Source organism: Pholcus phalangioides, unplaced genomic scaffold (genome assembly GCF_987345545.1).
Source record: "Pholcus phalangioides strain wild (caught in Gottingen) unplaced genomic scaffold, Ppha-v1.0 ptg000008l_1, whole genome shotgun sequence".
Taxonomy (NCBI): Eukaryota; Metazoa; Arthropoda; class Arachnida; order Araneae; family Pholcidae; genus Pholcus; species Pholcus phalangioides.
The window spans coordinates 5,715,242-5,786,775 of record NW_028301601.1 but is presented as its reverse complement, the minus strand read 5'-3'; the positions used below and the strand labels follow the sequence as shown (position 1 = coordinate 5,786,775).

Here is a 71,534-nt window from a genome sequence, read left to right as displayed (position 1 = left end):
AATGCCCAACGAGGTGGCTGAGAAAAAGATGCCCATAAGAAATATGGATGTCATATATTTCAAAAACACGGCAACCCAATTAAAAACTCAAATTATAAACAATATATACACGTGATAAAAATTATACAATGCCCATAAAGAATACTTATGGGTGTCTTATTCTAAGTATGGATAGAGCTTCTCGATTTACCCCAACATGTTTATCGTATTTCTTTATAAACGTGTCAATTGTGTTACAATTTACTACCTCCGGGAGTAAGCTATTCCCATTTATTAACAACCCTATTAGAGAAAAATTCCCTGCGTCACCATAACCTTGCATTGTCCCTCACCAATTGATACTAGAGAAACTGGAGAAAAATCGAATATAAAAGATATCCAGGCTCTGTCGCAAGAAACAACGTAAGCTCTTCGCCCCGTCCGGAGGGGGGAGGTCCAGGGCCCCTCCGGCAAAACCAATGTTTATTCATACGTCAGAGATTATATATAGTGAAAGGGCAACCAATCGATATATATACAGTCAAACCTCGTTAGTGCGTAGCCCGGTTAACACGTCACTCCGCTTACCGAGTCACTTTTTGGAAGTCCCAATTGTCATCGGGTAGGAATTGGCACAGCTATGGCTTACTCCGTTTAACGAGTCACTCCGCTGACTAAGTCATATTTTTGCTCTCCCAAGAGTGACTCATTAACGAGGTTTGACTGTGTATATATATATATAGTGGTGTCCCCTTGTAAAAGCACCCCTTCAACCAATTGTATGTCCCTCTGTAGGTATGGTCTCCAAAGCCTCACAGCATACTCCAGTCCAGGACGAACTAAGCCTCGGAAAAGCGGAAGAATGACTTTAAGAGAACGCGAAGAGACCTTTTTGAAAATCAAAACCCAGCATTCTATTCGATTTTTTGACCACCGCTTAACAATATTCATAAAACCTAAGCCGCTCGTGAATGAGAATTCCCAAATCGGTCATCCTAGTTGCACCCGGGATAGTGACACCATTCAACACGTAAGAGAAACCGTTGGCTGTTCGAACCAAAATGAGCGACCCATGCACATTAAACCAATAACTGTTCAATGGAAATCCCTTTTTTTTTCCTTCAATCGATTTTTTTTTTAAATTTCTCGCAGTGATCATACACAAAACCGGTATCTAAAACGGAACAGGATCGTGAATGACGGCGCCTAAATGTTGAAAAAGGAATCATTTTTCCTCCATAAAATATCGAGTTTTCTTCACGATCGGAGATTCAAAAACAATAAAAGAATAACTTTTCCTTCTTGTGAATGAGCGACTCTTTTTGAAAGGTATAATAAGGGAGAAAAGAAAGGCGATTTCTCACACAAGGTCATTTACTACCTTGTTCAAACTTTTTCTTTTACCTCTCGATTCCTCCGCGTGGGAAATTACGCTGTTTGTTCCGTGTTCTTGAATAATTAATACTCGTGGGTCTTGAGTACCCGGGGTGATTCCCTAGAGAGCATTTAGCTCTGGTGATCTTCGGCGTGTTGATTCCGTTCTTTCCTCGCGATTCCATCCATACCAACTACTTTTTTGTTATGATGGTTTTGATTAGGGCTGTGGCAATCGATTAAAATTTTTAACTTGCTTTCTTTCCTTTAAGCCGAACACGGTCCATGCTCTATAGCCGTCGGACAATTTTAGCATGTCCCCAATGGGGCTGGACCGTGGCGGACATTGTTATGCGAGAATAATATTAATACATAAAATAGGAAATAGAATAAAGCACCAAGATACAACGATTGTATACGAGTGGCACATACTAATGCATGGTGCGATGGCACCCCATGGAACGTAGCACAGAAAACATGTAAAGTATATAAGCACAGGGAAAAAGAGAATTATACGAAACAATAATACAAATGGGTGAAGTATAATCAGTGCTCACATAATGTGCAAAATTTAATACAGAATTTTCAACTCTTTCATTGCAAATTTCTGGTCGATTGATTGAATTTTAAGCGAATATTTTCAAGTGCTGTTCATTCATAGCAAACGGAGTATTGATAGTAGCAGTTTCATACCAAACGGAGTATTGATAGTAGCAGTTTCATACCAAACGGAGAATTGGTAGCTATGTAATATTAACTGATGCTATAAAAATATATTCCATTCATTTTTACCACTGTTCACTGAATGGATGTGAGTAAATATAGAAATAGATTAAGAAATGAAGGCCACCCTCTTGCAGATAATTAATATCGTCCCCCCCCCCCCCTACTCCAGAAACATGAATGTGCAAATCTCATGAGCTTGGCAAACGACGTTAGAATGTTTACTGTACCCCTGTTACTCTATGGAAGTTGTTCTTCTAAAATGTGTTCCAATAGGGGATGATTTTCGTTTCAGGCAAAACTTGGATGGTAAAGTAAGGGATCTAACCAGCTGATAATAAAGTGAAAATTTGCACATTTATCTCTCTGGCATAAGAAAGACGATATGCTGAATATGTTAGTCATACAAATGTTTTTAAAATCTGACTGATATATTTTGGAAAGAGAAAATTCAACTGCCCCAGCGGGGAATCGATCCCACGCCCTAGACCACTAGACTACAGAGGCAACGAATGTCTCAATCTTTCCTCGTAGTTCGTGTTCACTGAACGGGACCGTATATGGACGGTCGGACCTAACTCGGGCCAAAGCTCACAATTGCTGACAATGCCACCAGATGGCGACTTGTCCGAGAATGACGTCACTCTCCGCTTATCCATACAAAGGTTTTTAACAGCTGTCTAATGCGAAGATATAATTTGGAAACAGAGAAAATTCAACTGACCTCCGGGAAACGAACCCACGTCCTTTCACTTTCCGAGTGAACACCCTAGACCATTAGACTACACCGTGCGTTCAACCGGAAAGTAAAAGGACGTGGGTCTGATTCCTCACAAGGGCAGTTGAATTTTCTCTCTTCAAAATGTACCTTCGCATCAGCCAGCTGTTACCAGCACCTTTGAAAGGATAGCGGAGAGTGACATCATCCGCAGACGCTAGTCATATTCTGGAATTTCTTTACTTGGTTCGTGATTTTTTTAACTCGGAAATTTTTGGAAATTACCACTTGTTTTCGTAGAATCGACTTGTGTTTCTTCATGTCGAAATATTTGATCAAAATATTGATTCAAATATTTTTAAATGCTGTCACTTATCAGAAATGTTACGTATGGGAACATAATTCAAGAAATTTAATCGGTTTAGTCAAATATATCAAGTTAAATTATGAAGTTTTAATAAAATTTTAATCCAAGAAAAGTAGGATGAAATAGGAATATATTGGATCTATATTGGAATATATTGAATATATGGATCTAATAGAAATGACCTTTAAAGAGGGCACAAGAAAACTTCCCAGTGAGGTTTTAAGTTGGTAACCTTCAAAACAGCCATTTGAAATAAACAAATTGATTCGATAACATACAAAGGTATTTTATTTCGATATTTTAATTTTGTGTACAAAAAATATTTTTAATTTTTCAATAATCTTTTGTACCGGGGGGGGGAGGGTACGGGCCTTCTAATCCCTTTATGAAAATTTTGCGACATCTCATTTCAAAAACTGCTTTAACGTGAACTCTTGTGCGGAATATTATTAGTTTCTCTGGATTTCAGATTTCAATATTGTTGTTGTGGCCATAGCATTTACGCCTCTCATCTTGCGCCAGAGAGCAATTTCACGAGATACTTTCATTTCCAATATGATCTTTGATGATTTTTTACCGTATGGTTGATATTGTGAAAAACAATTTACATTAATAAAAAAAATATATAATTTTTGAAAGTTTTTGTGGTGCCCCGTTTCTCCTGATTCACGTGCTTATTTTGCTTAATGGTTAATCCGGCCATGGCAGAACTTTTCCACTGGACTTATCCTGTTGCCGAGATTTCTTCCAGCCCAGCTTCGTTGCAGAGTCCTGGGAGTCCACAACAGCATTTCACCGAAAGAAAATATCGTATTTTCCTGTGTATTTGCCGCGATATGTGCTATGAATGATATGAGGGTGAAGGAGGGGTTGTAATGTGATAGGCTTCCTCGTGGTGCAACTTAGGTAACGCAAAATTTACCACAAGTCATTGTACCTCGTGTCATTGTTTGGCGCAGCATAACCTTGATGGTCCTCACACGAATAAAATCCAAACTCCGAGCCAATCCGGAGGTGGGTATGCACCAGTTAAAAAAACCAAACTTTTTTTTTAACCAAAAGAGTTTGGTTTTTAGTTCTTTGCTGTGACAAGCGGTACAATGACCTGTGATAGATTTTACGTTACCCATGTTGGAGCATGAGGAAGCCTGAAACATTACAGCCCCCTGAAATCTCCATTGATTGATAGGACAAATCGTAGCCGAATACGTCGGAAAAATATTATATTTTCTTTTGGCGAAGTGCTGTTGTGCACTCATTAAAAAAAAACCTTCCACCGCCTTTGCTATTGCGATTCGACCACACATTCCATGACCAAAAATGCTTGTTTAGGTGTCTTGTATCACTTCTTAAAGGTTGTCCCATGAATTTAAAATAACCCTGTAGAGGGGGGGGGGGGGTTACTCCTGTATAAGGTATTGTCGAGATTTCATTCGACTGAAGTTATCAGAGGCGGGACATTAAAGCGATCCATGGTCATATGAATGTTACTTTGAGATCAGTTTTTAAGGTTTCATTCAAGTTGTTCCATTCAAGTAGCATTGACATTATTTTACGTGAATAGTACCTTTCATTAAAATTTTACTTCAGAAATAATGTCCATGTCACCCTCTTTTTCTACATTTGATAACATGGATAAACAATCACCGATTCATAACTATAATAAAAAATAAACACTAGTCGTAGTGAATAAGGTTAGCGACGAAATACATTTTAACCATTAAACTCCGTGCAAGACCTACGCGATCTACTAAATCGGGGGCCCTCCCGCGATGCCCACCGAGCAATCCCAAGCCCTGTCAACTGCCTCCGTGAAAGCTCATGAATCGCCAACGTTGTTCTCCTCCGGGCTATTACCATACGGTACGGTGAACAAGTTGTAGTATGGAAGTACCTCGCAGCGTGGGGGTCCTCCAATAGGTAAAAAAGCCGGACAGTCGAGTCGTGACTCCCCTCTCTCTGTGGGTCCTAATATGGTTTTTCTGGTTAGCTTAAGCTTAATTCGCAGCTCTGGGAAGGAGGGGGAGTCTCAAGATAGCTCGAAACAACAAGCGGGCTCTATTCTGAGGAAGCTTCTGTAAGGGAGAAGAAATAGATGAGTGAATGCGTAACATGCTTCCCGCCGAGGGATCCACGGCTTCAAAAACTGATCCGCATCAGGGATCGAGAAAATTTAAATCAGGATGTTGTTCGATGTCATTAACAACCATTTTAAGAGAGACAGACAAAATGGTTTATTTAAATGTTGTTTTTTCCTGCTGGGTGCGTATCCGGAATGTTAAAATGTTCCCGGATGTGCTTCTGTGTGAAAGTCGAGCTCGGATTTTTATGGAAGAATTTCACGGGATGATTTGAATGCGCATTTAGTGTTTCGATGATGTTTTACAGGTGCTTAAATAAACATACTGTATACTCATCCTTTGTAGTTGTTACACAGGACAAAGTACACTATGTAGAAAGACGATTAAGGTGTGCCATAAAATAACCACAAGCACCGATCTGGTGATGGTTTCAGAGGACCTCAACATGATGCGCGCATTATTATCCTCTGCATTTTTTCGGTATGCCACCGGTCTGAAGATTCATCACAAAATTGCCCATTAATATATTGCAGTAAATGTAATTGATATTTTGCACTTCAACAAAAATGTAGAAGTTGAAAATGTCTTGACAATGCTTCGAAATCTTGTAGCAGATGATATTGAAACCACACATGCAACTGAAAAATCCATTTAAATATCTATTGGAGAGCCGGTTTTTTTATTTCCGATTTTTACGATATCTCCCCGATGCATATTAATACTATTCTCATGTATAGTATATCATATAGTAAGATTTATCATGTTTACCAGGGATCCGACGCTTAGGCAGTATGCATAATCACTGATAAAAGTGATAAATTGATAAAACTTACCAAAATGTAAATGAAAATGTGTAACTGATTGAAAGTCAAAAAATGTGTTCTTTATCAGAAAATCTGTAAAATTTTGACACTAAAATCCAATTTTTTTTTTCTTCACAGTCGACTCAATATTGCATATGTCTAAGGCCGGCGTTACACTACGAAAGTTTTAGAAAAGTTTTTTTATAAAACTTGAAAATTGCGACCAATAATATCATCGATTGTATTTGCTCGAATGTAACCAATATGCTTATTGGTTGGATTTTTTAAGTTTTATAAAAGAACTATTATCAAACTTTTATAGTGTAAACCCGGCCTAACTGTTGGAGCATATTTCGGTGATACTCATTCAGAATTGGATGAATTATTCCACAGTAAATTGACTTTCACCGCTTTTGCAGACAAAATTTCCTGTGAAAAATTACATTTGTGCATGAATTACACCGGTTTTGCATGTAACGGAACGTCACTTTTACCGCTCTCGTTGAAAAAAACGATAAAGGAATAAGGCTTAGGCTGGGATTACACTATAAAAGTTTGATAAAAGATATTTTGCAAAACTTGAAAAAATAAACCAATAAGCCTATTTGTTACATTCGCTCGAATTCAACCAATACGCTTATTGGTTGGATTTTTCAAGTTTTATAAATTAACTTTTGTAATACTTTTATAGTGTAATCCTGGCCTTAGATAAAGTTTTCTCTTTTTATATGTATAGAGTTTCATTTTTTTTGTATTTATTTATTTTAAATCAAAATCTCATAAACAGGAAAAAGTCTTCAAATATTCTTTCTTTCGGGAAGCTCTGTGTGCTCTCTCTGCGACTGGGCTTCCTTCAGTGTTGGGCCATCATCATACAGCGTTCCAATGTCATCCATTTTCCCGAGTTTTTAGGGCAATAAGGAAGGGGTGATGAACAGAAGGTATGATGAAAGAGAGCAAGTCCATCATGTTCTTTCTTGGCTTCGGCAACGGGCCTTGTTGCGGTAAACAATGGTTTTTGCTTGATTTGTGCAGAAAATTGCGCAGATCCCTTCGCAGGTTGCAGCCGGAGTGTGCGAAACTGCTCTAGATCGTTGCGTGTAGGTTTATATTTCATAATAACATGTGGGCTGTTCTGCCTGAATTGCGTCCAACTTATCCTAAGTACTAGCGTATACCTTCACATCTTCACATCATTGATTTTTTTCCCTTATAACAGCCTATTCGAACTGTGCTGTTGATTTAAAGTCTTGCTGGACATGCTCAGACATGGAACTTGTTCTTGTTCCGGGTGGAGCGGTAAGTCTCGTACCAGACAGGCGTACGTAATACACATTTTATTTCTGAAGGTAGTTTCAATGTTTCCCAAGTCTGAATCATTCCTCATAATACTATGGCCTGGTCCATTTTATGGTCAACTACCATAATAGTATTATTTGGGTCCATGATAATTTTCATCCATGTTAAAACTAATTTGAGACTACGATTTTTCCCAGTGCAACTGTTCGTGGCAGAGATACTGGAGGAGGGGGGGGGGGAAGAGGGGGGGGTATGCAGGGCCCCCATCTTCGAAGGTGAAGCCGACTGATCATATGAACTTGCATCATCATCATCAGCCCCCCCCCCCCCAGCGATCATCACCGCGCTTTCCACCGTCTGGGCGCAAGGCTTGAAAGTCTATGTCCGCAAGATGTCTAAGTGAGGAAAGAAGCTATTTCTTGGGGGGGGGGGGGACTCCTTTGAAGCTCCCCACACTTACATCCAAGCCTTATCCGATTCCTACTCGTTCCTCATTCATTCCTCTGTTTGTGATATGACTTACACCAGTTTCGCACAAAACGCTTCCGCCATTTCATTTCCTGCTAACAAACTTTTCCCGCAATATGCCGATAACAATTTAAACTAGAGTCAAACCACTTGTGCACAAAACAGATTGAACGTTCAATCAAGAATTCCCACAGATAGGGTTGCACGAAAAATTTCTCAAACCTCAGTTGCACTCGATGTCTCATACAGGGCGCGGCAAAAAAAGTCCGTGTAGAAACTTTAAAAATTCATAAAAACCGGAAAAAATAACCGAAATAAAGAACGGGTTGCAGGGTCAGCATCGCTAGGTAACGGGAAATTTTTTAAATGACAGGGAGAAAAATAACTCGAAAAACAGCCGATAGGTGGCGCTGACGTACACAAATCAAAGGAAAGTAAGCAAATAACAAACAGAATGCCTCCAAATCGTTTATTACAGCACTATGCGTTCCACATGACCACAGGGGGATAGCATATTGCAGGCGAGTCGCAAATTCAGCAACGGCACAGTGCAACAGGTCCACATACACGGTTTACAACGGTGAACTGATTGTGGATTAGCAACGCAAGTTCTTATAACCATCTCATTAGCATATTTCCACGGAAGTCGCTTGCACCATCTCCACCTATCGGCTGTTTTTTTAGTTTCTGTTTTTCCTGTCAAAAATAAATTACAGTGATTTAGCGATACTAACCATTCAAACCGTTTTATATTTCGGTTATTTTTTTCCGGTTTTTATTCTTTTTTAAAGTTTTTACTGACTTTTGCCCACCCTTTATACGTATGTGTATTACTCAATATACAAGAATGCCGAGAAGCATACGTACAAAGACCTAAGCACAATCAAATGTAGATTAACATGAAAACTAATAAAAATTTCGAATAGATGAAAACTCAGAACTGAATTTTTTTAAAGGGACCGTTCAAGTATTACGCAAGCAAATTTTTAGCCATTTTTGGCCCCCCCCCCCTTGTCAGCAAAATTTCGTCATCAGCTCTGCCCCTCTGAAACCTAATGCATATTGGTGGGATCAGAGACATATACGGGGGGGGGGCATAGGGTGGCTCACTCGTGCCCCCTTCCCATGATCAAAAATTTATTTTTCTAACGCAAAAAAAATAGTTTTTTAATTGAAATTTCAGAAGAGAATACCTTTATATATGTTATTATAATCAATTTCCGTTAATTTCAATGTTATTTGAAGGCTATGAACTCAAAATTTATCTTTAATAAATTCATTGCGACCCACCCTCTGAGCCATATAATGATAAATCGCATGAAGGCCCTTGCCCACGGACCAAATATGGCCTTGCGGGATATCTGATGCTGCCCTCCTCAAACATAATTTTGTAAAAATGAACTAAGCGGCACATTTACACGTCGCTTAAGTGTCCCGCGGTACAATTCCAGAACATTCAAGCGGCCCGTGTCATATTTTCAGATCACTTAAATCACCCGAGACACAGTTCCAGAACACTTAAGCGATCCGTGAGACATTTAGACATCCCTTGAGTGACGTGTGACGTAGTTTTAGAGCACTTAACACTTAACTGGGCCCCCCAGTGTGGTTCTACATCACTCAAATTTCCAGCGGCACATTCTCAGATTATTTAAGTGATGCGTGTCGCAGTTCCAGAGCACTTAAGCGGTCCCGACATATTCCCAGATCACTTGGATCCACGAAATATTGAGATCACTAAAGTGCTCTGTAGGGCACTTATCAATAGGAGGGGGATGTTACTTCAATTGCCCACAAACTATCGAAAGGTTTTTCTCGTTTTTGGCGCACCGAGTATAAGATGCCATTAAAAATATTTCATATTTTCATAAAGGATGGTTGATGACGCAGCAACCATTATCTAAACACCCCCCCCCCCCTGTCATCAAAAGTCAGCAAATCTTAACCCTCCCCCCCCCCCCATCTATGATGACGTAATACTTGAACGGCCGCAAAGGGGAAAAAAAATTCGATATGAAAATTATTTCATAATGAAAGAAATAAAAGAAAGAAAATTTGAATCGAGACGAATTAAGATAAGAAAAGTCATTGGAACAAAAATAATTCCAGCAAAACTACAGCAATAAAATAATTATTTCAAATCTAATGAGATAGTGGGAACCCTAATGAAACAAATTATCTGAGAAATAAGGAAAATATGAATTGATGAATTGAACATGGCGAAAATAATTGAATGATAATTCCAGCAAGAAAATGAAATACAAAATTGGTGAAAGAATTAATTTCGACAAAAATCAAATGCATATAATGAATGAAAGAAATAATTCGAAATTAAAATGAAAATAGGTTTTATCAACATTTATCGTGATCCTTGTGCTGACATCTTTGGAGGAAATTGTAAACGAATGATTAGAAGTTTCGTTATTTGCTTCATAGATGGCAGCAAATTTATTCATAGTAATTTTCGGTTGACGCGTTTAATTCTTTTTTTAGTATGTCCCCGTATATATAAATTCGCGGTTTCCGTATTCTCGCGGGGTTTTTTTTTTCCCCCTTCATTAGAAATTTTTTTTTCACAACACTCAACAATCGCCATTCACGTGCTTTGTTTACCAAAATTTGAGGTGTACGTGTTTAGGATGGCCCATTCTTCTAGTGCTACTGATAATGCTTTGAAAAGACTGAGAAAGTGATAACTTGACAGGAAAAATCCGATACAAGCCCACCATAGGGGGGATAGATAGACAGATATTACCGCTCACAACCCCGGACTGATGCAAAGCACCTTACTTCCGTTACATCAAAAGAGGCAGAGTTGTGTCGGAAAAGTTGGCAAAGATTTATAGTGGTGGCTCCCATGGCCCCCACAAGTAGGGGGGGGGGGCTGACAGGACTCTAGCCCTGGGGTCCAGGATAGTTCTCATCATTTTTATGTTTTTTCATACTATAAATTAACTACAGAAGGGGCCGTGAAAAGTCTGACCGGGGGGCCCGCAAAAGATTCCAGCCTAGGGGCCCCGCTCCAGGATGTGGGGGCCATGGCCCCTAGGCTGGGATCTTCTACGGACCCCCGGCCAGACTTTCACGGGCCCCTTTATGGTGGATTTATAGTGCAAAAAACAAAAAAATAATAATGAAAATCATCCCGGGCCCCAGGGCTGGAGCCTTGCCAGCCCACCCCTTCTGGGGGCTATGGTGGCTCCCCTTGCCCCGTGCTCGCAAGTTTCGAATCACTTGCGTCGTTCTCCCCATGAAGACAGTCATCAACTCAATGCAACATACAAACTATTTGACAAAAATCGGTGACTGAATCCAATGACCAGGGAGAAAAATTGCACGTGTGCCCAGGCACATAAGGGCCAGAGACCGCAGCGTTGGATTTCGAAAGAAGTGTGGAAAAGCCTTGTGGGCAAGAAAGAAGAAGAAGCTGGCATGTTGAAGTGTGAGAGCTTTAAGAATAATCAAAATACGCAATGTATACAAATTACATATATGCAGCGCCTCGACTGTGATGACGGGAAACGAAGAAACAAAGCCTCCGTCCAGAGTGCTGAGCAGTTTTGTTTGCCTTTCCTATTACAGAATATGCAATATACACACACCATGGGGGGGGGGGAGATAGATAGAGGCACGGTCATTATTCCTGGGGGGGGGGGCACGATGATGATGATGTCAATACATATATGCATATATACATTAAATCAGTCAACTTCACCTTTGACGCTGGGGAGGGGGGACGCGTATCTCCACCCATGATATTCACGAAAACTATGCTTGGCGAAAGTCAATACATGCTATGGACCGCCATTGCGGAATCAACGAATCTACGGTGAGATTTTTCAGGAAAAAAGGAATCTGAAGTTAGTTCCGCCGTGACTGTAGCTGCACCCGTGACAGTCAAAACTTTGCAGCGCCTACGCGGTCTATGTGCTTCTCGTACACAAAATGCTGTTTCTTGTGGGTACAAGACTGCTGCAAGAAGGTACACCAATTGATTGTAATATTATAACAAAAAAAGGTGAAAAACTTTACTCTTCCATAAGGTGAAACGTCTATTTCATTACAAATTTATGCAAGTAAAGGTTGCTTCATAGGTTTGAGAAACGATTCGGATCACGCAATATAAAAATCATGGCGATCAAGCCTCTGACGACAAGGAGGCAGCTAGAAAATTCCCAAAGACTTTGTGGAAAATTATTGAAGAGAAGGGTTATGCACATCAGCAGGTGTTTAACACTGACGAAACTACACCATTTTGGAAGAAAATGCTGCAAAGTAGTTCAGCAAGAGAAGAAAAGCGAGCTCCTGGTTTTAAGGCAAATAGAGATATACTAACTATGTTGTTTTGCGCAAATGCATATGATGGGTACATGATAAAGCCCACCATCATTTTCAAATCTGCGAATCCGCGAGCATCGATGAAGGGAAGGATAAGCGAAAGCTTCCCAGTATTTTAGACGAGCAATAAAAAGGTTCGGACTATGAAAGTACTTTTCCTGGATTGGTTTAAACGGTGTTTCGTTCATTAAGTCAGGAGGTACCTTGATAGTAAATACATGCTTTTCAAAGTTCTTTTGATACTGCATTGACCGAGGAGGAATTAATGCAGCTGACTGGTCCTGGAATTGAAGCGGTACCAGATGAAGATCAACATAAAGAAGTAGAAGATAAGTTCACCACATGAGTAACAACATAGCGGAAATTCTTCGCAATTTCAAATCAGTAATTGATTATTTTCATGATTCCTCTATTTTACGTTCTTCACATGTAGAAAAATTGGTAGAGGAAGCCTTGTCAACATACTCCAACATGCTTGATGATATGAAGAAGAAGAAACGGCAAACAGAAATCACAATGTTCTTTTACAAAACATCGCCAACAATCGCTTCACAATCTTTTCTACCTTTGCGTCACCCTGTTCTTTCTCATTATGTTCAATAAACGAGATATATACAAGAAAAACCTATCGTTTCGGTTATTCGCAGTCTTCCCCCCGGAACGTAACCCCGCGAATACAGGGGGCCTACTGTACTCAATGTATTGTTTTGTTTTTTCAGAAAAACAATTTAATTTCAAATCGAATACAGTTAATGTATTTCCTCTCTCTCGTATTTGCATGTTGAATCCTGAATTATCTTGCTCTGTTTATAATTTGGCCCAAAAAAAAACATGAAGTTAGGGGAAGCATATAGGGTTACCAACCGTCCTCCTTTTTTTTTATGTCATTTCAAGCGTCATCCTACGTTTCGGAAAATTTGCCTTTTTGTTCTCCTTTTCAGGTTTCCAGAATAATTAAGGTGCATTTTCAAAAACAGAATAAATATACATTTTACCATGATAAATCCCTTTAATCCGACTTGTCTTGAGATACGTGCGTGTCTTGTGTTCAGCATGAAATGGCGGAATTCATGAGAAGATGCTATTATTCGAACATTATTCCACTGGTTCTTGATACGCTCAATAAGATCAAGACGATATCACGCAAAAAAAAGCGGGTATAAATTTATTTTTCCCCCTCACGAACGTCTTGAAGCGTCTTTCGCTTTATTTCTTGCTCATAATTATTAAGATAAAAGACGGCGGATCATGTCTTTGAAAGATTCCGGTTCAATCGAGTTTCCTCTCGTAATATTCGGCCTCATTTTTCACAGCTGGTGATGATATTGTGGTATCAAAGAATGGTTAGAAAATAGAAAATTTCAAGTTTTTTAATCATATCATAGACTGGATACCGTCTTCGTAATGGGAAACTTGGGGACACCGACATCATATTTTCATTTTCACCGGAATGAAGGTTTCGTGTTGAAGAAATCATATTTTGGTTAGTTTTAATTAATATACTCGTCGTACCTATCCTGAAAAGACTTATCAAAGGACAGGAAAATTAATAAAAAATTAAAAAGCCTTAAGCTTAATTAGCTGCTCAAGATCAAATGTCTGTGAATGCAGCGCAAAAGAATATTTTTCCGGAAATTTATCTCATCTTGCCAGTAGGAACATGAACATCTGCACCTTTTTTAAAGTTTCACTTATAATTGTATATTCTCAAGAGATGAGCGCTACTGAAAACATGTTTATTATATTCAAAGCATAAAATTGAAATAAATTATGTATAATAAAGATAAATATTCATTTTGATGGCTTATATTCGTAGGCAAGACGTCACATTTGTATTTTACTTACTAATCATCTAATATATCTGTGGCGTTTGGCAGAACATGATATCTCCAAAAAATGTCTTTTTGATCTAGTAGTAGGTCTTGTTAATTATAACTGATTAGAAGTGAGATAAATGCAAAAATACAAGCGTACGGCTAAACAACATTTTGACGTATATTTTCATTTGCATTTGTGTGTATGATTTATTTCTGATTTTGAAATGAAAATGAAAATGCTATATCTCAAAAATGTGATTTTTGGAGTTATCATGTTCTGACCAAACACCACAGATATATTCAAATCCATAAGTTCAAATCTGCTATACGCGCAGAATTTAGTTATAAAATGGATTTTTGAACCCTTGGCAGTGTCATAGTCAGAAAAAATTCATCCAAAATGGGATTTTTTCCTGTTTAATTTTGTTCTTTGTATCGATATAAAAGTTTGAAAATTTTTATTTTGCAAAAAAAGATGAATTTTTAAATGCAGTAACCCCTATACTTACTCTTTTAATGACAAGCTGGTATAAGTATTATATTTATCGTCACAGTAACTACTATATTTATTTCTAGTAGAAATGTCGGTACCTAAGCCTGAAACACCTGAAATGTTCTCCTCATGAGAGGAGTCTCAATCAGACATTGCCAAAAATATGTAAATGTTTGGCATAAAATTCATGAAAAATGACAAGGAGAACCGACCATCTGTGCGAAGCACTCATTTCTAATGCTTGCCTTTTTAAAGTCCTTTACTGAAATGGTAAATGTAGGGCAAATATCATCATTTATTATGAAAATAGCGTGAATTATTAGGCACTAAATATCTATCCGAAAAATAAAATGGACTCAGCTCGGTCTTCACGGAATAGAAACACTAATTTTTTACTTTTGACCGAACTCACAAATACTGCACGTTTGAGTTGCCCGAACTGCAGTCGGGCGACACTTTCAAGGGTTTAATAAATGGGCTATTTACTCAGAACTACAACTCCCGTCAAGCTGAGCTAAATGGCTAGAACAAGAAAAATTTCTGAATTTATTTTCCAGTAAATAATTACTAAAATACAAGCATTTCCATTGAAAAACGGGCCATTATCGTAAGAATCAGAACGGACAAAATCATTTAAAGGGGACTAAAAGTAGTTGAGTGCACACACATCTATGGAAGAAACTTTGGTTTCAGGTTACTTTGCAATAAATTATGTACAGTTAAATCAACCCTCTAAATGGTAAAGGAAACGTCAAATCTCTTTTTTCAAAGGCAATATCAGCTGACATTTCTGCTATTTCGTGGCTCTAGCGTGATCGGTGGTCTCTCTCATTAGAAGCGCCACCGCATATTATCTCAAATAGATTCTCATTTCTTTCTTCAACGAGAGGAGAACAAAGTAGTCATTATTATTCAATGAGGAAAAACCTAGTAATTATTCGTGCATATTTTGACATTCGATTGTTAATCGGACGCCACCCATGTCATCCTATTCGAAATATTCCAAAAATGAAGACGAAATTATTATTGGCCGAGTTCTTGGATTTCTCTCTCAGTTTTGGTTTCGAATTCCCCGGAGACAGAGGACAGAGAGAGAGTCTGGTATGTATTCCTCAGCTAATTACCAGAACTATAGCCACTAGAATAAGGGAGGCCGACTCGTGCGCCATCTTTGCCCTTATAGTAGCTCTGCTCACTGTTATTCCATCGTAGGGGGTATCGCGCCAAATCATCGCCAACAAAAACATCGCCCGTCAAAACATCGCCGTCACAAAAACATCGCAAGTCCAAACATCGCCGTTAAAACATCGCAAGTCCAAACATCGCCGTCAAAACATCGCAGTCACAAAAACATCGCACGTCAAAACATCACCGTCAAAACATCGCATGTCAAAACATCGCCGTGACAAAAACATCGCACGCCAAAACATCGCCGTGACAAAAACATCGTTTCAAAAAGACATCGGATATTTTTTAATTGCACTTCATTATTTTATTATTGCTTTATTCCTCAAGATTATACGCTATCGCATATTTTTCTGAGATTTTATTACAGAAATAATAAAGGTACAGGTGAACTTGGCTAGTTCGAACTTGGTTAATTCGAATATCAGGAATTCCCTTTGAGTTTCTTGCAAAAACTTCAATTCAATGTTGAAATTACTTGTTTAATTCGATCCCCCCCCCCCCCAACGTTTTGGATAATTCGATGTTTGATGCGGATAATATATCATTTGCAAAATGCCTCTTATATATGTGTGTGTTACTGCCAAAGCCCGAAGTTGTCTAGTTCTTGAACTGGCCGGGGCACAGTTGAAACGGCCATTGTGCGAATTTCGGACTTTCGTTAAGCTTTGGCCAGTCCCTATATGTCGATCATTATATATCCCTCCATATATGCATCACCATAATATTGATATTCTGATTTATTTGATAGTTAAGGTTGTCATTATTATACGGTTAGCTTTGGATAATCATAAGTGGTCATAATTATCACAAAAAATACGTGAGGATGACCCCGAATCATAGGAATCGATATATAGGGAAAGTTCAAAGCCCGACGAAAGCCCGAACTTTGGACATTGGCCGGGTCAACTGGCCAACTTCGGCAATAACATGTATATGCATATACAGAGTGAATCCTATTCTGCCAAATGAAAGGTGGGAGGGGGGTGATGATAGAAAAATCCAAGTGGAACATGAAACACCCTTACAACCCTGTCCTATGACGCAAAAAAAAAGCAATCCAAGTTAGCAGACGATATTTGGCGCCATAATTTTGTGCTGTGTTTAGGCATAAGAGTACGGTAATATTAAAACATGAAATCATTCCCCTTTTTTTTCATTCCGTTTGATTTGGGAGAAATGATGCATAAGTACATGATTATTGACTAACAGAATTTATGAAGCTTGAATTATTAATTAACTAAATCCTGAAATATTCTGTTGCTCACGTGTTCTGTTCCTAGTTTGGCGAGTTATCGCTGTACTAGTGAAAGAATCGGAAGTTGTTCTGTTATGTATTAAGGAGAAATAACATCTTTAAATAGTAAATAAAGTTTGTTAATTTTGATATTTTTAATGAAAAGAGCAAAGCAACTTGAAGTAATTGGAAAATAGCCCTTGAATCATGTTTGATTTCTCTAGTGAGTTTTACTGCTTTGGCGACTTATCACTTGTAGATTCAAAGTAACTGGCTGGCATTGTATCTCCTTTAAAAAATCAAATTTAGTGTGATTATAATTTAATGTAATAGGCGTGGTATTTCAATTTAAATTAATTCTGCCCCCCCCCCCCTATTATTTTTACAAAGGCAAATAAATTGTCTTTTCTAGAAATTACTTTGCGCCAAATTATTTATTCCGTTGTTTGATTTCAATAATCAAATTTAATACTGTAATAAACAATTTTGGTGTAATAACAATAAGTACTGATATAAATGCTATTTAAATTTGATATTTGAAGGAGAATTAGGTTTAATAATTACTGAGGGCAAAGTGCAGTGTAACCTGCAAATGATATGATTTTTCTATCTATTGTTATTAACTTTCCCAACTTAGCTCGGGAGCATAAACCAAAAGGCCCCTGTCCCCTATGTGAAACAGGGTTTGATTGAAATTACAGATTCAATTCACATGGCCCAACTTATTACATTAAATGTTAATATGCAATATTAAATTAACTAGATAATCACTGAGATACTTATAACTTATTAACGATACCATTATTGTGTGTAACATTAGAATACAGCTAGCAATCAAAATTCTACCTTTTAGTATTAAAATATTCTTTAATTCAGCAGTGCTGACTTGTGTACGATGCTTAAGAAATTCCTGTCACTTTTTCTTAGGGCAAAAGTAGGAATAAATAAGTCTGACTATGATATGGCATCTTTACTAGCATTTATAATGCAATGTTTTTCTAATTGAAGCTGTATCTAAATGTGCAAAAGAATGCTTTGTGTGTATCAAAAAATATTTGATGACATTGGCAGTTAGTTTTTGACTGTTTCAATACTGTGGTATTGAAACAGTCTGAAAATGACCGTGGTTCGACAAAAATGATCAAATGACATTTTGAGCTTCTACAAATCACTGTAGAAAAAAATTATTTCAGGAGAAAAAAATCATTCATCATGGCATGGTAATCATATTTCGTTAGAAAAAAAATGGAAAATTAGAATTTTATAAAGAAAAATACATCACTGAAGATGTTGGCAAAACTACCAACTGTTTTAAAATTTCTGAAAAATTAACGAGGGTTGAGCAATGACGGGATAATAGAAATCGCAGCGAATTGAACTCTAATTAACCGAAAAAATGTTTAGTATGGAAAATACACGAGATGAGAATTTAATAATTATCAAAATATTTTATAAATTATGAAAATTACCTTCATTCACAATTTCAGTAGAAATTTTAAATTCAAATTAGCATTGTTGGAAATATATAGGAAAATTGTATAAAGAAAGTCGGAACGGCCAAATTTACGTGAAATAAAGGACGCGTGGTTACCCTACTGATAATATGCTATAAATTAGTGTAAAGTTGAAAAACGCGATTTATACTTTTAATACTATTTCTATGGTTCTTCTACACTTATTATAATAAAATTATTTTTCAATTATGCTGATATATGTGGGATGACTATACGTCCTGTATTTCTCGGAACATTCCCGCATTTTTACGTAATTTTTACCATCCCGACTTTTTGGAGAAAAAAAATTTCCCGTTTTTTTCTCTGGATTTTCAATCAAGCCAACTTGAATTCTTATTCTTCATTGAAATCAAGTATTAAAACTATCTTCCTAACTCATAAACTATAATACGATAATTACGACTATGAATAAGAATATTCATCTCGCATATGGCCCGTGATACACACGCTACAAAGTAGCACGGAAGTGGCATGCTTTCGTGCTATTTGTAACATGTGTATCACGGGCCTATTTTCCCGTACTTTTTCTTGAAGAATTGATTTCAATCCACTGTCTTTTACTGATAAATACACTGTCTTGAAATCTATGACAATAATAAAATATGATTTTCAAATGCTCCAATCTATCAAAATTGTGGAACTTCTCCAGCAGTGACATTTAGAATTTTAAGTGAAAATTTTTCATTTTATCTCGAATGCAATTTAAATTCAGCAGAGAACTGGTCACGCAGTTTCTCAGTTAATAGTGATGAATTCAAACAATGAGGAATAATATTTGCACATAATCAAGACTTAAAATAGATTCTTTTACATGTAAATTTGCGGATGCGTCCACGAAAGCATACCCGAATCGAATTTTTTGTAATTTTTTACTTTTCCTCACGAAGTTGAGGAATCAAACTACGCTAAATTATTAATGTAGCTCAAGGAATTGAAACATTTCCCCGCCTTCCCCACCCCTCCCCCTCCCGTATCTCCAGCCATGTTGGCATTGCAGTCAGAGTCGACATAATTGAAGTTATTTGTCGTATAAATGAAAAATTTTAACATTAAAATCTACAGGGAGGAAGTGTGATCACTGTTATCAGAAAAAATAATTTTCAAGAGTAATTTCACTCCTATCTCCAAAATTTTACGGGATAATTTTGTGTAAATTTTAAAAAATAAATTAGATGTGACTACCTCTTCCCCCAATTTATTATTAGCATTTTATAACAATTTTACATCAATTAGGTTTTTTTCTTCTTTATTGAGGAATTTCCCTCATCATTGGGGGGAATTATATAATTTATGTCAAAATATATTTCCATATGTTATATTTAATAATTTATCCCGCAAAATTATTTCTTTCAGTATTTTAACGATAAATTAGTCGACATATCAGCTCAAAATAGTACACTGAAAATGTAAAAATAATTTTAGCCAGGTTTTCGGGTAAAATACAAATACCACGCCACAACAGGCAAATTGCCCAACGAGGTGGCTCACTATGCATAGTGGCTCACGACGCATAGTGACCTCGCTATGCGTCGTATAAATGTGAGAATCCCATAAAGGAGATGAAGAAGGTCGTATAAACGGTATCTACTGTATTCCTATAGTTCCACCTATATTGGTGATATGAGGGAAGTTTCAATACAAAGGAAGAAAGGAAATCTAATTGAAAGATTACTCTATTCACCAAGATATCACAAAAGAAAGGATTTGTCCAAGTAAAGAATGGAGAAGGATATGGTCGCTCAGGGCACGACGATATCCATCTTGGCCGCTCAGGGCACGGGCACGGGTCACACAGGGCACGGTCGCACAAGGCACGACACCGAATGGAAGACCCTATGCCGATTAGAAAATCCGGTAATGTTCCTTCAACAGTTTGGTTATGGAGAACAGGTATTGGAAAAAAAAAAAGCAGAATGTACAAAATGAGAAACATATACAAAGATAGGATTTTTAAAGAAAATAGTTTTTTGGCGAGAGGAGGGGGTGTGAAGGAAAAGAAAACCTCTTATCAGTGATGACAACAAGTGCTTTTGTACATATGTACAGACGAGCACGCTCGCACTGTTCATTCCAAGGGATTATCATCCAGAAGATGGTTAAATACAGTCATTTTCAACAATGCTAAGGATTTATTTCGAACACTCAATGGCAGAGAATTCCAAATGTGAATACCCCGGAAGAAAACCGTATTTTTCGTGAAATTTGTTCTCGCTGTAGGGGTCGCGATAGTTTCTGGAGGAAAATCTTGTTGGATATCCGTGTGCAGGGATAGGAAAAGAGGGAATATGTGTTGGTTTATGTAGTGATTCATACATTATTATACGGTAGGTAGTCGATATTTTACCAAGCTATCAAACGGAAGAATTCGCCAGAGTTTAAAAAAAGAGGAGCCGCGTGCACATTAAATGAGGCAAAGCTTATCACCCTCAATATTTTCTTTTGAGCAATTATCAAAGGTTGTAGAGATGTATGAGTGGCAGATGACCATACTTCCAAGCAATAAGTTAATTTAGAGACAAAGAGTGAAAAATATAACATGGACATTACATAAAAGGGGTACGAAATGCCTTGCTTTCGAAAATATGTATATAAAAGAGCTTAATTATTTGCTGACATCTAGTATATGAGTAGTATGCGCAGCACTATATCGCCGGAAGTGACGTCACACTTTCGGTGGGGAGATATAGTACGAGGTGTTTTATCTCTTTTCCGGTGTTAAGTGACAGCTGTTGTTTATTAAATGACTTCCGGTGATGAGATATAGTACGAGGTGTCTACTATAGTACGAGATGTATAATTACATATTATCTCTTTTCCGGTGTTTAAGTGACATCTGTTGTTTATTAAATGACCTCTGTTGTCTATTAAATGACCACCGTTGTTTATCTCTACAGAATGCCGACATCCGGTCATTAAGTGATATCTGTTTTCTATTAAGGGACTTCCGGTGTCTTATCTCTACAGAATGACAACATCCGGTCATTAAGTGATATCTGTTTTCTAAATGCTGATATTTAGCAACTTTCATGAAAATTACTAAAATTGCGAATTCACTAATTTTCATAAATTTGAAAGCTTTTCATTTATCAATCACAACGAACCTGGTGCTAATTAAAATCAAATTAGTTTACTAAATATTCAGCCAAATTCGCGAAAATTAGTCAAATTGCGTATTTACTAATGTTCATAAATTTGAAAGCTTGTCATTTAACCAGACTTCTCACGAATCAGAACTCAATGTCGAATCAGTCATTTATGGGCCATTAGTCTAAAAATAAAGTATTTGCAGTATTTATATATCCACGAGGCCTTTCGGACTCAAATTCGAAATACCTGAGAGATAACTGTTCTTACGAGTTTGTGATTGTGCCGGGATTATAAAAGTTTGATAAAAGACACTTTACAAAACTTTAAAAAAAATTAGGCTGAAGGAAAGTTATTTTCTGGATATTATGTTGAGATGAACTCGGAAAGAAAAGTCATCATGTCTTGGCCGCGACTCTCTCGAATCCAGGCCCTCTTGCATACTGGGCAAGCATGCTACCATCTACACCACTGGAGACACGACCCTGCCCTCCTTGATTAACTTCTCTTTTCGAGTTCACCTCTGCATAATATCCAGAAAATAAGTTTCCTTGATATCTTGGGCTGAGAAAAAAAAAGCCATCCAATTAGGCTATTGGTTACATTCGCTCGAATGTAACTAATACGCTTAATGGTCGAATTTTTCAATTTTATTAATGAACTTTTATACAAAACTTTTAAAGTGTTATCCGGCCTAACTGTTCACAAGCTGGACATATCACTGCAGACAAAATTTACTCTGTGTTGAAGGACAAGCTGACTGTGTTGGAATTGTAGAAACTATATCATTTTAACGCTTTGTGTGTGTCAAGAATGGCTTCCGGGATAATGTTAATGTCTATCCTACGTTTGCAATAGGTAAATTTCTCTGTCGATGAACATTTTGCAGATGCAGTTTTTTGTTTTTGGTGAATTTTACTGCAATTGAATAGTTTGTAGGGATGTTTTACTGCTATCAATTGTTTGCCGGGAAATGTTACCAAAGAAGAATTAAAGTGGAAACCCCTCTTAACGGTCACCCCTGTTTTACAGACAAATAACAATTTCCCGACAAAAACCCTATTTAACGACTGCCCTCAAATCAGTCACGGACATCATTTGCCATCATTCGTTACATTGGGCTAAACCCCAGTACTGAAACCAAAAATTTAAATTTTGATTCGAATTATGCTCACAAGATGGCAGAAATAATTCTAATATATTTAATCAACTTTTTTATAATTGGCTACTTTTGAATGAAATTTATACTTAAAGTTTTTTAATGTTTGGCAAACCTGATGCCCGTGTACTTGTGTATTTTACATTATTCCACGATGTTTAATAAGGTCGGGTCTAGTAAAATCTCGTCGTTCTCCATTACTACAAGAGAAAATTGATGTCTCAAATCCAGTGAAAAACTTAAAATTGGAGACCGTGCTCTTGCAAATGAACTGAATGCATTGATTAAATACTTTTTCCTGTAAACACAATAAGGGGAAATCACTGGATTTAGTCTCGAAGTTTAAAATACATTTTGAAGTAGTTGAAATACTCACCAATATGTAAGCTTTGTAAAATATTTCATTTGTAATCATAATTGCGTATCTATACATTAATTATGTATTTTCATCACTTGAAACGCATCTCTTATTGTCAGAATTTCACTCACATTCAAATAAAGAGCCATTTTAGTTACTGTTTTAATACAGGGTGATTATAATTAAAGTTCGTTTTTAGAAAGGCTGTAAAAAAGAACCATTGGTTAGATTGACCTTATAATTCACCTGAATATATATGAGGCAATGGGATTTTCTGAGAAAAGAAAAAAACAGTTCAAAAATTGATCGAGCTGTGCTCGTCATAAGATGCAAATTAAAAGACTTGACCGTAAGAAAAATCGTAGAAAACCAAACAGTGATGAAACCAAAATTTGAGAGAAGCTTTTCGTTGTGTGTGTGTATTGAAACCATTACTCTGAAAGCTAACGATATGAGTCGGATAAAGTCCAATTTAATAGATGTTATACCGAGGTCCAAAAATTGCCTGAATTATCATGTCACGTAACTGCGTTCGTTTACGGAATGAATTACGTAAGACAAAACCGATCTGTATGAAACTTATCGAATATCACTGATTTCATAATCCAATAATGATGTAGCGTTGAACTACGATAATTCTCATTTCCTAACTTATCTTAGGACTTAATGTATCTACATCGTGACCAATTAGATCAAACAAACCTTCCAAATACGTAGGAGCAATATTAAACCGTTCCTCCTAGTTTCGTTTCTTCAATACATTTCTATCTACCGTGACTGCCATATTGAAATATTTATGTTCACTTTAGATTTCTAAATTTTGAGGCAAACGTATAGCACTTGAATGCAACTAACCAAGTACAGTAAAACCTCGATAAGTCGTCACCTCATGTTATCGAAAAATTATGACGGCTTAACCGAAGTACCGTCAATTTCAATGTGCAATATTGTAAAAATCGTATAAATTTAAAATATGACATTTATTAAAATACGAATAAAAAATACAATATTGCCTTGGGCAGGGGAAGTAAACATTAGAAGACCTCACACAACTTCGGAAATAATCTTTTTTTTCAACAAAGATATTTGGTTTAAATTTGAAGCCCTAAATTAGTAGGGCCCATGGACAAATCAGGTCTTGCTTCAATAGTCCCTAACGTTTCAAAAACCTCAGTCGGCAAATGGATTTTCAGCTTAACGTTCTCTCTCAAACTTTTTCATAGTGACGAGTTAACCGAAATTAGAGACGAGGGTTTAATAACGTTGTTGTCTATGAAAGCCAAAAACCGGAGGGACGACTTAACGAGGTTTTATTGTATGTACTCTATATGTTCTCTTATACAAATTTCATTTATACTTTATAGTACCCTCTACTGATGTATTCTTGCAGAGTAACACTTCTGCAGATATATATAGTAACGTCCACACGTAACTATGTGTGGACGTTACTATATACACTCATTGTCATAAAAATTTGCGCACCAAGAAATAATTGTGGGATCGAAACGAAAGTTGGCCTGAAGGTACATGTCGGGCAGATATGCAAATGATTAGAAATGCAGCGTGATTGCGCATTGCCACTAGAGGGCGTTGAACTTCGTTCTCCTTGGAGTATAAAACAGGTAAGCAGAGCTTGCTGGAGTGTATTTAATCGTTTGCAAAGGAAATGCTGAGGTAGACATGCCGTTGCGAAGACCATATGAGCAGTTGTCAGAGTTCGATAGGGGAAGAATCATCGGGATGATGGAAGCTGGGTGGTCAGCTCGGCGAGTAGCTCGTCAACTAGGCCGTTCTGATTTTACTGTGAGGAGGTGTTGGGACCAGTGGACAGAAGAGACGTCATTTACACGGCGACCAGGTTCAGGAAGTCCTCGACAGACCAGTCGTCGAGAAGACCGTCACATCATCCGAAACGCACGCGTAGAGCCAACTGCCTCATTGGCCGCTATCCAGACACAGGCAGCAGCTTCACTACGGGCCTCTGTGTCTTCCCGAACCATCGCAAGGCGCCTGGCTGAAGGACATCTGGTATCGCGGCGCCCATTACGTGTGCTGCCAACGACACCCACCCACCAACGCCTCCGTTTGGAGTGGTGTCGAGCACGACGGGATTGGACTGCAACGGAATGGAACCAGGTCGTCTTCAGCGACGAATCGAGATTCAACTTGAGCAGTGATGACAATCGTGTTCGTGTGTGGAGGCCCCGTGGTGAACGCTTCAATCCTGCCTTCGCTTTACAGCGACACACCGCTCCCACAGCTGGTGTCATGTATGGGGTGCCATTGCTTACGATACACGGTCACCCCTAATATTGATCCATGGCACAATGACAGCCCAGCGGTACGTCCATAACATCCTTCAGCCACATGTGTTGCCACTCATGGCAGGGCTCCCAGGAGCCATTTTTCAACAAGACAATGCTAGGCCACACACAGCAAGGATGTCACAAGACTGCCTCCGCCACATTACCACAGTAGTGTACGCAGCGGTTTGGCGTAATTTTTCGGCACGCTCCATCTCCGGGGACCTTCCGTCTCTAGGTATTTACTGAGATATAGTATGATATGGTCTCCCCATTCCGAGGACCCTCCGTCCTTTCACTTTCCCTACTCTTCGTGGGGGGGGGGGGATTTTCTTTGTGATGCTGCTTTTCTTTTACTTACGTTGATGATACTTTCCACTAGTGTACAAATTATGCTGCTTCGCTCTGGGGCTTTCTATGAAAGCTCAGATAAGAACATTTTATAAACAAATATTTACAAGTTATTTATGAAATGATCCAAAAAAACGCTCGATTCCACCGTCTCAGTGCGATGGCGTTTTCTTTTCCCACTTCCGATGCCGAATATAGGAGATTAACTACCAAAAAAAAGAAAAATACACACAAAAAAAAAAAACACGTACACAAGTTTTCAATGTCAACGTTTTTATTTTGTTTCAGATAACAATATACATATTAGTAGCCGTAGGGTAGCGTCGAGAAATCAGGCAGAAGAACCCTCTTGTCGTATACAAGGCCGTACTTTTTCTCCTCCACCCTGCTTATGACCCGCCTTCTCTTCACGTCTCTCGTAATTTTATAATCGTCTCGAATGATGACCTTCGTGGTGAAATCCATGGACTGTACTAGAGCTTTCATCGAGTCATAGTTGAGGACTTCCGAATTCTTGAAGTTGAGTGTGAAGCCTCGAATCTTGCAGAACGTCTTTCCGTCAGACCTCCCATAGGCATAATTCTTGGCTCCACCTGAAAATAAGCATTTTATCAAAAATAAATATAAATATTGAAGAGAAACATCTCAACCTGTGAAATTAAAGGATGAATTAAAGTTTGATAACGAGATTGAGAAAAATACCTGACACGAACTCCGTGATGTGATGACCGTCGAGCTCATCTGTGAATTGGCCCAAGAAGTCGCCCAGTGGTGGATCGTTGGTCCCATCGCTAGCATAGATGATTCTGAAATAAAAGAAAAATCAATAAGTCAAGTGATAAAACATTAAAAAATTAAATGAAAAATCAAATGCAAGAAATGCTCACATAAAATTAGTTTCATAAAAAAATTTTATAGATACTTACGAGTCGGTGTCAAAATAGAGCAAGGCATCGCCTAGCTTCTCCATCTCGGAGTACAATTTTAAGCGGGCCCATGTTGTCGTGAAGGCAGCCAAAAAGACATTTGTCCGGTCGGTCTGTGGTATGAAATCCGACTTGTGTCGCCATTCAATAGCTGCAACGTTATCACTGGGGAGATACAAATCCTTGACCTGAAAAATAAAATAGTTTGGTCACATTTCATTTTTTAAATATTAGTTTGATGAAATCAAATATCTTAAAAAAATAATAATTATTTAAAAAAAAGTACCTCAATAGAAGGATCGTTCATCATCTTGTAGAAATCGGATGTTTTTGTCACGTATGACAGTTGCGTCTTGTTCTCCTGCATGCCCCAGCGACCCCAGAAGCTGGAAAAAAAGAAATGATTATATGATGTTAAAAAATGCAGTTTCATTTTTTTTCAATCATTAAAAATCATTACAGATGGTTTGACATTTTTTACCTATTCAAACACAATTTCGCCACTTGACGTCGACCTGGATTGATTCGGATATTTCCAGGCTCCAATTTTATGCCCTCAACTTGCTGATACTGCCTCAGGTACGAGTTTTTCTCCTCATTCGAGACACAGTTTGAAGGCCAACCAGAGGACTCTTGTTTGATCTTGAGGAAGGCGTTGATGTACGGAGCAAAAAGACCCTCTCTAGATTCGTCGAAGTGATAAACCTAGAAAAAACAATCCTAATTAGAAACAAAAATAATCGTAGAAAACATGAAAAATAATTATGGATTAGAAAAAAATACCTCGTATATCTTTTTCACAACATAACCCTTTTCAACGGCCTTCTTGAGTTCCTCAGTCACCCAGGTGCCTGTGATGCATCTTTCCTCGTCGTTGTGTTGACATTCTTTTAAGCGTGCTTCAACACACGAACGACACAGGGGAAAGGTTAATTTTCCACCGGATCTATAAAAAAATGAAATATTTGATGATAAAAAACACTAATAAAAAAATTTATGAAAAAATATGTTAGATTGGGAATACGTGAAGATCACGTTATAAAAAAATTAGAATAATACCTGTATGGGAGAATGGGCAGATATAATGCTCTTGGTGGTAGTACTTTGCATTTAATGATGCCAAAATACGACCCCAGGGCTCCAAAGTTCTCGGTGATGACTTTGGGATGTCCGACCGGATATCTGAAATGAAATAAAAAAACTTGTAAAAAAAGTAAAGGTAGAGCCATATTTGTTAAGTTACAAATTTTAAATTACTCACTTGCAGTATTTATTGACCCACGGGTATAATGACGTGAAGTCAATATATTTTGCAGTGCCTTTAAAGAAAAGTTTAGTGGCGTTGGTTCGTCCTCCATAGAACGCATCCCTGGGTGCCAGCCTATCGACAAAGTGAAAGTCCACCAGGAAACATTTGAGAACTTGATCCGTTTTCTTCAGAGCATTGAAATCATGCTCCCACATGACTTCGAGATTGTATCCACCTTGACGGATTTTCTGCTCTTGCTCTAGTGTCTTCTTGTGAAGTTCCCACATATACGTATGAGTACTGGGGTTCACCATATCTTTTTCGAAGCACTGCGGGCAGCCGTGCCAATAACATCCTGAAAAAAAAGAAACAAAGCACGTATAAATAAAATGAAACATATGTAGTAAAGCAAACAAAGTAATAAAATTAATTAATATTACTTACCGTGAAACAGATACACCGTGTTTGTTTCTGTACAGAAGCCGTCCACACTGAGACCAAACACTCTATTTTCTCCCGTCCCATTTCTGGAATGATGAATGTTCAGGCTATGCTTGTGGCTGAGATACGCTAACCATTCAACGCCTAGACGGCTGCTGTTCGTTTGATTGACGTATCCGTTAACAGGCACCATTCCAATCGTGCCTTCGTCGATGTATTTCGACCGGTATGTTGCCATACAGGCCGAGGCAATGGTGAGGTACTGGAATGGGTCGACGCCGGTTAATTCCAAAAACTCCTTACGAAACTGCAAGCAGCATCGTCGAAGAATATCAACGTCTGACCTAAAAAATGTTAATCATAGTGTAGAAATGTTAAAAGAATGGAAAAAATAATCGAAACGAAAAAAAACAACAATGAATAAAATATACTCAATATGGAGGAGAAAACAACTTACTTGCAGTATTCGTACATTTCGTGTTTAAACACGAATTTTCCGCTCTTTCTTCCCTCGTACCAGTTGTCGAATTTCGCTTTCACTTCGACGGCGAAAGCTTCCGGATTGAAGAAGTCCTTGGAAGGAAGGGGTCCATTGTAGTCCTGATTTTCCGGTCGGTTGAAAAGGTGGGGAAAGTACCCTTTCTTCAGTTCTTCCAAACCGAAAGTTTTCGGCAGTTTGGACAAAGCCATAGGGAGAAAATTGAGGCTGTCGATAACTCGGATGTTGAGAGTATCCAGCCGCAAAGCCATGATCTTGGATCCACACGGGACAACAGAAGGTTTGACTCCTTGCTCTAGGAGATATCTGAAAAGAAAAAATAACGCATGTGTTATAAAATTTACCACAAAATGCATGCATTATAAAAATAAAACAAGCATGCGAAAATTTTCGAAAAAAAACTTACTTGAGCAGGAATTGACCGTCGAAGCCCTTCATGTTGTGGGCTATTGCGGTGTACCCCTTATGTTCTTTTCGGAAGAGCCAGGCACAGAATTCGTTAATGCTGTCATATCCGCTGAAGACAACCCCTTGGCCATCCGCATATTGTGCCACGGCAAAGTTGATCACGTGTTCGCCTGAAGATTGATCCGTCTCGAAATCGAAGAAGACGAGCTTGTCGGAGGGGGCTTTCACCTTCTTCTTCTTGAGGAAACAGAGGTGTCGTTCGTCATGATGGAAATTCTTGCAGTTGCTGCAATACTTCTCGCCACAAACGTGTTTACCTCGGGACCGCTCTTTTTCTACGAGAAATTTCTTGCATGTCGGACATTCGTAGAATTGCTGGCAGTATGTGGTGTTTTTGCCTCCAAGACTCTTGTGTCTTGCAAGGCAGTCAGCGGATCTGCATGTCCTGTGGCAATCCTCGCAGGTTTGAGATGTCCCAACCGTACATGAATCGTCAAAGCAGGTGTTACATCGGACTGCGCATTTATGATACTGGACATGGTCGTAGGCCTTGTCGCAGTCCACACAGTAGAAATTAGTGCCGTGGAATCCTTTAGGAGATGTGATGAGGTCGTAGTGTCCATTGTGAAGTAACAAAAATATTTTCTTGTCTTTCTTAGCCGTCTTGAACACAACCTTCATTAAAAAAAAACATAAGTACAAAATTATAAAAAGAATATTCAAAATTAAATATATAACATTCATATATATAACGCTCATTAAATAATATTTTTAGTAATAAAAATTACTCGATAAAATTCTTCTGACGACTTGACGAATATCTGGACATCTAGAATTTCGGCAAACTTGGCGACGGCATCAAATCCACAAGGACCTATGGGAACTTCGGCTTTTTGATATAACTCAATGGACATTTCCTTCTGTATGTTTATTCTTGAGTCTCTTATACTCGAAAGTTTAGGATGATTCTTAAGGTAGGCGTTACCCACGACTATGGCCCTGGCACAACACAGTCCATCTTGTGGTACGCTTATAACTGACTTCTTTGTCAGCCGGTCGGTCGATATGTTGACAATCTTACGTCTTGGACCACCCCCACCTCGTGGTAATCTGACAGTGATGACGTCAAATCTGAGAGACGGGTCATTTAAAGGGATGGCGTTCTTGCTCTGCAGCACTTTCATTATCACTGCCAACAGTGATTCTATTGTGAGCGAGGCCACAGGAATAAGCGATGTGGAGATAGGTCGATCCAAGCTGTCGGATGTCATAACGATTCTGGAAACAGGAAGAAAATAATCAATTATTCAAACCAAAAATAGTTGCTCATATGTCTAGTTAGCTATACGTGTAATTTTTATATATAGTGAATATTTACCGAATTCTGTCATCAGGATGCAAGCCGTTAGTTGTTTCATCTATCAGTTGCCGCAACAATGCTCGCAAAAATGCCATAGCCGCTATTAATCTGGTTGACGGATCTATCAGAACCTCCGTTCGTATCCGAGCTGTATATGTGATTTGTTCCGCATTAACCTTTTACCGGCCGAATTCAGATTCCAAGTGATTTTCATTATTTTTTTTGTTAATTTCTCCTTCTGATTTTTTAGTTAAGAGATATCAATCGAGAAATTGAAGAAAAAAAATTTCCCTATGCGTTTTCTTGAATGTTCCCAATTGGGAACATTGGCCGGATCTGACTAAACATAATTTTCGCAGTGAAGCCATCTTACAGGATGATGCAAAATTCGTCATCATTTAATAAATTTTTTCTTTAAAATTCTTAAAAATTCTTTAAAAATTAAAGAATATACATACAGAATTTTAAAAATGATGGAAATAAATCTCTCTCGAATATACTCAAAAGCATGTATATCTGTATTATAATAAAGAGCTCATGATGAGCTGAAATGCTGGTCTAAAATTCACAAAAGAATACATATATACGGATTTAGGTTTTTGTATGGATCCCTTGGTAAGTTAAAAGATATTATTTAAAAATATAAAGAGAGAGAAAATATTATTTACAACTCTGGTACCTAAAGGCACAGGCTCCGATGACTGCTTACTAGCATATACTTCCATTTTATATGGGGAAACCACATTGTTTGAGCAAATCATCCAAATTTTAAATCCAAAGCGAATCGGTTTTCCCCATATAAACATCTTACTTGAATGATGAGCGTAATACGGTACTATTGATTCATCGATGCTTAGTTTATCATGGAACAACCCAAACCGAATGTGTGTGAATTTTTTATTTAATTCATCATAGATAGCCAACTTATCACCGGGTTGTAAGAAAGAGTTATCCATCAAATGGAAGTTATTTTTTATGTCTCTAAAGTTATTTCTCGGCATAACAGTGGGGATGATCGGTACTGCTGTGTCTACTGAAAGTACCCCAGTAATCATTTTCACTTGGTATTCTGTGATACCCACTTAGCAAAACCAATCCAAAAAACTTTGCGATTTTTTTCCACTCAATTTTCAAATTCGATCCATGTTGTGCGACATAAATATTTGTCATCTCAGCCAAGTAACTGAGGTACTCTTGCGGTAAAAATTTGAAAAAAATATCAATCGAGTCGGCTTGCACTTAGCTCAGGAAACTTATGACTGATTGCTTCAGTTGGTTCACTTATATTTTTGTCGAATGCAGTACTTTTTTTCCACTTCGGTTGCATGAATTTTAGTCTTTTGGCACTTGACACATGATGTTTTCTTATTTTTTGACTGGGTAATTATCTGATCTTTGAAAGGCAATTTTGATGTAGAAGGCATGTTGATAGGATCTACAAATTCACCCACAAATGAACTACGTGGTGATCTTAAAACACAGATATCCACAAACATCTGCAGGAACGACCGGGCCAAGCATGTTGTCATCGATATCTTCCTCATCTGTAGCCCGCTCATTTTCATCAGGCAGTAGCTGGCACATTTCGAATTCTTCATCAGAGAGGTGTGATATATCAGAATCTCTCATACTTAGTCTAATAAGCTAATAGTATAACAAAAAAGGTGGTAAAAAGAAGTGTAGAAAGTTACAAGACCAGACCAGATATCAACTGAGAACTGAAAGACCAACATACCAACAAAATTACTCAAAACGTAGGGGGGGGGGGGCAAGGTCAGTCACAGAAAAAAGGGGGTGCTGCATGTAAACATCGGAATGTGAAATTTGATACTTTTCTATTCCTTTTGAGACACACCAGAGAGAAGGAAAAAGCAATAAATTGTTTTTTCGGAATGCCACTCCTCTGCATTTCACTTTAGAATAGTCAGTAGTGGCCAATGTTCCCAATTGGGAACAATCGTAGGAAAAGTTCCATGGAATTCAAACAAATTTTTTTTTTCTCTCATTGAGCATTTCTTATCATTCTTAGCAATATTCTACAATTAAAAAAAAATTGAGATGCATGTATGTTTACAAAAACTATTTTAATAATTAAAACATAAACTTACAGATAATTTCCCTTGAAAATGGGTGATTTTAGAATAATAAATTGATATGATAAGAGCTGAATCGAATAACTTTTGTCTTTTCTAAATTAAGTTCAGAACCTTATATGTTCAGGGGAAAAAAATCAGCTATTTTCGTTAAAGAGAAATATTTTTTTTGAATTAATCAAAAGTATGTTCCCAATTGGGAACATTGGCCGTTAAAAGGTTAAAACGGATATTTTTCTTGAGGGATTTTTCTTGCAACACGTATGATTTCGTGTCCTGCAAAAGAAAGGAGATGTGGTATCATAGCAGTATATATATGTCTACTTACATTATGATTTTCCATCTTTCTCTTCAGAGTTGAAAGGATGATGAGGTCGATAAGAAAAAAAAGCGAACGGTAGACGCGATGACGACAGGAGAGAGAGAAAACTAGCTACCGATAGGTCTGAGAGCTAGTGAGTGAGTGAAGAAATTTCTTCCACCGAGAGTGATATAAAGCATTTTCGCCAAGCTCACTCAGGGGGGCCTAGATTTGGCGACGGCCAATAAGGCGTTAACGACCTCTTCGCCAAATCTAGGCCCCCCTGAGTGAGCTTGGCGAAAATGCTTTATATCACTCTCGGTGGAAGAAATTTCTTCACTCACTCACTAGCTCTCAGACCTATCGGTAGCTAGTTTTCTCTCTCTCCTGTCGTCTTCGCGTCTACCGTTCGCTTTTTTTTCTTATCGACCTCATCATCCTTTCAACTCTGAAGAGAAAGATGGAAAATCATAATGTAAGTAGACATATATATTCATGAATTTTAAATATATTGACGGAACTACCTTTATTTCTGTGTTGATTTTATAGCAGTATAAGGTCTCAAATAATTTTAAAATACATTGCCACACACTTAAGACATAACTTTTTGTACAGAATTATCGAACTTTCTCAAATAAATGAAAAATATCTAACGAAAAATCAAAATAGTACTATACAAATAGATATAATAGGATTTATCACGCGTCAGAACCCTAATATCAACATTATATAAAAAGAGGTTTTTCCTACATTTTTCACATTGACAAACAACTTAATAAAACATAAATCATAATTTTTCACTTCGTGCGAGACTGTTTGGATGAAGATATTGTAAGCAGATACAAAAACAATGATTACACTATTAGTAATAAAATTAATAATATATTGTATATTGACCTTCATTCTATATAAGTATACTAAACTTTTATTCAAAAATGTATAAACACAAAAATACAATGACATATCTAATAAATATGATAGCTCTCTGTTGCAAAAAAAATATTCAATATATAATTCATTTAGGTCTGGTGGGAAGCCTTTACAGCCAACACCAGAATGCTTGTTTTTAATGCACGTGTGTGTATTTGTGTAATAATAATAATAAATAGCGTATTAAATCTATGTTTTTTTAGAATGTTTTCGATGGTGAATCTAACAATCAAATGCCTGATAATATCGAATGGGAACAAAAAGTAAAGGTACTAACAATTTTATTTTACTTATTTATCACCATTCAAAAGATTCACTTATAGTATTGACTAAAGATATACTGCATTTTCTCTAGAATACCGTTCTATTTGGACCGGACGAAGCAGAGTGGATTATGGCTGAAAACCCTTTCTTAGAAGAAATCGTATGGGGTCAAGTTGAGAAGGTTAGATTCAATTATGCCTCACAGCTTTTCTATTTCATTAGTTTTTTTCCTCATACATATATTCTAACATTAGCTCTATTTCTCTAATAGGAAGTCATGGATCAGATAGGTCTTGGAAGAGACTATGACCCTGGTGAAGGTACATCCAGAGTAAGTTTTTCGAATGATTATATATATATATATATTTTTTTTTTTTTTTTTTTTTGTGTGTATTATGATTTATTTTTATCTGCTATGATACCACATCTCCTTTCTTTTGCAGGACACGAAATCATACGTGTTGCAAGAAAAATCCCTCAAGAAAAATATCCGTTTTAATGCGGAACAAATCACATATACAGCTCGGATACGAACGGAGGTTCTGATAGATCCGTCAACCAGATTAATAGCGGCTATGGCATTTTTGCGAGCATTGTTGCGGCAACTGATAGATGAAACAACTAACGGCTTGCATCCTGATGACAGAATTCGGTAAATATTCACTATATATAAAAATTACACGTATAGCTAACTAGACATATGAGCAACTATTTTTGGTTTGAATAATTGATTATTTTCTTCCTGTTTCCAGAATCGTTATGACATCCGACAGCTTGGATCGACCTATCTCCACATCGCTTATTCCTGTGGCCTCGCTCACAATAGAATCACTGTTGGCAGTGATAATGAAAGTGCTGCAGAGCAAGAACGCCATCCCTTTAAATGACCCGTCTCTCAGATTTGACGTCATCACTGTCAGATTACCACGAGGTGGGGGTGGTCCAAGACGTAAGATTGTCAACATATCGACCGACCGGCTGACAAAGAAGTCAGTTATAAGCGTACCACAAGATGGACTGTGTTGTGCCAGGGCCATAGTCGTGGGTAACGCCTACCTTAAGAATCATCCTAAACTTTCGAGTATAAGAGACTCAAGAATAAACATACAGAAGGAAATGTCCATTGAGTTATATCAAAAAGCCGAAGTTCCCATAGGTCCTTGTGGATTTGATGCCGTCGCCAAGTTTGCCGAAATTCTAGATGTCCAGATATTCGTCAAGTCGTCAGAAGAATTTTATCGAGTAATTTTTATTACTAAAAATATTATTTAATGAGCGTTATATATATGAATGTTATATATTTAATTTTGAATATTCTTTTTATAATTTTGTACTTATGTTTTTTTTTAATGAAGGTTGTGTTCAAGACGGCTAAGAAAGACAAGAAAATATTTTTGTTACTTCACAATGGACACTACGACCTCATCACATCTCCTAAAGGATTCCACGGCACTAATTTCTACTGTGTGGACTGCGACAAGGCCTACGACCATGTCCAGTATCATAAATGCGCAGTCCGATGTAACACCTGCTTTGACGATTCATGTACGGTTGGGACATCTCAAACCTGCGAGGATTGCCACAGGACATGCAGATCCGCTGACTGCCTTGCAAGACACAAGAGTCTTGGAGGCAAAAACACCACATACTGCCAGCAATTCTACGAATGTCCGACATGCAAGAAATTTCTCGTAGAAAAAGAGCGGTCCCGAGGTAAACACGTTTGTGGCGAGAAGTATTGCAGCAACTGCAAGAATTTCCATCATGACGAACGACACCTCTGTTTCCTCAAGAAGAAGAAGGTGAAAGCCCCCTCCGACAAGCTCGTCTTCTTCGATTTCGAGACGGATCAATCTTCAGGCGAACACGTGATCAACTTTGCCGTGGCACAATATGCGGATGGCCAAGGGGTTGTCTTCAGCGGATATGACAGCATTAACGAATTCTGTGCCTGGCTCTTCCGAAAAGAACATAAGGGGTACACCGCAATAGCCCACAACATGAAGGGCTTCGACGGTCAATTCCTGCTCAAGTAAGTTTTTTTTCGAAAATTTTCGCATGCTTGTTTTATTTTTATAATGCATGCATTTTGTGGTAAATTTTATAACACATGCGTTATTTTTTCTTTTCAGATATCTCCTAGAGCAAGGAGTCAAACCTTCTGTTGTCCCGTGTGGATCCAAGATCATGGCTTTGCGGCTGGATACTCTCAACATCCGAGTTATCGACAGCCTCAATTTTCTCCCTATGGCTTTGTCCAAACTGCCGAAAACTTTCGGTTTGGAAGAACTGAAGAAAGGGTACTTTCCCCACCTTTTCAACCGACCGGAAAATCAGGACTACAATGGACCCCTTCCTTCCAAGGACTTCTTCAATCCGGAAGCTTTCGCCGTCGAAGTGAAAGCGAAATTCGACAACTGGTACGAGGGAAGAAAGAGCGGAAAATTCGTGTTTAAACACGAAATGTACGAATACTGCAAGTAAGTTGTTTTCTCCTCCATATTGAGTATATTTTATTCATTGTTGTTTTTTTTCGTTTCGATTATTTTTTCCATTCTTTTAACATTTCTACACTATGATTAACATTTTTTAGGTCAGACGTTGATATTCTTCGACGATGCTGCTTGCAGTTTCGTAAGGAGTTTTTGGAATTAACCGGCGTCGACCCATTCCAGTACCTCACCATTGCCTCGGCCTGTATGGCAACATACCGGTCGAAATACATCGACGAAGGCACGATTGGAATGGTGCCTGTTAACGGATACGTCAATCAAACGAACAGCAGCCGTCTAGGCGTTGAATGGTTAGCGTATCTCAGCCACAAGCATAGCCTGAACATTCATCATTCCAGAAATGGGACGGGAGAAAATAGAGTGTTTGGTCTCAGTGTGGACGGCTTCTGTACAGAAACAAACACGGTGTATCTGTTTCACGGTAAGTAATATTAATTAATTTTATTACTTTGTTTGCTTTACTACATATGTTTCATTTTATTTATATGTGCTTTGTTTCTTTTTTTTCAGGATGTTATTGGCACGGCTGCCCGCAGTGCTTCGAAAAAGATATGGTGAACCCCAGTACTCATACGTATATGTGGGAACTTCACAAGAAGACACTAGAGCAAGAGCAGAAAATCCGTCAAGGTGGATACAATCTCGAAGTCATGTGGGAGCATGATTTCAATGCTCTGAAGAAAACGGATCAAGTTCTCAAATGTTTCCTGGTGGACTTTCACTTTGTCGATAGGCTGGCACCCAGGGATGCGTTCTATGGAGGACGAACCAACGCCACTAAACTTTTCTTTAAAGGCACTGCAAAATATATTGACTTCACGTCATTATACCCGTGGGTCAATAAATACTGCAAGTGAGTAATTTAAAATTTGTAACTTAACAAATATGGCTCTACCTTTACTTTTTTTACAAGTTTTTTTATTTCATTTCAGATATCCGGTCGGACATCCCAAAGTCATCACCGAGAACTTTGGAGCCCTGGGGTCGTATTTTGGCATCATTAAATGCAAAGTACTACCACCAAGAGCATTATATCTGCCCATTCTCCCATACAGGTATTATTCTAATTTTTTTATAACGTGATCTTCACGTATTCCCAATCTAACATATTTTTTCATAAATTTTTTTATTAGTGTTTTTTATCATCAAATATTTCATTTTTTTATAGATCCGGTGGAAAATTAACCTTTCCCCTGTGTCGTTCGTGTGTTGAAGCACGCTTAAAAGAATGTCAACACAACGACGAGGAAAGATGCATCACAGGCACCTGGGTGACTGAGGAACTCAAGAAGGCCGTTGAAAAGGGTTATGTTGTGAAAAAGATATACGAGGTATTTTTTTCTAATCCATAATTATTTTTCATGTTTTCTACGATTATTTTTGTTTCTAATTAGGATTGTTTTTTCTAGGTTTATCACTTCGACGAATCTAGAGAGGGTCTTTTTGCTCCGTACATCAACGCCTTCCTCAAGATCAAACAAGAGTCCTCTGGTTGGCCTTCAAACTGTGTCTCGAATGAGGAGAAAAACTCGTACCTGAGGCAGTATCAGCAAGTTGAGGGCATAAAATTGGAGCCTGGAAATATCCGAATCAATCCAGGTCGACGTCAAGTGGCGAAATTGTGTTTGAATAGGTAAAAAATGTCAAACCATCTGTAATGATTTTTAATGATTGAAAAAAAATGAAACTGCATTTTTTAACATCATATAATCATTTCTTTTTTTCCAGCTTCTGGGGTCGCTGGGGCATGCAGGAGAACAAGACGCAACTGTCATACGTGACAAAAACATCCGATTTCTACAAGATGATGAACGATCCTTCTATTGAGGTACTTTTTTTTAAATAATTATTATTTTTTTAAGATATTTGATTTCATCAAACTAATATTTAAAAAATGAAATGTGACCAAACTATTTTATTTTTCAGGTCAAGGATTTGTATCTCCCCAGTGATAACGTTGCAGCTATTGAATGGCGACACAAGTCGGATTTCATACCACAGACCGACCGGACAAATGTCTTTTTGGCTGCCTTCACGACAACATGGGCCCGCTTAAAATTGTACTCCGAGATGGAGAAGCTAGGCGATGCCTTGCTCTATTTTGACACCGACTCGTAAGTATCTATAAAATTTTTTTATGAAACTAATTTTATGTGAGCATTTCTTGCATTTGATTTTTCATTTAATTTTTTAATGTTTTATCACTTGACTTATTGATTTTTCTTTTATTTCAGAATCATCTATGCTAGCGATGGGACCAACGATCCACCACTGGGCGACTTCTTGGGCCAATTCACAGATGAGCTCGACGGTCATCACATCACGGAGTTCGTGTCAGGTATTTTTCTCAATCTCGTTATCAAACTTTAATTCATCCTTTAATTTCACAGGTTGAGATGTTTCTCTTCAATATTTATATTTATTTTTGATAAAATGCTTATTTTCAGGTGGAGCCAAGAATTATGCCTATGGGAGGTCTGACGGAAAGACGTTCTGCAAGATTCGAGGCTTCACACTCAACTTCAAGAATTCGGAAGTCCTCAACTATGACTCGATGAAAGCTCTAGTACAGTCCATGGATTTCACCACGAAGGTCATCATTCGAGACGATTATAAAATTACGAGAGACGTGAAGAGAAGGCGGGTCATAAGCAGGGTGGAGGAGAAAAAGTACGGCCTTGTATACGACAAGAGGGTTCTTCTGCCTGATTTCTCGACGCTACCCTACGGCTACTAATATGTATATTGTTATCTGAAACAAAATAAAAACGTTGACATTGAAAACTTGTGTACGTGTTTTTTTTTTTTGTGTGTATTTTTCTTTTTTTTGGTAGTTATTCTCCTATATTCGGCATCGGAAGTGGGAAAAGAAAACGCCATCGCACTGAGACGGTGGAATCGAGCGTTTTTTTGGATCATTTCATAAATAACTTGTAAATATTTGTTTATAAAATGTTCTTATCTGAGCTTTCATAGAAAGCCCCAGAGCGAAGCAGCATAATTTGTACACTAGTGGAAAGTATCATCAACGTAAGTAAAAGAAAAGCAGCATCACAAAGAAAATCCCCCCCCCCCCCCACGAAGAGTAGGGAAAGTGAAAGGACGGAGGGTCCTCGGAATGGGGAGACCATATCATACTATATCTCAGTAAATACCTAGAGACGGAAGGTCCCCGGAGATGGAGCGTGCCGAAAAATTACGCCAAACCGCTGCGTACACTACTTACCACCCTTCCCTGGCCTGCTCTATCCCCAGATTTGTCACCAATCGAGCATATCTGGGATCATTTGGGACGGCAAGTTGGACACCCTACGAGGTTGGTCGAACTAGAGGCGCATTTACAGCAACTGTGGAACGAGATGTCTCAGGACATCATACGGAACTTGTATGCCTCAATGCCTGCTCGTATCGCATCGTGCATTCGCGCTAGAGGGGGTCCAACAGAGCACTAAAACTTCTGTTCATCTGTACTTTTTTCTGCAATAAATGATCCTTTTCCTTGGATTTTCTAATCACTTACTTACATCAACGTAGTACTTACATGTGTTTTCGTTTCATTTTGACTTCTTCTGGGTGCGCAAATTTTTATGGCAATGAGCGTATATCTGCAGAAGTCTTGATGTCAAGATTTCTGTTAAGTTATCTGTTATATCTAAAATGTTGATTTTTTTAATCGATTAACGTGTTATGCTTACAGGATCTAAGAATTTTCAGTTACAACTGAAAAGTTTAATAGAGAAACTTCTATTAGAAAATGTTGTTTCAAAGCGTAAGATCCCCTTCTATGAGAGAAATAATTCATTCTCATTAAATTGAAAAAAAAAGAATGAAATAATTTCAATGTACTATGGGAATTCGTACTACATGAAAATGTGCTGTCATTTGATTGTGAAATTCTTTTCGTTATTTCAAGGTACACTAACTGCATTTTTTCCATTGTGTACTCAAATTACTGTATTTTTGTTGATTCGGTCATCGTTATTCCACAGAAAATTCAGGTTCAATTACGAAAACAGTCAGTTTCCAAAATTGCATCAAGGATTTTATTGATAACTTTCAAAGTTTCTTGTAAAAATTACATCTACAGAGACCATAAAACATACAACCATGCAAGCATTCAATCATTTACACTTTACTCATATACTGTAAAGCAGATGACAGATACACATGCGTATTTACAGCACAACTCATTCTGTAGTGAATAGTTGATGGCGACAGACAGGAATTTAAAAAATATTGGTATATATGGAGTCAAACTCAGTCAAAATGCAAGAAAAGTAAAAAAAGATATAGTATTCACTTGAACAAACTTTTGCTTCGATGGGAATGCATAGAAATGAGGAAATTGTAAGTTGCGTCATGATATTCTGAAGACATCGCAATATTTACATCACAACTAACCAAATAGCGTATGACATTATACAGGATGCAGGTAACAGAGCGTATGGCATTATACTGGTGAACTGTTGATTCTAGAAAAATACTTCCAATAGGAAAATACATCCTAATCACGAATATTACTCAGATATGTCATTTGTGTTTCAATTTCACGTATGTTGTGCAGTTATTCAAATGAAAAAGTTACATTTTTATACAGTCTCAGTGTGCGCAAAAACTTACATAGAAAGTTTTTTCCCAAACTTTACATCACGAAACATATGCAGAATCTGTTGACTCAAACTTTGAATGAACCGAACATAAAATCATCATAACTGAAGCCTTCGAAGATCGCGGCTTGGATGGTGGAAATATCTGAAGAAAAAGGTGACGAGTATAATAGTTACATTTCAATTTCTATTATTTTTTCTAGATTAAAAAATACAATTACACTCAACTAAAATGACCTTAATTGCGATGGCACCTCAGCTATAACGCGGATAATTGGTGGCAACAGCTCATAACATTGTGAACGTTCATCTGTTGTTTTATTACACTTGAATAAAAACAAAAGAACATACTTATTGCATGTTTGATTCTTCGTCATACTTATAGGTATGTTCCATTTATGAATATTCAGAAACTTCCTTTCCTGACTTTTCCATAGACACGTCCAGTATTTCAATGTGAATCTCGCTTCATTCAATTAATTTAATAATTTTCTTAACTAATTTCGGGTGTGAAGCTGATTTACATCATTAAAAAATCACATTATAGTAGTATATATATATATATATATATATATAATCTTTATATTTTGTAATTTATATTTCGTGTGATACATGTAATTTATGTGGTGTGTTGAAATCTGAAATAAATTCAATGAAGTCTGTAGCAAAATTGATGATGACATAATAATTTTTAAACATGAATTACCAAAAAGCTGATAGCGAAATTGATGAGAAAATATACAAAATTTGAATAGAAAATAGTGAACTAATATAAATTTTTTCAGAATTTTAAAATTTTGACAAAAATATGATTGTCAAACAAAGCGGCTGGGATTGTCATCGATGGGGGGGGGGGGGGGGAATGTATACGTATTACGCTATATAATTCAGCTGCCTATGGCACTGACATTAGTGTGTTTCAACAACTTGCATCTGATTATATTATTTACAGGTGTGCCAACTTTTGAAATCCAGAAATTCTACCGAGGGGGGTACCCCCCCCCCCCCCGACACTCATAGACTCGATCAAAGAAAAAGTTCATACAAAAAAAATTTCGAATTTTTTTTTGTTTTTTAATCAATTAAGAAAAAGTTCAATCCCCCCCCCAGGGCAGGTTCTGCATTGCCCCTGAGAATATAATTCCATGATTAAAACAAAGGAAGGAATAAGGAAAATGTTACACGAACCGTTCCGTTGGTTTTCTGGAACACTTTCTATAGCATCTATAGCCTCTTCTGTCCGTATTGGCATTATCGAATGAGACCTCGCAATATTTCTTAGATTGCGGTCTTCTGTGACAATAAGCACTTTCATGAGCCCTGCTGCAAAGGAAAAAATTGAAAAAAGAAGAAATATGTTAGTAAACTAGGATGCAAATTCCCTTCTAAATATTAAAAATCACATAATCAGCATATGCAACTATTCAAACTACGACTGGGGAAAGGGTGGTGATGGGGGCGGGTAGAAATATCGGGTAATGAAAAATACAAATGGTTGAATTTTTTTTAGCTACATACCATAATTTTGCAGGAGCTCGCCAAAGTGCAGGATTCTTTTGTCTTTCGTACACTGTCAGGGTGAAGGACACCTTGAACACAGCTTTCTAGCCAACTCATCCTGGAAACACAGAATATAGCAAAAAAATTACAAAATTCTAATTGCAGCAAAAACACATTCAAAGCAATTGCTATTTTTTCATTGCAATCTAGAGAAAAAAAAAAAATACTCTATGAAACAAAGTTTTCGATACTCTATAAGCAATACCATTGCTGAATCTAAATGTCACTGACAATTTTCTTTTTAATTTCCGAAGTCTCCCCTAAATCAAGGGTGCACAACCTTTAGAAGAGTGCGGGCCACTTGAGTGATCTAAATCAGTGCCGTGAGCCACTTAATTGATTTGAAACCGCACTGCAGATTACTTCAATCATGTGTAAATGTGCCATGGGTAGCTTAAGTAAGTAAGGGATTGTGCCACGATGATCTCTAAAAATGGGCTGCATGTCACTTAAGTGATATAGAAGTGCACTACGGTGATCGACCAGTAAGTATGCTGTGGATCACTCAATACAGCTGGAATTGTGCAGTGGGACTGTTCAGTGCTTTACAGCTATCCCGCTGGTCATCCAAGTGATGCGGAACAGCAACGCGGGTCACTTGAGGGATCTAGGATTCTGTCATTTGGTTCATTTTCACAAAATTAGGTTTGAGGTCGCGGTATAGCCTGGTCTCGACCCACATCAGATGACTCCAGAAGGTTCACATTTGGTCCGCAGGCCATGGGTTTAGCACAGGGTTGTTTGCTAAACCCATGGCCTGCGGACCAAATGTGAACCTTCTGGAGTCATCTGATGTGGGTCGAGACCAGGCTATACCGCGACCTCAAACTTAATTTTGTGAAAATGAACCAAATGACAGAATCCTAGATCCCTCAAGTGACCCGCGTTGCTGTTCCGCATCACTTGGATGACCAGCGGTTTTAACCAAACAACCCTGTGCTAAACCCATGGCCTGCGGACCAAATGTGAACCTTCTGGAGTCATCTGATGTGGGTCGAGACCAGGCTATACCGCGACCTCAAACCTAATTTTGTGAAAATGAACCAAATGACAGAATCCTAGATCCCTCAAGTGACCCGCGTTGCTGTTCCGCATCACTTGGATAACCAGCGGTTTTAACCAAACAACCCTGTGCTAAACCCATGGCCTGCGGACCAAATGTGAACCTTCTGGAGTCATCTGATGTGGGTCGAGACCAGGCTATACCGCGACCTCAAACCTAATTTTGTGCTAATTTTAAAAAAACCACTTCGGTTTTTTTCAAAAAATCAAATAAAAGTTGCCTAAATATAATTTTTTTCCTTGAAAAATATCATATTGGTTCATTATTAGCCAAAATGTTTCATTTTTACCACATTTTATATCCTTGGGTACATTCTGATGGTATATCTTTAAATGACATAAGATTTTATAAGTGGTTTTTTTCAAAAAGTCTCATAAAAGTGGCCAGAATATATATATTTTTCATATGAAGTATCTTAGTTATTTAAAGTTATATACAAAAGCCAAAATTTCTCATTCTTACAACATTTTCTACCCTTTGGCTACATTCTGATGCTCTATCTTTAGCAAATTCATGAATAAGGATTGCATCACACATCTAAATGTAGTGGTGTATTATCTCACAGGGTTTTTTTTCCCCTTCACAAAGAAGCAGCTACAGTAGTGACACCATCATGCTAGGGGCAGGTGGTCCTATAATCCAATAAAGACACCAGCTGTCCTTAAAGGACAAAGACTAGTGTACTAGTGGTTACATTACCTCACATACATTTTCATTTTCTTTCCCATAAGAAGTAGCACATCTCCTACTGTATATCTCCCAGTCTTAATATTCAATAGTTGTTTTTTTTCTACTTTCACACACACACACACACACTGTTAAGCCCAGTTAATCAAGGTTCTACTGTATAGTAGTAACAGATTTTTGAAAAATAATCAGCTATATACTGGGTGATTATAATTTAAGTTTTGATTCCAAAACTATACAATAAGTACTGATCAGAATGACTTGAAAATTTGCATGGATGCAAATTTGCCTGAAGCAATGGAAGTTTCTTTCGCAAAAAAAAAGTGCAAAATGTGCAAGTAGACGATGCTGTACTTGGCCCACAGTATAATCTATTTTGTGCAACCACATCATTTCAGCACTTCCACAGCATCAGTGTGTGATAGAACTTCTATCAAGATGCACATTGCAATACCAGCAAAGCAGCTGCAGAAGACCCATTTTGACAGGATGCACCTCAACCCTTGCAACTCCTGGCTGTGGGGGACCTCAAAATGTTATAAACAGTGGTCAGATTAAGTGGTTTAATAAAGCTGAATTGCAAGAACATCCACATTATGACCGTGGCATACTCCGATTTCGCTGTTGAACAAGAAATTTTGTGCTTTCAACCTCATAGTAAGAACACGCGGTGGACAACATATTTAACATTTCTTAAGTAAGTTGTAGTTATTTGTTCAATTACTTTGTTTTTTGTGATGTTTCCATGAATTATGAAATCGTGAAATGCTATAATTATCATTTTGCCATGACTGGCTATCGTTTCCATTCTGCAAGCAAATTTCCCAAGTGGTGGATGATGTTGTTAATTTTACATTTTTAATTATCTTTTTCCAATTTACCAAATAAAATTCCATTTTTTCAGGAACATTCATGTTAATTTTCAAGTCATTCTGACAATCATTCTGTTTTTACAGTGTTTTGAAATCCAAACCTTAGTTATAATCACCCTGTATATAGTAAATCATCGCTAATTAATCTGCATTATTTATGCTTCATTAAATACATTATATTCACCTAATTTTTATTATAGTTTTTATTCTGCCATGACTGTCTATTGTTTCCATTCTGCGGGCAAATTTCCCGCATGTTGGATGATGTCGTTAATATTACATTTTTAATTATCTTTTTCCCCTTTATCAAATAAAATTGAATTTTTTCAGGAATATTCATGTCAATTTTCAAGTCATTCTGACAATCGTTCTTTTTTTAGTGTTTTGAAATCAGAACCTTAGTTATAACCACCCCGTATATCGTAAAGCATTGCTAATTAATCTGCATTATTTATGCTTCATTAAATACATTATATTCACCTAATTTTTATTGCTTTTTGCAAAATAGCTTCCTAATTAAGTATGCTGAAAGTAACTGGAGAAAAACCTTTATATACTATATGATTAATAATAACATTGAAACAATTTTCAAACACACAATAATCCATTCAGTTAAGCAAAAAATAATTAAATTGCAAAAGTTGGTTTTTGTTAAAATGTAATAAATATTTATTGATTAATTAGCATGGGAATAGTGTTAATTTCATTAATAAACATTTTATTTTAGTTAATTATTGGAAGTTTGAATGATTTTTCAGAAATTTTATTGTTTTTAATGTTAATACTATTTAAAACAAAAAAACCGGTTTTTTTCAAAAAACCGGGTTTTTTACCAACCCTGGTTTAACATATATATATATGCCCTAAATCATTGTCCGGCAAATGCTTTTTCCAATAAATAACAAATTCATTTACCAAAATGAGTATCAGAGCCAAATAAAAGAAAATTAGAGCAATTATCTCTTTTAATAAACAACCCACCAAAAGGTACGGATGATTGTACAGTACTCACAACTTTTAACCGAACAATGGTGATATCTTGGGTTCTATTTATTGTAAAAAAAAAAGAAAGGTAGCAGCTTCTTTGTTTAAGATCTTCCATAAGTGTGTTAAGCTCATTTTTTCTTAAGGGGTCATATAGATGTTAAAACTAGATCCACACACAACTTTTGAAAGTTCAATATTAACCCCATTTTTTTTCTTCTATATTTGGATTCAGTATCACAAGAAATGCCGAAATACCAAATTTCATCAATTTTGAACGAACAGTTAGCGAAATATAAATTATTGAAAAACGAGTGTCGTAATGTAAAACAGAAACCATCTTGTTCTTGAGCATAATTATTGAAATAATAAAGGTATCTCATTACCTTTTTTAGTTTAAATGATAGATTCTAACTGGCCTAACATAATTTTATTACTCATTTTGAATTTGGTTTTTTTAATATGAATTATGAATTACTAAAACATACTTTAAAAATTTTATGAATAGAAGCATATGTTAATTTTTACTTCATTTGAACCAGCATAGTCGAACACCCAACAGAATCAATTTTCATTCCAATCTGACCTCTATTTTGCAAGGTATGAGTGATTATATGAAAATGACCACTTTTAGGGACCATACACTAGATATAAATTTGAAACTCATTGAAAAATTTGTTATAACAGATTATGCGAAAACATTTAAATATGAAGCTCATAACTTTACTGAAATGGACAATTACTGTTTTAAGTAAAGGGTGATATGACAAATAAGTCATCTATCCAGTTTTTAAACTTTTTTTTAAAGTATTCGAGTAAACAAATAAACAACAAAATTTTGCAATTTTTCACTATTTCAGAAATTTGTTTCATTCCTTAGACAACATTCATGAGCTGAAATGGCATGTATAATAATGTGAAAATAATTCACAAATTAATACCATGCAATTAGATTGACGTTAATATTTATGGAGATAATAATCAATAAATAACGGTTCTCCCAACAGAGTAAATCATCTTAGTGTGCGCCAAGTTTAGGGTAGTGGCTATTGCTAGAGTTGTCTCTGCTAAAACCACGGCACTTCGCTTCATCCATTTTTTTCCCCTTTTCAGCATTATTTAAAATTGGAGAATTGCAAAATTAAATAGAATTATAATATAAAATAGAGCAATATATTCGATGGAAAATTCTTTTTTTTTTCCAAATTGATGAAATTGTCATCACAAACAATTGCTTTGTCACACATCGTTTGAAATAATTATGGTATAAATATTCATTCAATCACGGATATAAAGTCACTAAAATAAAGAGTAATAAAAAATAGTTTTTATTTTAACCTCCATAAAATAAAAACTATTTACTTTTCAACAGCACTTTTTAAAATTCAAACACTCGCGTAGCATATGGAGTATTTATCGTTCAAAACTTGTTTAGTGTGTGTTTCTTCCCCTGCAATCAACCTGCAAATTAATTTTCTCAATGTTTAAAGTGTTACCAAATACATTGTCACTCATATTTCTCTCATTTTCCTACTTACAGCAATGAAAGTTTATTTTTAGGGTAAATGCAATGCGATAAATTAGATAGGATGGGAAAAAATAAGGGCATTACATTGAAGATTTCAAAGTTTGAACAATAATAAAATATGTAGATGACCCCTCATCAAAACGAATTGCACATAGTCGGTAGAAAACCACAAACCATAATTTTTGGTGAAAACCGCTTCATTCTACAACTTTTAGAATCCAAGATATCGCCATCCTTCTGTTAAAAGTTGTGCGTACTGTGCCTTAAATCACATCATATTAAACAATCTAGAAGGATACAAATGATGATATGGGCGTGTTTATGAAAGTATTTATGAAAATGGATATAGAATCTATGAAGTGAAAACAAAGATATTTTACAAATATCTAATCATACCTGATTTTGTCGCTGGTCTATGTACTTGCTGCCTATTTGCATATCGTTTTCCAGGTAAGCGCTTCCAAGCGCGGCAGCCGCTCGAGCTTGCTGCAACGAAGAAAACAGTGCTAAAACTAAATTTGTATTAAAACGTAAAAAAGTGGATGTGATGTTCAATTATGAGTGAGGGATCTGAAGATGGAGTTCCTCTTTAGAACAAGGTGCTTAACCTTTAGGAGAGTGTGGGCCACTTCATTGATTTGGATGTGTACCGCAGTCCACTTAAGTTATCCAGAAATGTGCCGTGAGCTGTTTTGGTGAACTGGAACTGTGCCACGGCTAAAAGATTGATATTGAAATGTACCACGGGGGTAGCTCTGTAACTGTGTCGCGGGTTACTCAAGTGATCAGTAAATATGCCGCTGTGAACATCCCTATTAATGATTTGAAAATGGGCAGCTCGTCCCTTAAGGGATTTTAAAATGTACTTCGGGCCCCAGCAGTGATGTGGAACTGCACCTTGGGCCGTAAAAGTGGCGCTAAGATTATTTTTTACAAAATTATATTTGAGGTCACAGACCACATCTAATGAATCCGAAGAACGCATTTTGTTCGCAGGAAATGGGGTGAGCATGTACGCGTCGAAAGCTGGGTGTGGTTCATGGCGATTTGCATCACCGAAACTTTTATTAGTATCTTATTAGTGCACAGCTACTATTTGTTTTCAAAAACTCCAATTGCTAACGTGTTCTTATAAAATATCAATTTTAAGTGTATAGCATATGTTACAGTAAATTAAAAATCAATAATTATCCATAATCACTCGTTATTATGAATAATCACCGATCATCTCCATGAATTTTATAAATTCTTCTACATTTATCACACACAACACACACTTTTATCAGTGATTATAATAATTTCTGAATGAAGTTGGGGTAAGTATGGTGAATATGAAAGAAATCATCCAGAACTATAATTTAAATTTGATCACTTCATCATTACTCTCGTAGGTGATGGGCGTACTACTCATATATATTTTTGCCATAAAAATTAAATTAAATGGAATAAGTGTTATAAGAGTAAAAACATGTAAATTATTTTTAGTATTGTGCAATGTTAGCTTTCTTCATGTTGATTTACAGCGATATTCACCAACGTGGTTTAAACTGTAGTCACAATTTTTGGATAAAAGATCAATATAGATTGTTTAAAAACCTTAATTTTACCAACTGTGTCAATCTCTTACCAAAAAATTGTGACTACAGTTGTGTGTTGACTACATTCACCATGTCGGTGAATACCGCCCTTAGAGTGAGCTCACTGGCAATGAGACAAAATTTTAAAACTTATCAAAATGGTTGGTTGATTATGCATAATCTCCTCATTTATTACATTTATTGTAGCATATGCACATTCATTTATCATTTTTTAAATCTTTTTTTTTAATATTTAAGTCAAGTACTAACGATAAAAAAATAGGATTATCTTTATCGATTCAAGTGTAAAAATTAGAAAATGAAGCCTATTTCAACAGACTGATGGAAAGGTAAATGAACATATGATGAATAAAATAAAAATATGATTAGCAATGCACTTATTCGTGTTTTTTTCCGATTCAAATCTGCCTTTATACCTTCAAGTTCTATAGGCACAACGAAGGGGAGTGCTAATCGGAAAATTTCCGCTGCGAAAAAACAAATGCATCTATAATAAAATGTAGGCTAAAACATAATCTAAAATATACAAATATCTACCTCAAAATAGATAGATAGAATAGAACCACTCGCATCCCCGGACTGATGCAAAGCATCTTCTTTTCGTTACATCAAAAAGAGGCAGGGTTGTGTCGGAAAAAGTTAGCAAAAATAAATAGTGCCCCCCCCCTTGCCCCGTACTCACAAGTATCAAATCAATCGCATATTCTCCTCATGAAGACTGCTACCGATATAATGTACAAGCCAATTAAAACTTCAAAATATATTTTATATAAACATAGAATATTTTTTCAACCAGAATAACTTGCTTAGAATATGGTTCCCTCAATAAAATATAATTGAATGCAAATCAGAAATTATAGATCAGGGGAATTCGAAATTTGTTTGCATATATGCTGTAGTACCTTTGTTTGTAGCTTAACTAACATGACATAATGCCAAAAATTAATGCAGGAATAGTCAATGTGCTATCATAATGTTCACTGAGAAACACACCAAAAATATAAAATTTCATATTTCACCTTCTTCTACAATATCCATGAGTTTCTAAAACGCTTCCAGGTGATGCATTACAATATTTGTGTCAAAAATTATATAGATCATCTGGACCTGCGAAACCAGTTTGAAAGAAATTGTTACTTGTTATTAGTTAGGAACAGGTATAATCTGAATTAATTGACAAAAAAAATAGTTCGTAGCTTGAGAGCGTACACTATGCAGATAATGTATAGAATAACCCCCGCCACCACAACTATTGCTCACATTAAGGCACTAATGATTAGAAAATCTAAAACTTACCTCAGTTTTGAAATCTTCTGGGGGGTTAATTGGCACGGGATCGAAAGAGATCTTTGGCTTCTTGACAGGGGAAGCATCTGTAGTCTTCGGCTCCTCATCATTGACTACCGAGAGAAGAAATTATTTCAAATATTTGTGAACAAATCTAATTCATCATCACATCAATATTATATAGGAAATCAACACGGTAATGCTTCTTACTGAGAGAACCTATCCTAGAAATAAGGCCTGCGAATTGCTCTTTGGCTTTCTTGAATAGCGGAAATATGATCTGAAAGAAAAGATTTATATACATTTTTTTTTTCTGCATGAAATCGGGGAATACAAAAAAACAATCTATCTTTGAAGGTTTTTTTCTTTTAGATAGATATTTTTCCTTTGCATATTTTACTAAAATATATTACTCAGTCTATTTCTAGTCATTTTATCCAAAATGTTAATGATAAGGCAGGCGTCAGGGACAAACGCTGACATTTTAGGGCAATTAAGTCTAGTCCTCCCCCATCACGAAAGCGTAGTTTTATTCGAACCATGCACAAGGTTCCTTTAATGAAGATCTTCGCATTGGTCCCAACATGCCTTTAATATATACAGGATGCATAAGTAACAGAACGTATGACATTTTACTAGTGAACCGTTGAAGGTACCTCTTTGTTTTCTTCGGTCATATCAGACTGAAGGAACTCGTGAACTCCATCTGTAAGAGCATCGTAGTTTTCTCGAAAACGGCTCATCATCTGTACTATCGAGGATTTTTCGTCATTGGAGAACTAAGAAGAAAAAGTACTCTTATTTTTTATCTTGGCAGCATTGAAGTAAAACAATAATGCAATTGTAATAAATACTTAAAATGGGAATAAATGAAAAGAAACAGGTAGGAAAATACCTTTCGTTTTCTGATATTCAAAGTGGAAGGACCTGCGAAACCAGTTTGAAAGAAATGAAAAGAAAATTGAAAATACATAAGTTAATTACATCATTTATGTTATAGATTCATATAAAAAAATATGGTTTCAAAGAGAGAGAAAGGGTGAATTGAGAATTTGTGAAAAGTTTTTAAAAGTAATCAGGAATCTTGTGCACGAAGACAATATACAGAGGGAAGCAGATAATGCAAAAGTTGTTGGTAGTGTTGTGTTTTTATTGCACCATCATATATGAAACCGGCTATGGCTAATAACAAAATTAAGGAAAGCCTATGCTACACACTACTACAAAAAAAGAGGGAACAAAATAGATGGTATAAGTGAGAGATCTTTTGCACTGAGACTGAATGAAAGAAACTGAATATCTTAGAGTCAAATGAATTCCCTTTTTTTCTATTTTAATATGTAAAATAATACCCGGGAAGTCATCCGAGGGTTGAATTTGCGTGAAACAAGTAGGGAAGTTTCTAGAAACTCTGCAAATTCTGATAATTTGAATTTTCTTGAATATGTCATATGGTCATTTTCATGAAAGCTTGTCACCAACAACTTTTGCTGTTACGAAAAGGTGCAATATTCTAGGAGATTTAGCTACATTTCATACTGCCCATTTTATGACATGGCATGGTTTAAACAAATTAACCTTGAAGTCCTTCCGTGGTTTCCCGATTCTAACCCAATCAATGATTTTTTTGTGAGTTGTGAAAAAGAAACAGTGAAAACACAAGCTTTTTGCTAAAGACCAGCTGACGAGAGTTTCTCGTGATGCTTGTGCGGCTTTTCTAGCATAGATTTGCCAACTTTACGTCTAAACCTTGCCAAAATGTGTTGATAGTGCGTATGTAGTCAGAGAAGGACCCATAAATATCTGATGTTTCAATTAATTAATTTAATCAGCTAGTAATTTTTTTAAATGTGCATAACGAAAAGCAGAACATAGAAGTAAATCACCAGCTATATCTTCCAAAATGACCTGTTGAACTTCCTGAGCTTTATCTTGTCGATTTGCTTCAGACATGGTGGATCAAGTCTGTGTAATGAGTATTAAAATCTGAAAATAGCATGAAACATGAATGAACGTCTTGACTAAAATTTACTTTATTGCCAATTTCCTGGAAATCAGGTGTAAAAGAAAACACGTAGCGGATGTAATATACACTGAAGAGCCAAAAAAACTGGTTCACCTCCCTAATAACGTGTAAAGCCCCAGTGAGCCCGCAGAAGTGCTGCAACACGACGTGGCATGGACTCGACTAATGTCTGAAGTAGTGCTGGAGGTAACTGACACCATAAATCCTGCAGGGCTGTCCATAAATCCGTAGGAGTAAGAGGGGGTGGAGATCTCTTCTGAACAGCACGTTGCAAGGCATCCCAAATATGTTCAATAATGTTCATGTCTGGGGATTTTGGTAGCCAGTTGAAGTGTCTAGGCTAAAGTCAGAAGAGTGTTTCTGGAGCCACTTTGTAGCAATTCTGGACGTGTGGGGTGTCGCATTGTCCTGCTGAAATTGTCCAAGTCTGTCAGAATGCACAATGGACATGAATGGGTGCAGGTGATCAGACAGGATGCTTACGTACCTGTCAGAGTCATATCTAGACGTATCAGGGGTCCCATATCACGCCAACTGCACATGCCCCATACCATCACAGAGCCTCCACCAGCTTGAACAGTCCCCTGTTGACATGTAGGGACCATGGATTCATGAGGTTGTCTCCATACCCATACACGTCCATCAGCTCGAAGCAATTGGAACCGAGACTCATCAGACCAGCAAAGGGGTGTTTCCCAGTCTTCAACAGTCCAAGGCGAGGTGTAAATCTTTGTGTCGTGCAGTCATCAAGGGTATACAAGTGGGCCTTAGGCTCTGAAAGCCCATATCGATGATGTTTCGCTAAATGGTTCGTACGCTGACACTTGTTGATGGCCCAACATTGAAATCTGCAGCAATTTGCGGAAGGGTTGCACGTCTGTCACGTTTAATGATTCTTGTCAGTCGTCGTTGGTCCCGTTCTTGCACGATATTTTTCTGGCCGCAGCGATGTCGTAGATTTAATTTTTTACTGGACTCCTGATATTCACGGTACACTCGTGAAATGGTCATACGTGAAAATTCAAATTTCATCGCTACCTCGGAGATGCTATGTCCCATCTCTTGTGCGCCGACTATAACACCACGTTCAAACTCAATTAAATCTTGATAACCTGCCATTGTAGCAGCATTAACCGATCTAACAACTATGCCAGACACTTGTTGTGTTATATAGGTGTTGTCTACCTCAGCACCGTACTCTGATTGGTTCCATATCTTTTTATTTGCATACACATGCCTGTACCAGTTTTTTTGGCTCTTCAGTTCATAACAACATGGAAATGGGGGAGGGGAGAAAAGTCGAAATGCTTAGACAAAATTTGATTTAATTTGAAATCGGCGGAATTTTACCTATAATATATGTTGAGCTTGGGAAACTATGTAACATTATATATTGCATAAATGAAATTTCTTATATAAAACTTAATTATGTGAAGAACGAGAAATTGATTTTTACACGTCCCCTTGATTGATTTTTCCCACTGAATTCGAGTGATACGTCGTGATTAAGCTGATAAGGTTGAAGCAGAAGATGTGTCCGAGTTTGGAGGTAGGCTAGCAGAGGGTCTAGTCTTCGTGTCATATATGCATAAGAGTTCCCATAAAACTTATAAGGTTCTCCATCTTTTTTGGATGAGAACTTGTGACCTAATGACTTGTTTGTCCAACGTATTTATGTAAGATAGATTGACCTGTGAGAAATGAGTATCACTAGTGTACAGGCACTGTGTGAAATAGTGCAGCTGGTTTCCTTTACTTTTACCTCCATATTTATAGAATTTGTTTTTGGAACGTCCCAAGCGTTTTAGATATTTGGTAATGGGCAGTGTTCTGAAAGAAAAATTGTCTTCTGACATGGCCAGACTTCATTGATAGTCTGAACTTGTGAAACTACCTCCTGAACATTTGCTAGAGTGTCAGAGTCAATACATTTCCTTTGCTATCTGTTCCGAAACCAATTCCTTAATAATATTTAAGCAAAGGATTTCGGTAGTGGAACGTCAGTTAACAATGGACGTATCCTTAGAGGCTGCATCGGCTGCATCCTTGACAAAGTTGTTCTGAAGAGATTTTAGCCAGGAAATATGGATGAGAGCATAAAGAACCTATGAATAGGCCTAGGTTCCGGATTTGGAACGGATCTCCCTCTTTACAGTGTGAAGAGAATATTCTAAACGAGTACTTCCATAGAAGAAAGTACTAGTTACACAGACGTAGTATTTGCAAGCTCTCAAGGATGATGCAGCACTTCTCGTTCCTATAAATTTTCAGAACATTGATTTTTGAAAATTCAAATGTGCAACAGTTCCAATAAATATAAATAAGAATTCTCAAGCACAAAAGTCAAATCTTGCTGAACTGTGCCTATATAAGTTGCAGAGTTCCATTGTTCTCTACAACTCAGTATATAAGACACAGAAAGATGAATAAATTACTTAGAGTATAAACAAAAACATTTGTTTTTCCTAGAACCCATTCAAATTTTTATGAAATTCTGCAGATTCTTTATATGAATAACGAGAAAGAAATCTCTGCGCTAATGTTGATTGATAATATAAAAAAAATAAACCTTTCTAAAACTACCACTAAGGATGAATTTATGGCCTGAAAAAGAACGAAAAAATCTGTCAGAACCATTAAACTTTACCCAATAAGGGTATTTCTTTTCAATGGTTTACTCCTTTAGCATTTGATCATTTCTGTCGAACCACGGTCATTTTCTGCACGCGAGGGCAAATAAGACTGGAATGTAAAACTGGTTGCTGATTCCAAACGGCAGAATTTTCTTTACAGTCACTGAGAGGTAGGTGCGCTAACCTCTCATTGTGGGACTCCATGAGGTAGCAATCATTTTCTGTGATTATTTTGTCACTGTTTCTGTTGTATCATCGCATCGCGAAAGTTTCTGACAACGACGAGTCAGAGAAATCTGACTCACGATACCTCTAAACAGGGCCATCATTTCAACTTTTTCCGGGGGGGGGGGGAAGGAAGAGAAGGAACAATGTGTACTCAATGTACGTATATACATATATTTGCATATATATATTTTCAAAAGACTCCCCCCCCCAAATGACGAGCCTGCCTCTAAACATCCTTTGGTACTCAAGGCAATTATCTTATGGACCTGGACTACAACGCCCATGTAGTCATTTAACTTCAATCATGAGTGGAAAGTGCATTATATTGTGTTCGATGTTTGTGTGGAGAAAATGTTGAGGTAGTACAACAACTGTAACACTAGATTTTATTTCAGGCGCAGTCATTAATTGCTTCTCCGAAAATAAGATATTTCAGGAGTCCCCAAAACAACAAATCACATGGTTTCAAGCTCTGTGCACAAATGGGCTAGGAAGCCGGAAACGAAAAAGCTCTGGATATTACGCGATTCTCATTGCAGTTAGCACGAAGCAATTCCCTGATGTCGCTTAATTAGAAGTCTGCTATATCTTGTGGTAAAACATTACCCAGCAAATATTATCTTTCTTTAAAAATAAGAACAGTTTACTGGTTGAATGGGCTGACAGTACCAATATCTTATTTTCAGAGAAGCAATTAATAACTGTGCCCGAGATAAAATCCAGTGTTACCACGCATTCATCACAGATCATCTTTTCAGGAGCAGTTCAGCAACGAATATACGACAATTATTAGTATTCATATCTCCAGTTCATAGCAAAACATAAAGGCACCTGAAATATGCCGATGGGATTTCTCACCCTCCATCTTAGCGGGGAAAAAAAACAGTTTTCTATTCGAAAGTCTCACCATTCAACGTCTTATCATTGATTAGAAATGGCATAGAGGTAAAACAGCTACTGGTTGTAGCGATTAATATTGATGGCACATTGCACATCCAATAGGTTCCAGGCTGGAACCAGGAACTACGGCACTGCCAAACTTGCGGTTGTATCTCCTATTGTCTATTACTTTGTTAGACAAGTAGGGCGATCAGGTTTGTGATGCACTATGACAAACGAATTGCTCTTCTTATGTTGCTAGAAAAATGGGAAGAGGCCAATTCAACTAACTAAATGGTGAAGTTCCATTCGACTGAAGAGAATTATTTGATTGACACTTTTTTGAACTGATAATAATTTAAAAAAAACCAATATAAATAAAAGATTAAATTTGCCTGCTGTCATATATGAACATACATTCAAACTCAGTCTCAAAATTACATTCATAAAACCACATGATTGCCCCATTAAAGTCAAGATATACATTTCAAAATACACTTGAATGAGATACATAAAAAAAGATCCCGCTTATAAAGTTTTTGCTAAAAACAAAAAATAAAAAGTATAAATTACTTACTTATTATCCAATAATTTGTAATAAATTCGGTAAAAAATTATCTAATGTAAATAGACATTTCAAGGGAGAAATTTTTGGACATGATGTTTGCGACTGACTATGTGCAGGGTAGCCTACTTTTTTTCTATAAATGTTATTTTGGATGAAATACACGTGTTTTTAGTTTGAATATAGAATAAAATTAAGAAAATAAATGTTTTTCATGAATATTTTGGCAAGAAAAATTTATATTGTTAATTATATGCCTAAAATTAGCATAATTTCAGTGTTTACGCAAAACATGGTACATGAAATACTACTGCTTATATCAACTTTTTTTTTCGCACTGAATGTTGCTATAGTATTGTTCTGTGCAATGAACTAGAAGTTTTGGAATACTATGAGAACTAGAAGTTTTGGAATACTATGAGAACTAGAAGTTTTGGAATACTATGAGAACTAGAAGTTTTGGAATACTATGAGAACTAGAAGTTTTGGAATACTATGAGAACTAGAAGTTTTGGAATACTATGAGAACTAGAAGTTTTGGAATACTATGAGAACTAGAAGTTTTGGAATACTATGAGAACTAGAAGTTTTGGAATACTATGAGAACTAGAAGTTTTGGAATACTATGAGAACTAGAAGTTTTGGAATACTATGAGAACTAGAAGTTTTGGAATACTATGAGAACTAGAAGTTTTGGAATACTATGAGAACTAGAAGTTTTGGAATACTATGAGAACTAGAAGTTTTGGAATACTATGAGAACTAGAAGTTTTGGAATACTATGAGAACTAGAAGTTTTGGAATACTATGAGAACTAGAAGTTTTGGAATACTATGAGAACTAGAAGTTTTGGAATACTATGAAAACTTTTCGAGATATGGTTGTTTATGTGAAAAAACAAACATTTTTTGTTTAAAAAACTTGATATTTTAAATTCAAAATATAAATCAAAACGTTTCAAAAATATTGCTTAGATCCTAGTTCATTGCACAGTCACACTTATATAGAACCCACTGGAAAAATTTCATATTGATATCTTGTAAAGTTTTGGAGATATCATGTTCGCCGCAGACAAGAATAAAGTAAATCACAGTTTCTCAGAAAACGCTTTTAAAGATTTCATTTGAAAAAAAGAGGTTTCACATACACTGTAAACATTTAGAATTCTCCACATTTGTGTGTCAGACCTTTCTTTGCTTCAAATTTCTCCAACTTAGACTTTCTTGCTCCTCTTTTTTTTCTTCTGGCCATTATTGCCATCGGTGTTGCATGGTATCTCGAACACGTCACACGCTCTTTGTCCAACCCAGAATAATTAGATACCAGTTCTTCATCAATTGGGATTCCTAGGTTTTCAAGTACAGGCAATATGCCTACATAACCAGAATAAAAAAGCAGAACTGCAATATTAGTCCCCAGCAGCATTGTTTGTAGTTCGACAAAAGTGCCCTTAGGCAAAATCACCCAAATCACATTGTTGAAGCTTTCGTTGGAGTTCTGTGTCATACTGTGCAAGCACTTTGAAAGCAGGGATTGTGCACAGAGACTCATGTATGTTGGCTTTATTACATTTATGATGGCACTAGAGACCAGGAGATTTATCAGTAATTTCATGTCCTTCATATGCAGCTTTTTGATGCTTACACCAACTGGCAGGTCCTCTTGGGCATTGTCCATGCATGTTCTTTTTATCACTGGAGCAACAATGAAAAAATGCAGCTATGACGGCAGACTGCATATTTTTTAAATTTCCCACATTGCTACAAATAGCAATACCATAGTAATTTTGTAGTTTATCTATAAGTTTATCGGTCAATTTCCCTTTACCACTCAGTCCTTTTGTGGTTTTCTTGAGTTTCCTCAAATGCGCACCAACCCTCGTCTGACCATGGCCAATGCATTCCAGTTTAGTGACACTATTTCTGCGATAGATGTCCTTCACATTTATATATATGCCTTGGAGTCACCATTCCCATATTCTGTGCATTTTAGTTCCCACTTCACAATTGACCTTTCAAATATTCTCTATGCTCCAACTACTTCCATACTTGCAGACAAGCCCTTGGGGTTGGAACACACATGAACTGTTTTTGAAGATTTCCCCCCTACAAATTCTACAGTACTGTGACATCACTTCCAAATCTAATATCTTTCCGGAATCAATAGAAATGGCAGACACACAACCATTTAGAGATGTATGACCACGTCGCTGCCAGGTACCATCAACAGACACACCACAACTTGGTATTTTTTCTCGCCCAGCTTCCTTCAGTGCTCTTACCTCATTAGCAGCCTCTTTCATATTTTGCTCAGTAGCAGAACGAACAGCTTTTATGTAACAATAGTTCACACTCCCTGAATGCATTTTTTGAGAGAAAAGGTAAATTCAAAGTTACCAGGAACTTCCTACCAGCAGTGTAGCCTTTGCCAATCAGTCTCAATCCAAGGACCACTAATGAATTTATAACATTTTTGCTGCTGCTGTTTTTTCCAGTCGAGGCAAATGCTTTCGAATACCCACATTTACAAGATAAGGCGAAGTTTGAGCACAGTCCGAAGCTTGAATCTTCGTTGTTTCATGTCAGTCTCGTAACACATTGGACAACAAAAAACAGAAAACACAGATACTAATATAGAAATGTCAAATTTTCTATTTCCCTTCAACTCTCCACACGTATCTGTAGATGTGGCTTTCTTTGTATCAGTACAATGTTCAATTTTGATCAACTAGCAGTCATAATAGGTGTGTCAACGGAGGCAATGTTAGGATCAGGGCGATCAGACAGCTTCCGTATGACGGTTTCCAAAATATGAACGTTTTTTGCTCCTCTTTGCACGTACCTTCGGCATCGTGAATCATAAAAGCGTAACAACAAATTATATAGAACTTCAAAACCGAAAATTCGAAGAAATACAAGTTAAAATAACAGTTGCCTGGTATACAACGTGCAACTAGAATGTAAACAAACAGTGCTTTCGATTGTGTTGCCACTCGCCTGATTATGTGAATTTAACATTAAGATTTATTTATAAACATTACACAGAAATATTTTTAACTAATCCATATCTTAAAAAATGTGATTCAAGGGTATTTTTATGCAAAATAAGTATTTATTACAGCAAAAACCTCATTGTTTACACATTTTAGGCCCTTTAAATGGTACGACCGGTGATAAAAATTCTCACTTCCGGTTAACGAAATGAGCTATAATTTCGGTTCTAATCAACGTAGAAACAAAAACAAACCATTTTTAAATTCCTGAATAAATATTCTTTCAAATGAGAGAATAAAAAAATTCACAAATTTTGGGGGGGGGGGGGGGGGAAATGGACATTTTAACGTAGGCAGTCGCCTTTTAAGAAGGACCTTATCCCCCCACTTCGCGCGATCTATCATCATGCCCCCCCAGTAATAATGACCGTCCCCACCATTTTCAAAATTCTATCTCCGCTTATGATGAGCACGTTAACCGTAGACAACTTCAACTTGACACAAAACAATTTTTTCATAGCTGTTATGTCACGTGTCACTTAATGAAAACAAAAGCAAAAAACTGGTTGCTAACAGTGGTGCATGTTTGACACGAAATTCCACAGTCGTTGATAAGATAAACTGCAGCAACCGCACCTCAGCGCGCACAGACCCTTAAGCATGTTTCAAACTCAAAGATAGTGCTGCCATCTGAAATAAAAGAGGCCAATGCTTGAAAATTTTCGTGTTTTTGTTAGTCCAGCGGTTCTCAACCTGTGCTCCTTGTGCACTTCCCAGGGGCTCCGCGGCCACTCGAGGATAATAAAATAAATCAATAAATTTGATAAACAAACAAAAAAGAGGCCTAAAGGGTACCGCGATATAAATAATATACAAAAAGGGCTCCTCGAGTTAAACAGAGCTCCGCCATAGAAATTATACACTGAAAAGGGCTCCCAAACCCCCCCCCCCTTCTTTGCATACGCCAATGTCTGCCGGTATCAGTCATAAACAAGGAGAAAAATTTTCTTTAAAAAATCTTTGCAGGCATTCATTTATTCGAGTGAAACGTGTTTCTGCATCACCCCATCAATGCAGAATTTCATTTATTGTAAAATACTTTTACCCTGAGGTAAATAAAGGACGCCTGCGTGCAGGGCCGCAACTAGATACTTCGTCACCCGGGACAAGCTGGAATTTTGGCGCCCCTTGCATGAAGAGGAAGCAGTTGAAGAATGAATCCGGCGCCACTCCTGGTTCAGCGCCCACGGCAGAAGACCCGCCTGCTTCCCCGTAGTTGTGCCCCTACCTGCGTGGGCAGAATCGTAAAAAAAAGCGGGTGTGGGCTCCAAAGATACCCATCGTAGGCGCCTGAAGCTGCACAAATAACCACTCGATAAGTAGAGCAACAGGACAGAACAAGAGGATGAAGAAAAAAAGATTTCGTAATTTTTTGTTAGGTTTTTGTTTACTGCAGAACACTGTGGGTGCTCAAGTAGAAGCAGCACCCCCCGGTTCTGACGCCACACCAAAACATATGCATCTGGATACCCTCCATCCCTTAGGGAAAAGGGACACAAGCAGAAATGTAAGAGAGCGAGGGTGGGGGGAAGCACAACAGTAGAATGTTTGCTGTATCGGCGCCTGAAGGCTTTATCAATTGTGATGGCAACGGGGACCCCAGCAAGGTTCAAGACTCAGAGAGGAAACGCGCGGGCAGTTTTTCCTTTAATTTTTTTTTTTCGTGTTCGATATCTACGGGGGAAGAAAATCAAAAATCTATATAGGAGTATAGACTAAACGAATGAGACGTTTCTTGATGGAGAGACAGAATCGTTAATATGAGAGATTTAATTAAATGATTAAATTATATGATACATCAGAGACCCATCGGGAGCGCATTTTCTTGCATGCGTCCGGTCTCACACTTCAACATCGAATGATACTAAAATGATAGTACCGCTACATGGCAGGTGTCTTTCTGCTACGCACCTACATCTAAAGAGCAGGTGGTATTCGCTAACATTCGGCCACCCTGCTACAAGAACGTCCTCGTTCACAGATACATTATTTTGCACAGCACAATTTTTCTGGAGTATATCAACAAATACACTAATTGCAAAAATAAATTATGGAAACTATAAAATACGATACACAATATAAATGTCAAAATATAACAAAGTACAAAAATTAGTAAACACACATAATATGAATTGAAGTCAGAAAATAATGACAGTTCTCTCATAGTTCATAGTCTTTCAAATACGACGGCAATTTTCTCGCCCTTTTAGTACGGTTCACTCTGTTTGAATCATTGTCAGGATCGCAATATTCCTCTCTCGGTGTACATGCATTTGATACATGATTATCGTTGATTTGTTTCACTTCACCATCATCGTCATTGAGCTCTGAGTCAATAACTTGATCTTCATCGTCAACAAGATGGAATAGTTTCATCTGAGATGCATGGGCTGTTGTTGTATAATTTTGTCGTCTTCCTCGCCCTTGACCACTTTGACGAAAATCAGTGATCTTATATGTGTCTGATGGCAGTATTCCAGCAACCACCATTGGACCTCGGTACTTTGCTTGTGTTTTGGTGCTTACTCCGGTCTGCTCTGGTAACCGTCGTACCACTATCACATCACCAATAGAATATTTAAAAGCAACGCTGTGATGAGCATCGTACATCTCTTTCATTTTCTCTTTTGAGTCCAGAATATTTTCTCGAGCTTGATCACGCAATTTGTTTGGTGACTCATATTCGGAAGACGTTGGCAATAATTCCGGTGGGAAGTAACCAGGTCTTTCGGGTTTGTATCCATGTAGAAGTTCAAATGGGGACTTGCCTGTGGACTTACTGGGTGCCCAATTTATCGATCTTTGCACTTCAGGCAATACTCGATCCCAATCCCTATGCGACTCAGTTTTAACAGACGAGGTTATCATAGGTATAAGAACTCTGTTTATACGCTCGACTTGACCATTTGCTTGTGGCCTTTGACTACAGATAAGTGTATGTCTGATTCCATGCAATTTACAGTAATCTTCAAATGCTTTTGACGTGAAGCAGGTTTCTCGATCAGTTATAACACGATGGGGAGTTCCATAATCACTGATGAATTCATCAAAGTACTTGAGTACACTCTTCGTGGAGCAATTAGGACACGGTCGTAAACGAACAAATTTCGTGAAGTTATCAATAATGACCAAAAGTTCTTTGTTGCGATGAGAACTGGATATCAATGGTCCTAAGAAATCCATGTGAATAATTTCAAACGGTCTTTTACCTGGGAGTATAGGGTTCAATTTCCCTTGTTTCTTTCCTGATGGTGCTTTTGTAAATGCACAGACCACACACTGTCTCACATGTTGTTTGACGTAGCTCACCATTTTTGGAAACCAAAAATGTTCTCTGATCATCTGTACTACTTTTTCTGCACTATAATGACCTGAAAAGTCATGATATTTCACAGCAAGGTATTTTCTCATGGTTCGTGGCATCACAAACAACTTTCGTTGCTTGCAATTAATTTCTTCGATGCGATAAAGTATACCTTCATTCAACTCATAGTTATCAATAGTAGATTTATCATGATGAGTACGTTTAGATACTGGCTTCTTGAGAACGGAAATAATTTTCTGCAATTCTTTGTCCTGAGACTGAATAAGAGAAACTCTATCTCTTTCGTTGGAAATGTAAAATGCCTTGGGATTTACATTAAATTCGCTTGGACCGTTAGAACGAATCCCGTCATACGATGTATTTTCGCATTCTTCCACGGGTGAACGACTGAGAGCATCGACGTGCGTCATATTCTTTCCAGGACAATGTTTCACCTCATAATCAAATTCGCTAAGTTGTTCAGCCCATCTCGCAATTTGAGGATTAATATTTCGTTGAGTGTTCAAGTATATGATAGCAGAACAGTCGGTAACAAGCGTAAATTTCAAGCCAAGTAGTAACGGTCGAAGTCGCGTCATTGACCATACAACAGCAATGAGTTCAAGACGACTGGAGTGGTACTTTTCTTCATTAGGATGAGTTCTACGACTCACACAGTACACCAGCCTTAGATTGTTGCTTTTGTCACGTTGAAGTAGCATACCTGCTAATCCGACCGCACTTGCATCAGTGTGCAATTCTGTTTTATCACGAGGATCGAATAACTTTAACACCGGTTGTGACACTAGTTTTTCTCGCAAGATCGCAAAAGCAGTTTTTTGTTCATCATTCCATTCAAATAACTGATTGTTCCTAAGTAAACGGTTAAGAGGAAATGCTATGATAGCATAACGTTCTATGAAGCGCCGAAAGAAACCAGTCAAACCCAAAAATCGTCGTAGTTCTTCTTTAGTCTTGGGAACTGGATACTCAGCTATAGCAATTAATTTCCTTGGCCCAGGCTTCAATCCCTCTCTGTTTACCACGAAACCAAGATATTCCACTTCAGGCATACAAAATTCACATTTGGATAGTTTCAATGTCACCCCAGCTGTTTGCAGTTTTTCCAGAACCTTTTTCAATTTTACCATCATGTCATCGAAATCATATGCGCCAAAAAATATATCATCAACAAAACATGTTACAGTGTTCCACAATAGATCACCCAAAGCAACAGACATCGCACGCTGAAAAACTGGAGGCCCATTTGCTAATCCAAAAAATAAACGAGTTGGCTCGAAATGCCCATCAGGTGTTGTAAACGCAGCTTTACGTGATGATTCATCATCCATTGGGATCTGGTTGAATCCTTGACATGCATCGAGAATGCAAAACATGCTAAATCCTGAAAGACGGTCAAGTAAATCATCAAGACATGGAAGGGGAAATTTATCTTTCACGGTTTGAGCATTTAACTGCCTGTAATCAATCACCATTCTGTATTCACCAGTCTTTTTGGGAACAAGTAGTACTGGACTACTGTACTCCGATATACTATCTCGTATAATTCCTTGATCTTTCATTTCAGTTGTAATTTTTCGCAGTATTTGTCTATCATAATGTGAAGCACGGTATGGAGATCGTGCTACCGGTTTGCGTCCTGGAATTTCATTTATGTGCATCACAGCTGTATTGATGCATCCGATTTCGTCAGGTTCTTTCGCAAAACATGAACGATAATCATTAAGTAATTCGCACAGCCTATTTTTTTCTTGTTCCTTTATGACATCGCCGACTTTAATTTCTTCACAAATAATAGGTTGCCTATTGCTTGTGATTGCTTTTGCAACCATAACATCAGAAACATCAACACTGGAATCAGGCTCGCTATTCTCATCATGCCAGAATCCACGCAAAATACCTCTATTTTTCTCTATTGGTATTTGGCATACCTCCTCGACCTGAATTTTACACAATCTATCAAACTCATCGATATTAAGGAACTGTGACTTTCCTTCTTTCCGTATCAAGATTAATTCCGGTGAATCGATAACATTATTACCAATGAGTACATTTGGTCCCTCAAAAGTATCGTCTTTTACTATATAGAATGTAATACTTCTCATTACTACATTATCTATGGCGACATTCACTTCTGTAATTCCTAGAGGTTTACTAAGACCACCAATACCTCTAATAGGAGAAATAACCTCATTACGAACGTCGGCGTTTACCCTTTGAGCAAAATTTTGTTTCATCATAGATATGTCAGCACCTGTATCTACAACAGCTTCAGTTTCTACCTCATTGATTCGAACAGTTTTGTTGTGAGAAGGAATGTTTACTTTCGGCATGAACATAGCTGTGTTCACCAGAAGATTTTTTGGTTTTGTTGAACAATCTTTAGTACCATGACCCTCTTTTTTACAAGATGTACAGAACTTCACCCTTTTTGGTTTAGGACAATCTCTGGAAAAATGCCCCTTCTGGTAACAGTTATAACACGCATTATGGTCTGCAGGTTTACCAGTATCAATGTCCTTTCGCCAATGATAATCTTCTTTCTGTGGTTTGTTTTTGTTAAATTTTTCTCGAGTCAAGTTTTGAGTTGGCGGTCTAGAGCCTTTTGAATATTCATTATTATACACTTTTTTACAAGTGCTCATGACCACACTTTCATATTCATCAAGCATTTCTGTCAACTTTACCACGGTTGTGATTTTTGACCATTCATCAATGAAATGATTACGAACATCTGTATTCACACTACGTTTTAGTTGATCGGTCACGATAAGTTCTTTTAGCCCCTCGAAATCTTTTATTCCCAATCCGCTTATCCATTCCTCGAAATAATTTCTCAATTCGAAACCAAAGTCCTTCCACGTAATTTCCGAACTTTTCTTGTGGTTATTGAAAAGCTGACGGAATTGTTCAGGGCACAATTTGAATCGTCTCAACAGAAGTTTCTTAACATAGTCATATTCAGCAGCTTCCTGCTCAGGTTCTCTGGCAATGAGAGCAACAATTTCTGATGGTAATACACTAATGAGATGCGTAACCCAATGTTCTTTCGGAATGGACATGATCTTAGCCTGACGCTCAAAAGAGGTCATAAATAAGCTAATATCATTCTTCATATCAAATTTTGGGATCAATTTATGAAGATCTACTTTAAATGAACTATCATTTTCCCTCGCTAGACCCCCACCAATTGAACTTAGAGACAGTTCTAACCGTTTCTTTTCCAATTCCAATTCCATCCTTTTCATTTCCATTTCATCCTGACGCTTTCTCATCTCCATTTCATCCTGACGCTTCCTCATCTCCATGTCATTTTGACGCTTCCTTTCCTCGCGCTCATCAATCTCTCGTTGTATTCTAGTTTCTATAACGGTATCGACAAGGACCCTAACAAATTCTTCCTCATAATTCTTCGAGTTTAGAATTAATAGTTTTAAATCAGCAACTTTAAAATCGGGATCAACTGTTTCCCCAAGCTCCTCGGCGAGAATTTTCAAGTCACCTTTTCTCGCTTTCGCTAAGAATGACATCTTGCAATATTAAAAAAAAATAATAATAAAAGAAAAGAAAATGACCAATGCTATGGTATTATTGCTAAATAATGATACGGAAGATATATATAGCATTAAATTGACTCTGATCATGAAACGAAAATAGTTCAACTCACCACTATATAGCAACAATAAAAAAATTAATCACTTCACTTCACTGCATATACGCGAAAAGAAATGAATAAAAAAAAATGAATTCACTGAAAATAAATCGAAATTCGCGCAAAATCTTGTACATCGCACTTGCGCGCTAATATAACCCTCGCATCGTCAAACGTGGAACCATATAATAATGTATGAAATAATTTCACTGAAGATCAATCAAAGTTTGCGCAAAATTTTAAACATCACACTCGCGCACTATCACCATCACAACACCTCGACACATCGGAAACGTCGCAGAATAATTATACACGCACTAATATCTCGCACTGCATATACTAATATCGCGCACTAAATCATCACATCATATTTCCACCAGCAAGGATAGGTCGTAGAATCACTGAAACATCAGAAATATCGTTGAATCTTTAACCTCAACAGCCATTAGACTACTTCGGGAATCCTCGGGTGACATCGGCAATCGTCGGGAGACATCGATATCTTCGGTAACATCGGAGATCCACGGAATCTTTAACCTCAACAGCGATTAGTATACTTCGGCAATCCTCGGTACACTTCGGATATCCTCGGGTGACATCGGAAACAGCAACCAGCGGACGTCATCGGCAATCATAAGTAGAAAAGAAGAAACTTTTTTTTTGTTTCGTCGTCGAGAAGACAAACTTCGCAAGCTGCCGATTGTGGGCTCTAGTTCATAAACATCAACGCACGTGGGATATGCATAGCATCATCGTTATCACTATATATCTATGTCTATGTCATCCCACTTCTGAATTATAGACTAAACGAATGAGACGTTTCTTGATGGAGAGACAGAATCGTTAATATGAGAGATTTAATTAAATGATTAAATTATATGATACATCAGAGACCCATCGGGAGCGCATTTTCTTGCATGCGTCCGGTCTCACACTTCAACATCGAATGATACTAAAATGATAGTACCGCTACATGGCAGGTGTCTTTCTGCTACGCACCTACATCTAAAGAGCAGGTGGTATTCGCTAACAGGAGGTTTTTATTCCTGAATCCATTCTGTGGGTGCTCTGCCCCGTTCTACACGAGAGTGTGGTTGCTCGCCACTGCACTCTGATCTTTGTTGGGCGATTGCAACGCTCCATAACCACTGGTGAAAGCTACAATCGGAATAGTTCCGCATCCGTGGTTGATGACGTCACATCGCCTCTTTAAATCGATTTTAAAATAATTCTGGAAATTTTGCAACATAAGGGGGACAATATTGCCCACTTTGGGAAACCCTAGTGCAAGAGCTACTTAGTGGAGAGATTTTTTTAAGACTACGAAAAAGTAGCAAGGGCTCAGAGCCGGCGGGCTACAATGTAAGGCAGCAAGGGCTTAACCGGGCACTTGGGCTCATTTGGAAGTCCACCACCCGAAGCCTCACTGGGTACTTTTTAAGACTGTTACTCGAGGGAAGGGAAAATCTGCATCATAAAGGCAGTTAGCGCGAGGCAGCACCAGGCCCGTCATTTTTTGGGGGGGGGGGGGGTCGTTACCCCATCGTCAAACACATACTCTTTTCGAACCATGCATGGGATTCCCCTATGACGACCCACTGCATATATGTTCTTTTTAAAACTTATATTTATTTATATTTTTAAATGAACAAGTGAGCAGCACTAACACTTTTGTTATTTGAGAAGCTATTTCTTCATTCTATACCTTTATATCACTTGATTTTTGTCCCTACTATATATACAGTCAGACCTCGTTAGTACGTCACCCGGTTAACGCGTCACTCCGCTTACCGTATCACTTTTTGCAAGTCCCAGTTATCCCGAGGCAGGAATTGGCACAGCTATGGCTTACTCCGTTTAACGAGCCACTCCGCTTATCAAGTCATATTTTTGCTTTCCCAAGCGTGACTCATTAACGAGGATTGACTGTATATAAATAATACATGTTCTTTGCTCCTCCCCCCCCCCCGGGAAAAAGTTGAAATGATGCCCCCCCCCCCCATTAGACACCTGCTCCTGAGGCGGCTGAAATTTGTAAACTGAGCCACGACTGTATGTACTACGAGCAATGTGTACATTGCATATAATCGTTTTCACGGCCGGGGGGGGGGGACACGCACAACTTAATCGGAAGTAAATTGCCTATGGCGATCAACCGGATTTTAGCTCAGTTTAAAAAAAATATACAAGTGGTTTCGGAATGAAATCACCGCCCTTAAAATGTTAAACGATGACCGTAATGGCCTTCCCAATCTCTTTCTAATGATTGGAATGGAAAATACGAATAAGCAAGTCATGAACTCACCGATCACTGCTTTTGTCAGTCGCTTCTCGAGAAATAAGCACGATCGACAAACTATATTGCCCAATGATGCAGAAGACGTACAGGAGCCTGCAGCCTAAACGCAACCACACGAGAATTTCTCATACGTAGTCTGTTCTTTTGTCTAATAACTTGCGTTAATAATAAGACGTATATATATATCGTGTATTTTTTGTAACCCAGACGATACAAAGTTGTGGGGAATCGGTCAGAGCCGTCCTGTCTTCGGAGTCAAGGATTTTGAGTTGTGCTTGCGCGCCAAAGCAATTGAAGCGGTAGGAGGATGAATTACAACTGTAAACATTTTTTTTTTGTGACGTCCGCCATCCAAAGCTGTATTAAAGATAAGCATTGTCACTTCAATGGAGAGGCCTAATGCAAACTTGCGCGCCACAGAAATTGAAGCGGCAGGAGTACGAACTACAACTATAAATATTTTTTTTTGTCTGTGACGTCCGCCATTGTTTTTTTCCCTCTCTTTAGATACGTTGGCTTTCCATTTCATCTTAAATTTTATCGATTATCAATCGGTTCGTCCGAAAGTCTTCATCGGGGATAAATTAATTTTTTTAATTAATTTATTTATGTGCCGCCATTTTATCTGCAAAAGGGTGTTAAAGCCAAGAACCATTTTTATTAATCGAAAAACCTTTTCCCGATTGTGTCAAAAAAAAAAGAAGAGAAGAAGAAGCAGAAGATCACTTTCCACTCTCACACACTCACTACATATAAATACATACATTACTCCCTTGTCTTTTTCTTCACCAGGGGGACGCGATGGGCCCCCAGCCCTTATGGGGAATATATGGCCCGCAAAAGGGCCAGGCATCCCCTTAAAATTTTTATTCTGGTTCTGGTAATTTTTTTATCTTTACATATTTATTTCGAGTTCCATCTATTTCGCTTTCAGAAAGATGAGAGCAGGTTAGTAATGAATTCATTGTGTTTTACAGTTCAACTTTAAAATATTTTCAATCATTTTTGTAAAACAATTGAAATATCGAAAGAAAATTTTATATGACACTAGCGGAAAATAGGTGGCACTGCCCCGGTTTTCCACATATACTGTGAGTGACGGAGCAAAGCGTTGTAGAGGCTAAACATTGTAAACATAGAAGCTTTGTTTCTGAAAACAGTCATGGAGGCAAGAATAACAGGTGACGCGATCAGCGCTTCCGTTGAGAAAGCGTTGATCTGGGTTGCCAGATGAAGCCAGTGATCGCTCTATTAAAGGGACCAAGTGAGCCCAAACAAACCGTGGCTTCCCATGCTTTCCTATGAGAAACATCCCCGTTTTTAAAAATCATTTAAAAATTTACTATTCACTTTAGGAACTCGATTTTTTTCCCTCAAATTCTTTGGATATATTTATACAATTGAACGAGAGCTTTTAAAATTTTAGTAGTTATTTGTTTTCGAATATTAACTTCAACAACATGGAACCTTTTGCAAAAATAACCAAAATTTACCCATATCTCGTGCCACAAAATTTCTTCTCGGCATTTTAATTTTAAAAAAATTATGCCAAAGTATACACACCTCAGTGCTGAGAGAAAGACAATGTTTAAAGACACTTGAACAAGCGGTGTTTGAAAAAATCTGACTTTTTTTGCGAAAAACATTATATATGCAAAACATTAGCATACATAATGCCTTTCAGCTGTTAAAATATTGTAGAAATATTTCTCCATTCCAGGCAAAAACTCGAACACAGACACAATTTTAGATTTCAAATTCAATTCGAAACTTTTTTGTGTTAAATTTTCGTACACATACCACTTTAAAAGCAAAGTAATTGGTACAAAATGAAGAGGGAAAAAAAACAGCCCAGATTATTTTTCTAAATACTATAGGCTAGAGAGATGACTTATCGCGGCTGGTAAAAAAAGTTTTTTATTTTTTAATATTTTTTTTCTCAATACATCTACATAGCGGAAAGTTCGGATGGGCGGCATATATTTCCAGTAATACGTATTCAAGAATATGAGAGTGGAACGGAAGAAGGGTGGCGAAATTTGTACAGCCTACAG

At 37.3% G+C, this 71,534-nt stretch overlaps 6 protein-coding genes across 12 annotated transcripts; 2 read left to right on the top strand and 4 right to left on the bottom strand.

Moving 5' to 3' along the window:
* Positions 1–25,954: 25,954 nt before the first annotated feature.
* Positions 25,955–27,288, bottom strand: LOC149083553 (uncharacterized). Its single transcript, XM_089235379.1, has 5 exons — positions 27,059–27,288; positions 26,864–26,963; positions 26,578–26,765; positions 26,354–26,457; positions 25,955–26,244 (listed from the first exon to the last, which is right to left on the bottom strand). Exons 2-5 carry the CDS (start codon positions 26,942–26,944, stop codon positions 25,955–25,957), a joined length of 663 nt encoding a protein of 220 aa, XP_089091505.1. The 5' UTR covers positions 26,945–26,963; positions 27,059–27,288.
* LOC149083552 (uncharacterized) lies at positions 27,055–30,629 on the bottom strand. The gene is made up of 9 exons (XM_089235205.1): positions 30,553–30,629; positions 29,963–30,452; positions 29,173–29,849; positions 28,725–29,072; positions 28,271–28,611; positions 27,839–28,181; positions 27,637–27,759; positions 27,361–27,523; positions 27,055–27,282 (listed from the first exon to the last, which is right to left on the bottom strand). The coding sequence occupies exons 1-9, from the start codon at positions 30,627–30,629 to the stop codon at positions 27,055–27,057; spliced, it is 2,790 nt and encodes a 929-aa protein (XP_089091331.1).
* Positions 30,630–31,545: 916 nt separating this feature from the next.
* LOC149083551 (uncharacterized) lies at positions 31,546–38,272 on the top strand. Its single transcript, XM_089235204.1, has 13 exons — positions 31,546–31,581; positions 34,062–34,127; positions 34,214–34,303; positions 34,394–34,453; positions 34,566–34,774; positions 34,875–35,364; positions 35,478–36,154; positions 36,255–36,602; positions 36,716–37,056; positions 37,146–37,488; positions 37,568–37,690; positions 37,804–37,966; positions 38,045–38,272. Exons 1-13 carry the CDS (start codon positions 31,546–31,548, stop codon positions 38,270–38,272), a joined length of 3,174 nt encoding a protein of 1,057 aa, XP_089091330.1.
* Positions 38,039–39,372, top strand: LOC149083550 (uncharacterized). The gene is made up of 5 exons (XM_089235378.1): positions 38,039–38,268; positions 38,364–38,463; positions 38,562–38,749; positions 38,870–38,973; positions 39,083–39,372. Exons 2-5 carry the CDS (start codon positions 38,383–38,385, stop codon positions 39,370–39,372), a joined length of 663 nt encoding a protein of 220 aa, XP_089091504.1. The 5' UTR covers positions 38,039–38,268; positions 38,364–38,382.
* A 1,292-nt stretch (positions 39,373–40,664) lies between these two features.
* LOC149083549 (uncharacterized) lies at positions 40,665–58,435 on the bottom strand. 7 transcript variants are annotated; one of them, XR_016192903.1, is made up of 11 exons: positions 58,300–58,435; positions 52,708–52,807; positions 51,717–51,748; positions 51,478–51,600; positions 51,032–51,101; positions 50,831–50,934; positions 50,554–50,641; positions 48,333–48,422; positions 42,761–42,860; positions 42,431–42,565; positions 40,665–41,387 (listed from the first exon to the last, which is right to left on the bottom strand). XR_016192903.1 is itself a non-coding variant. In XM_089234068.1 (8 exons), exons 2-7 carry the CDS (start codon positions 52,772–52,774, stop codon positions 50,579–50,581), a joined length of 459 nt encoding a protein of 152 aa, XP_089090194.1. In that variant the 5' UTR covers positions 52,775–52,807; positions 58,300–58,435; the 3' UTR covers positions 49,845–50,001; positions 50,554–50,578. The 7 variants fall into 7 exon arrangements, 4 of the variants coding, with proteins under 4 accessions (XP_089090194.1, XP_089090195.1, XP_089090196.1 ...); XR_016192904.1 differs by having other exon boundaries at positions 50,554–50,635; XR_016192905.1 differs by lacking the exon at positions 51,032–51,101.
* Positions 58,436–58,721: 286 nt separating this feature from the next.
* On the bottom strand, positions 58,722–60,090 carry LOC149083548 (uncharacterized). Its single transcript, XM_089235203.1, has 2 exons — positions 59,173–60,090; positions 58,722–59,112 (listed from the first exon to the last, which is right to left on the bottom strand). The coding sequence occupies exons 1-2, from the start codon at positions 59,515–59,517 to the stop codon at positions 58,735–58,737; spliced, it is 723 nt and encodes a 240-aa protein (XP_089091329.1). The 5' UTR covers positions 59,518–60,090; the 3' UTR covers positions 58,722–58,734.
* Between the last annotated feature and the right edge of the window lie 11,444 nt (positions 60,091–71,534).

Excerpts from the sequence above, each read along its gene's own strand:
- LOC149083553 (XM_089235379.1), bottom strand. The coding sequence starts at position 26,944 with ATGCAGGAGAACAAGACGCAACTGTCATACGTGACAAAAACATCCGAT. Across the intron at positions 26,458-26,577 it reads CTCTATTTTGACACCGACTC|AATCATCTATGCTAGCGATG; the intron begins GTAAGTATCTAT and ends CTTTTATTTCAG. Across the intron at positions 26,245-26,353 it reads CATCACGGAGTTCGTGTCAG|GTGGAGCCAAGAATTATGCC; the intron begins GTATTTTTCTCA and ends GCTTATTTTCAG.
- LOC149083552 (XM_089235205.1), bottom strand. The coding sequence starts at position 30,629 with ATGGCATTTTTGCGAGCATTGTTGCGGCAACTGATAGATGAAACAACT. Across the intron at positions 29,073-29,172 it reads GACGGTCAATTCCTGCTCAA|ATATCTCCTAGAGCAAGGAG; the intron begins GTAAGTTTTTTT and ends TTTTCTTTTCAG. Across the intron at positions 27,283-27,360 it reads TTGTGAAAAAGATATACGAG|GTTTATCACTTCGACGAATC; the intron begins GTATTTTTTTCT and ends TGTTTTTTCTAG.
- LOC149083551 (XM_089235204.1), top strand. The coding sequence starts at position 31,546 with ATGATCGGTACTGCTGTGTCTACTGAAAGTACCCCA. Across the intron at positions 34,454-34,565 it reads CTGGTGAAGGTACATCCAGA|GACACGAAATCATACGTGTT; the intron begins GTAAGTTTTTCG and ends TTTCTTTTGCAG. Across the intron at positions 35,365-35,477 it reads CGTCAGAAGAATTTTATCGA|GTTGTGTTCAAGACGGCTAA; the intron begins GTAATTTTTATT and ends TTTTTAATGAAG.
- LOC149083550 (XM_089235378.1), top strand. The coding sequence starts at position 38,383 with ATGCAGGAGAACAAGACGCAACTGTCATACGTGACAAAAACATCCGAT. Across the intron at positions 38,464-38,561 it reads TGAACGATCCTTCTATTGAG|GTCAAGGATTTGTATCTCCC; the intron begins GTACTTTTTTTT and ends TTTATTTTTCAG. Across the intron at positions 38,974-39,082 it reads CATCACGGAGTTCGTGTCAG|GTGGAGCCAAGAATTATGCC; the intron begins GTATTTTTCTCA and ends GCTTATTTTCAG.
- LOC149083549 (XM_089234068.1), bottom strand. The coding sequence starts at position 52,774 with ATGTCTGAAGCAAATCGACAAGATAAAGCTCAGGAAGTTCAACAGGTC. Across the intron at positions 51,102-51,477 it reads TGACCGAAGAAAACAAAGAG|ATCATATTTCCGCTATTCAA; the intron begins GTACCTTCAACG and ends CTTTTCTTTCAG. Across the intron at positions 50,935-51,031 it reads TTCTAGGATAGGTTCTCTCA|TCAATGATGAGGAGCCGAAG; the intron begins GTAAGAAGCATT and ends TTCTCTCGGTAG.
- LOC149083548 (XM_089235203.1), bottom strand. The coding sequence starts at position 59,517 with ATGCATTCAGGGAGTGTGAACTATTGTTACATAAAAGCTGTTCGTTCT. Across the intron at positions 59,113-59,172 it reads GTAGTTGGAGCATAGAGAAT|CAAGGCATATATATAAATGT; the intron begins ATTTGAAAGGTC and ends GAATGGTGACTC.